Genomic DNA, 72,089 nt, shown 5'->3' with positions numbered 1-72,089 from the left:
TGGAGCAGGAACAGGCCGGGCTGGGCTGACGACGCACACCGTAGGTTCTGTGCGTGGAGCAGGAACAGGCCGGGCTGGGCTGGCGACGCACCCCGTAGGCTTTGTGCGTAGAGCAGGAACAGGCCGGGCTGGGCTGGCGACGCACACCGTAGGTTTTGTGCGTGGGGCAGGAACAGGCCGGGCTGGGCTGGCGACGCACACCGTAGGCTTTGTGCGTAGAGCAGGGACAGGCCGGGCCGGGCTGGCGACGCACCCCGTAGGCTTTGTGCGTAGAGCAGGAACAGGCCGGGCTGGGCTGGCGACGCACACCGTAGGTTTTGTGCGTGGAGCAGGAACAGGCCGGGCTGGGCTGGCGACGCACCCCGTAGGCTTTGTGCGTAGAGCAGGGACAGGCCGGGCTGGGCTGGCAACGCGCACCATTAACTTAGTGCGTGGAGCAGGGACAGGCCTCACCGGACTGTGGAGACGGATAGGAGACCTGGAATGAAGAGCGGCCACAACCCGTCCCGGCTGAATGCCTACCTTCACACATTCTGTGTGAGGCATCCGCACAGGACGTACAGGAATGTGTACCCGTACCGACATGACAGCACGTGATACTGGAGCAGGATATCCGGGACCGCGGAGAGGCATAGGAGACCACGAGCGTTGAGCCGGCACACTCCGTCCTGGCTGCATACCCCCCTTCGCACGACACGTGCGGGGTGCTCGCACAGGACGTACAGGACTGTGCCGGACCACTCGTGGCACCGTACGCTGCTCCGCATACCGCGGAACCTGCCCCGTCCCATGCTGCCATGCCTGAGTACGGGAAGTTGGTTCCGCTCTCCATCCCGGCCGAGCCAACCTGCCTTCTGGCCCCCAAAACCCGGTGGCCTCCTCTCCGAATTGCCCTGTGGCAGCCTCCTGCTGCCCAGCCGCCCAAGCCATGTGCCCCCCCAAAAAATTTTTTTGGGGTTGCCTCTCGTCCGTCCGACGATGGCCCTGCTGACGCCGTTGCTCCTCTCTCGCCAGGGCCTTGATCCTACCCCAAGGTCCCTTGCCCCCGAGCATGTCCTCCCAGGACCACGATTTGCCCACCTGGGCCATCGCCAGCCTCTCGATCTCCTTACCCGGCGCTTCCTCCCATGTCCAGCCTCCTTGCTCCTGGACACGCTGCTTGGTCCTTTTACGGTGGGTTTTTCTGTCACGATCGTCTACGAAATGAGTGGACCAAGGCGCAGCGTGCGATACGAACATGACTTTAATTGGTAAAGTACACGAAACAAAACAAAACACGATCGTAAAGTCCACAGTGACAATGACTGACAAGGAACAAAAACCCACAACCACAAGGTGAAAACACACAGTTTAAATATGGCTCCCAATCAGAGATAACGAGCCGACAGCTGACACTCGTTACCTCCGATTGGGAGTCATTTGACCAAACAAAGAAACACAACCAAATAGACAACCCAACCAAACAGAACACAACGAAACGAACACACCCTGGCTCAACATACAAAGTCCCGGAGCCAGAGCGTGACACATGTGCGGTACTTATTGAGGTGTGCCTTGATAGGGGGCTTATGCCATTCTGAAAGGATCATTGTATTTGTTTAACTTAATCATAACACTAGGGCACACTCCAAACCATGTTTTATGGAGGCACTCAAGTGGGGATTGAACCCAGGACATTTGCCAGGTTTTCAGGCACAAGTCTTCATAAGTTACCCATCACACAAGGCAAGCTTAGCAAACTAACCTGTACTGGATTCTTCTCACTGTGGTATATTATTTAGTTCAAATTATTTCAATTAATTTGAAGAGCAACAGGCAACAAAGCACCATGGAGCTTATTATTTTTTAAGGGAAATGGTGCCTTCTCATGACATATTGTATCTGTCAGAACAAAGAGATACAGAACAAGTTTGATAAATCTACAGTTAAACACATTTCACGTGAATATAGGACACTTCAACTATCATGACAACCTTAACCATTCCCACAACTAGTTGCAGTTGCTGTGAAGATGACTACCTATCAAATATTATGTTGCAAAAAGCCCAAGTTTAAGAAAAATAAGACACCTAAGCCATCATGACAACAACCATGCGTGTGTTTAACCATTCTCTCAAATGTTTGTTGTTGCTGTGAAGATGACAACCTATGAAATATTCCTTGTGATAAAATATTTAACTGTCATTTGTTGCATACCTGCAGCGTTTTGGGGGAAATCCCTCTGGACATCTATGTTATTTGTATGTCTTATTTTCTTGTTCTTTTTTTTGTTTTTGTTTTTAAGTTTTGGATTATGTGTGTATTGTTATTGTATTGATTAATATTTGCTGTACTGTTAGAGCTAGAAACATAACATCTGTGTATTTGACACTCAGACAACTAGCAGTCACAGCAGGCCACTGGTGGATTTACCATTAGGCAGAAGAGGCAATTGCCTCAGTCCTCACATCATCAAGGGGCCTCATGAGCTGGGCAATTACTACAATAATGTATCCACTTGAGGCCCTCCCATGCAGCGCTCAAGGTATAACAAATAAATAATACAACAAATCCCCATCAAAATCTGTCTGTCTGTTCTATGGGCTGCGTCTAAATCCATCGCATCCACCAATGTCGGCCTTCCGCATCTGCGGTGGAAGGTGGCCGAGCTACAGCGGTATTTTGGGCTACACACTAATATGACCCCTCTATGGAAAGTTGAGCCTCTCACGAACACGATGGTGTTGCTCTACAACTCCCACAAGTGTCACGGGACTTGTCTAAAGGTAACCAACCCGGTACCTGCCACAAAATTAATGGAAGTGAATAGGTCATTTCCGCATGAAAGGTATACGGGTAATTCCATGATAAACACTTTTTTTAATTTTATTATATGAACTTTCTTATATCTCTCAGATACAGGATAGACACTTCAAAACATACTTCCTTTTGATTACATGTTTGACTATCTTTTTTTCCATGTATGAATCTGTAATTCAATGTGTTTCTATAGGCTAATAGCAAATTCAATGTTTCATCAAATAATGATTTTATATATATATTTCTTTAGACCTACAGGGGTCCTAAAATTACAAATCAAATAGCTAAATTATCCTTGGTACCATAAAACAATTCCATATTTTAGCATAAAACAATTCCATATGTTAGCGTAGTATAAACCCAGATCCGGGCCCTTAGACTCTAGGCAACAAAACATGAGGCAAGTCAACAATGAAAAATAGATTTTAACAAGCACATCAGGGATTCTAATGGATTGAAGAGATCCTTGATCATTGTGAAGCCTCCATCTTTAAATGCTCATATTCATATTCAGTGTCTTCCACTGTTCAGCCACTGGGATCTCCATCTGCCAAGTCCATGTAAACTTGGGAGTGGTGAAATGAAACATGTTGACCGTACTGCAAGGCTTACAATGGAACCCTCCATGTCTCTCAAAGTACCTTCCATCCACCCTCTTCCCTCCAAAGTCCAAGTCCTGTTCCTTAGTAAAAAGAGGTGCTGCTGATAATACTGCCATCGTCATTGAGGACATGCATGTGTAGCCCATGTATCTGATGCTCTCTGGCCAAAAAGATTATGGCATCTGATACATGGGCTACATATTGCTAATTTAACAAAACCAAAATTTAGATTAATATATAGATATGCAATTTCACTGAACTATCCGTATTCACTGAACTAAAAGTGCCAATGTATTTATAACCCTAAAAGCACCAACTGGGGTCAAATTGGTAATGATTGCAAAGAAATACTGTCTGTCAAGCAGTAACACTTTTTATTTTATTTAACCAATTGTTATACAAGTAAATGGCTTAAATTTCCCCAAATAAGCATATCTTTTTAAATGTTCACACATTTTTTGGGGTAAAAAAATAAAATATATGTTTTTGTATGTTTTCCATGTTTTGAACAGTTATTTTTATCAATTTCATCCATAGCAACATGTCATGAAAATGTTTATCTTATTCATTCAAAGGGGTGTGTTTCTGTGACACTCAGAGGCTGAGAAATTGGCAATTGAGATAATCTGACATATCGGTACGACCTAAAATGGCCACCAATATTGTCGCCTGTGCCATCAGACATTTTTCTCTATTTTTGGAACTCAGTTCCACTGTAAACGGTAAACGGTAAACGCTGTCTATGTCGGCTTACCCAACGCTGCCTTTCTGTCCTGCCGATGTATAGAAAAATAGCTAACTTTCTATCACACAATCTGTAATGCTTCACCGATACAGATTGAATAGAGCCCCTGGTTATAAATAGTTATTACAGTATGTACCTTTAAGAACTGTTGTGCAATGCATTGTGAGAATGTCATGAAATGAGTGACGTTCTTGGTGCAAGTGTTGCAATGCATGGTATTGTTACTTTGGAGTTACGAAGTAAAAGTCACTTTAAATGAGTATGTGAGCACAGGTAATGCGGTCCCAATGGGCATACATCTAAATGAAAAAGAGACGGGGAGGCAACAATTAAATGTGATCTCTTCTTGATCTTTAAAGTAAAGTGAACTAACCTTTACCCATGCATGGTTCACAATGTAACCTCTCAAAAGTAAAGACGTATTGGACATATTTGAGCAAAAGCTGACTGTCATTGATATCAGACTTTTTATTCTGAACTGAAATAAACTGATTGTGATATCCAATTGGTAGTTACAGTCTTGTCCCATCGCTGCAACTCCCGTACGGACATGGGAGAGGCGAATGTCGAGAGTCGTGCGTCCCCCGAAACACAACCCAACTTGCTTCTTGACACAGTGCCCGCTTAACCCGGAAGCCAGCCGCACCAATGTGTCAGAGGAAACACTGTACACCTGGCGACCGAGTCAGCGTGCGCTGCGCCCGGTCCACCACAGAAGTTGCTACTGCGCGATGGGACAAGAACATCCCTGCCGGCGAAACCCTCCCCTACCCTGGACGATGCTGGGCCAATTGTGCGCTGCACCATGGGTCTCCCGGTCGCGGCCCGGCTGTGACAGAGCCTGGACTCGAACCAGGATCTCTAGTGGCACAGCTAGCACTGCGATTCAGTGCCTTAGACCACTGCGCCACTCGGGAAGCCCGAAGCAAGATGCTTTTTGAGGCAAACACTCTCACACAGTTCTGGGTTGCTCATCTACAGCAGGAAGCGATCTCTTGCCTGACTGAGAAATCAGTAGATGTTCTGATCCAGTTTGGCACCACATACCTATGAGTCAGGGTTCTCAACTCTTTCCCACATACTTAAAAAACAAGTACAGGAACAGTGTCAATGCTGAGCATGACCTCAGTGTTGCACTGTCAAAAACTGAGTCCAGAATAGACATGCTTGTTGAAAACTTCAACCAGCCACACAACTCTCATTAGGACTGTGTGTGTGTGTTTTCTGGTCTATATCTGTGTGATGTGATCAATCAGTTTATTCCAGTTCAGAATAAATAATATGTATTGTATTTTAACAGCAACAGTTCCAACCTGGACTTTTTTTTCAACAATAATTTCTACAGTAAGATGTACAGAAGGCCTGATCATTTTTCATCTGTACTGTTACTTACGGTTGCGCCATCAAAAAGCCTGTGCGTGTGTGTGTGTTCTCTGTTATACATCTGTGTTATGTGATCAATCAGTTTATTCCAGCTCAGAATAAAAATGATTTATTGTATTTTAACAGCAACAGTTCCAACCTAGACAAGTACAGTGCCTTCGGAAAGTATTCAGACCCCTTGACTTTTTCCACATTTTGTTACGTTACAGCCTTATTCTAAAATGGATTAAAAAAAACAATTTAAACTCAGGAATCTACACATAATACACCATGATGAGAAAATGTTACACAAAAAAAGTACCTATTTACATAAATATTCAGACCCTTTGCTATGAGACTCAAAATTGAGCTCAGGTGCATCCTGTTTCCATTCATCATCCTTGAGATGTTTTTATAACTGTAGTAAATTAAATTGATTGGACATGATTCAGAAAGGCACACACCTGTCTTTATAAGGTCCCACAGTTGACTGTGCATGTCAGAGCAAAAACCAAGTCATGAGGTCAAAGGAATTGTCAGTAGAGCTCCGAGACAGGATTGTGTTGAGGCACAAATCTGGGGAAGGGTACCAAAACATTTCTGCAGCATTGAAGGTCCCCAAGAACACAGGGGCCTCCATCATTCTTAAATGAGCTGGCCAAACTGAGCAATATGGGTAGAAGGGCCTTGGTTAGGGAGGTGACCAAGAACCCGATGGTCACTCTGACAGAGCTCTAGAGTTCCTCTGTGGAGATGGGAGAACCTTCCAGAAGGACAACCATCTCTGCAGCACTCTCCCAATCAGGTATTTATGGTAGAGTGGCCAGACAGAAGCCACTCCTCAGTAAAAGGCACATGACAACTCGCTTGGAGTTTGCCAAAAGGTACCTAAAGACTCTCAGACCATGAGAAACAAGATTCTCTGGTCTGATGAAACCAAGATTGAACTATTTGGCCTGAATGTCAAGCGTCACATCTGGAGTAAACCTGCCACCATCCCTACTGTGAAGCATGGTGGTGGCAGCATCATGCTGTGGGGATGTTTTTCAAGGCAAAGATTTACGGAGTGAAGTACAGATAGATCCTTGATGAAAACCTGCTTCAGAGTGCTCAGGACTGTTACTTAACGGACTGTTACTTAAAAGGACAACGACCCTAAGCACACAGCCAAGACAACGCAGGCGTGGCTTCGGGACAAGTCTTTGAATGTCCTTGAGTGGCCCAGCCAGAGCCCAGACTTGAACCCAATCGAACATCTCTGGAGAGACCTGAAAATAGCTGTGCAGCAACGCTGCCCATCCAACCTGACAGAGCTTGAGAGGATCTGCAGAGAAGAATGGGAGAAACTCCCCAAATACAGGTGTGCCAAGCTTGTAGCGTCATACCGAAGACGACCCGAGGCTGTAATAGCTGCCAAAGGTGCTTCAACAAAGTACTGAGTTAAAGGTCTGAATGTGATGTCTGTTTCTTTTTTATATAAATTAGCAAAACATTCTAAAAAACTGTTTTTGCTGTGTCATTATGGGGTATTGTGTGTAGATTGATGAGAAAAACAAACAATTTAATAAATTTTAAAATAAGGCTGTAACCAAACAAAATGTGGAAGAAATCAAGGGGTCTGAATACTTTACGAATGCACTGTATGTTGCAGTATATGGCGGGTAACGGATCAGCTCTCGGAACAATTCTGTGCGGGTGGGTCGGGTTCTGGAGAAAAATCTCTCCTGACGTCAGAATTTATATGGCTGGTTTTGGGCGGGTGCAGCTCTAAAAAACTGACCCGTGCAGGACTCTACTCAGATGGTATGTACGTGCTAGCTCTGGTTCAGGGCATTATGTTTGCAACTGTTGCTTTTGCAGCTAACACACTAGCTTGCACACACGAGCTAGCTAGTACACAACACACTAGCTAGGTAGCTACTACACAACACAATAATAGCTAGCTAGCTAATACACCAAAGTTGGGGTAAATTCCATTTCAATACCAGGCAATTCAGAAGTAAACCAAATTCCACTTTCAATGCGAAATGTTCCTAATTGAAAAGCATTGAAGATAATTGGAATTGGAATTTCAGAGTACTTCCTGAATTGTCTGGAATTGAAAAGGAACTGACCCCAACCCATTCGTGCACACTACAGCTAGCTAGTACAACACTAGCTAGCCAGCTAGTACACACTAGCTAGTACCTAGCTTCTAATTCTAAATGTAATTTCACCACCCGTGTTGTTGGTAGCAATAACACACCATCCTCTCTGGCACCATTCGACCTGTCTGAGTACGTATGTCTCACAGCGTCTGTGTACTGAGAAGATATCTGCTGAAGCCAGACCCTATTGGCCACAGCAGCACTGTATGAAAGTGGACATGATTTACCTCTGCGGCTTCCCTGCGCCCCCATATTCGCAGAGTTAATGTAATGCGGGGCAAGCTTTTAAATAGTGGAGCACCACTCCGTAAATCTTGCCCAGTCTCCTGACCTTCCCTCTCCCTCCTCTCCATCTTCCCCTCGCTCGCTCTCTCTGACGCTGAGCCGATGCAATGGGACAGCTAGCGCTAAATCATCGCAGTCACCTCCCATCTATGGTTGGGTTGCCCCATCTAAGGGGTGCCCCATTCTCTCTCTCTCTAAAGGTATTTCTGAAGGGTGCCCCATCCAAACCCATTATGTTATTTCTTGCTTCTATATTGTAACTATGTCCCTGCCTCCCGAATGCTCAAAGGGAACCACCTACACCACAACTGCCAAGGTAAACATTTGTTCCTATTCAACTGTGAGTGTCATTTCGAGGCTGAGACAAACAGATATACGTTTGGAAGTGGCATGTTCTGTAGGAGAGAGAATGTTAGTTATAGTGGAGAGTTTATAACGCATCACTGTGTGAATATCTGGATCTGTGAGTGGGAGAGTGTCTGGGGAATGGATGTGCATCAAGGGAGGAGTGATATGGTGTGTGTGGGTGTATGATAGGAGGTGCATGTGTAAAGGACGTCATGCTGCTTGCGAGTACCACTTCCTCCCGATTCGGCACATACCTGGCTCGAACCCGGGTCCTCTGCTTCACAAACACACGTGACTATCCTCCCTCAAACGTCTCTACTGGTGAAGCCACTAAAAAGGTAGCTCTTGAGCGGCACAAATATAGACACTTAAGGTTGAGGAGTACGTTTCACACATCTCCATGTGCTACATTCACCCCTCAAGCATACTCAACAGTGACCCCAGCGTTGAGCTGAGCGCAACTGTAGATCCGGGTCATGGCACCACTGTAAAAGACGTCATGCTGCTTGATTAGTGAGTACCACTTCCTCCCGATTTGGCACATACCTGGATCGAACCTGGGACCTTTGCTTCACAAACACACGTGACCATCCTCCCTCAAGCGTCTCTACCGGTAACGCCACTCAAAAGCTAGCTCCCACAGCATTTCCTGGAGGAGGACTGATGTGTCTGTGTGTCTTTGTGTGTGAGAGAGAGAGAGAGAGAGAGTGTGAGAGAGAGAGTGTGTGTTTGTATGTGTCTCTGTCACTGCCTATGTATAATGAGAGGTGCATTTGCACAAACACACCACACTCATCACAGACTGGTGTGTGTGTCCATCTCTGTCTGCGTGCGCCAGTCTCAGTACACATCAGTCTCTCACCAATATTGATCCACTGTGGGATGCTGTGTGTGCTGTGTCTCTCTGATTAACACTGACTGAATATGCATCCTAATCGATGAAGGCCCGAAGGGGCCAACGATGGCCACCCATCCCAACACAAGCTGTCCCATTAGTGTGTGTGTGTGTGTGTGTGTGTGTGTGTGTGTGTGTGTGTGTGTGTGTGTGTGTGTGCATGCATGTCTGTGTGTCTGCAAATATGTGTGTGTATGTGCGTGTCTGTGATTGTGTGTGTGTGTGTGTGTGTGTGTGTGTGTGTGTCTAGCACAGTCTCCCCACCAACAAATTACCCAGACTCTGCCATTGAGGGAGCTGACGGGGCTGAAGAAAACTCTGTAATCCTCCAATAATTATGAGAGAATTACCAGCAATCATCATGATCCTAATGTGTCTGTGTTTTTAGAGTGTGGCTAAAGCTTACCTGAAATGCTCGGGGCGCCTATTTATTTGCATTGAAAATGACTGGAGATTGGGGATACTCAGGATAGCTGGGTTAACGATACAGTTGTATAGACAGTATATGGAGCAAATAAAGAGCGTCAATGTTCTACTTATGAAGTGAAGAAAATATATGCATTTGCGTGAGCTTACACACACTTATTTATAATACTTTCTTGAATGATACTTTACAAATATATGCCTATCCATATTAAGAGCCGTGCATCAATATGGTACATATGAAATGAGAATAAGAGAATGTGTACATACACACACACAAACAAGGTCATGTTTGGATTACACAAGCACATCTTGAGTCGCACATCTACACACACATAAGATACACATACATTCATTTCATTCAGCAAACCCCACAGTCTAACATTTTCTTCTAACATCCTCCTGTGGTGCAGAAAGTCCCCATGGTCTGTACTCTAATTTACCAGAGAGAGGCCTAAGCACGATTCCACGGGCACACACAATTACTATCCCCACCATCTGTCTGTGTGCTCTGTACAGTCGCCCATCCATCTCCTCCTCACTACCTCCTCTCTCTCTCTCTCTCTCTCTCTCTCTCTCTCTCTCTCACACACTTAATAATAACATGCACAATCTGAAATTACAGCACATATTATGAAATGAGTCGAATACGAGAATGTGTACTCACACACAAACAAGGTCATGTTTTGATTACACAAGCACATCTTGAGTCACACATTTACACACACACATACATTCATTTCATTCAGCAAACCCGCCAGTCTAACATTTTCTTCTCACATCCTCCTGTGGTGCAGAAAGTCCCCATGGTCTGTACTCTATTTTACCAGAGAGTGGCCTAAGCACGATTCCACGGGCACACACAATTACTTTCCCCACCATCTGTCTGTGTGCTCTGTACAATCACCCTTAAACTCTCTCTCTCTCTCTCTCTCTCTCTCTCTCTCTCTCTCTCTCTCTCACACACACACGTCCAGTACGCTAGACGGCCATCTCTCTGTAGCCAAAGCCAGACATCCCACTCCCCATAAACATCAAGGTGATCCGGGTCAAAGCGATCTACGCTGCCGGCGTCTACCTAACCCCCCCCCCACGTCATCACCATCAACACAAATCCCACCACCAGTCAGCTAATTTATGTACCGTTCTGTGTCAAGTCGTTTAAAGGATTGTGGAGTCTAGTGGGTTGTGTTTGCGTATGCTATCCAAGGGTCAACGTGGAGGGTCAGCTAAAGTGGTCAGCTGAGGTGGCGACTCTGGTACAAGAGGGCCCTGGGGTGTGCAGGTTTTTGATCAAGTCTAGCTGTATGTAACACAAGGAATTGTGGTCTAAATGGAAGATTATGATGAATTGGGTGTTTGAATCACGTGTGTCAGTGCTGGATAGAACAAATGCCTGCACACACAGTGGAAAAGCACCACTTAAGGTTCCCATGGAAGAAATTATACAGAGGGAGAAGATTTACCTATCAGCCCCACTCTCAACATCACAAGGGTCATGTTCATTTGGCACCAAACGGAACAAACCAGACTGAAACAGGGAGGGACTACTTGGCCTTGACGGACGAGAACCGCTCATTTCCGTTTTTTCGTTCCAATTCGTTTTCAAATGTTTTCTGTTGCATTACCTTATTATAGCTGTTGCATTACCTTATGAACCCAGGCAAGCACTATCCTGCAACCCACAAGGTTTAGCGAACAAAAGGGTGCCCACTGAACGAACATATGCTGACTAAATTCAAGACAGACATAAAGAAGAAGATACAGCACACAACAAATCAGAGAAAATTGACTGATACAATGGAAAGAGGCATCAAAAGAAAGAGGGATAACCATGAAAGGGTATCAAAAAAGTAAACCACACTCAACAATTCCAACTGAGTCTGATGACTATGATTGACAGAGAATGAGAGAGAGAGAGAGAGGATAAAAAAAATATATCTTACAAACAGGTTGACTGTGTGCAACAATGGACTGGCAGGAGGGGGAAAGGGGGAGATGACTGTAAAATCACCTTGCCCAAGGGTACGCCACCGCTTCAAACAATCAATAGCCCTGAGGATTGATGTCAGAGCCCAGATGCATGCAGGGAGGGATACAGTATATCTGCGGTGGCTCAGAGTAACAGGCAGAGAAACAGGAAATAGCACCCCGTCTGCCAAAGCATAAGACACCTATTATATACATTTTAGTCATTTAGCAGATGCTCTCATACAGAGCGACTTACAGTTAGTGAGAAATCCACTGAATGGCCGAACTCAACTGTAGCTTTTTGAAGTGTTCCAGGTAGAAACACATTTGTAAAGCTGGAGTGTTTCTTCACGTCTGACAATATTTCAAAGATTTGTGATTCAGATGGCGAGATAAGTGATTCAAGCTGATATGTAAACTAATGAGTTTGATTGAAGTTCAGTTGGAATGAGAACTCTACTCCAGTGATTTTTTTATTTTTATTTATTTAACCTTTATTTAACTAGGCAAGTCAGTTAAGAACAAATTCTTATTTACAATGACGGCCTACACCGGCCAAACCCGGACGACGCTGGGCCAATTGTGCGCTGCCCTATGGCCTGGAATCGAACCAGGGGGTCTGTAGTGACGCCTCAAGCACTGAGATGCAGTGCCTTAGACCTCTGCGCCACTTGGGATTAAGGTGATATTGAAGGTTGAATTAATTCCTGATTGGCTAGCGGGAGACAGCCTCTGGAACCGTGCCTCCCACACCAAAAGCAATTCACTCTCTAAAGATTTTCCCCACCATTATCACCCTCCCCACACATACTCTGTCTTTCTCTCTTCTCCCTTCTCCCCGCTATCAATTTTCCCCTTGCTCTAATGCAGACATTCCACATTGTGTAATCGTTCCCTGACTCCAGGCCATTTAAAGACGGTGAGAATATAATTGTACCTTTGTACATAATTGTACCTTTGTCTCTGACAAGTGGGAGCTATAATATACTGAACAAAAATATAAACGCAACATGTAAAGTGTTGGTCCCATGTTTCATTAGCTGAAATAAAAGATCTCAGAAATGTTCCATTTGCACTAAAATACAGTGGGGAGAACAAGTATTTGATACACTGCCGATTTTGCAGGTTTTCCCACTTACAAAGCATGTAGAGGTCTGTAATTTTTTTATCATAGGTACACTTCAACTGTGATAGAAGGAATCTAAAACAAAAATCCAGAAAATCACATTGTATGATTTTTAAGTAATTAATTAGCATTTTATTGCATGACATGAGTATTTGATACATCAGAAAAGCAGAACTTAATATTTGGTACAGAAACCTTTGTTTGCAATTACAGAGATCATACGTTTCCTGTAGGTCTTGACCAGCTTTGCACACACTGCAGCAGGGATTTTGGCCCACTCCTCCATACAGACCTTCTCCAGATCTTTCAGGTTTCGGGTCAGTCGCTGGGCAATATGGACTTTCAACTCCCTCCAAAGATTTTCTATTGGGTTCAGGTCTGGAGACTGGCTAGGCCACTCCGGGACCTTGAGATGCTTCTTACGGAGCCACTCCTTAGTATACTTAAATACTTGTTCTCCCCACTGTATATTTTCTCTAAAATGTTGTGCAAAAATGTGTTTACATCCCCGTTAGTGAGCATTTCTCTTTTGCCAAGATAATCCATCCACCTGACAGATGTGGCATATCAAGAAGCTTATTAAAAAGCATGATCATTACACAGGTTCACCTTGTGCTGGGGACAATAAAAGGCCACTCTAAAATGTGCAGATGTCTCAGTGCAATTGGCATGCTGACTGCAGGAATGTCCACCAGAGGTGTTGCCAGAGAATTTGGCAGTACGTCCAACCGGCCTCACAACCGCAGACCACGTGTAACCACGCCCAGGACCTTCTTCACCCGCGGGATCATCTGAGACCAGCCACAGCTGATGAAACTGTGGGTTTGCACAACCGAAGAATTTCTGCATAAACTGTCAGAAACAGTCTCAGGGAAGCTAATCTGCATGCTCATCGTCCTCACCAGTGTCTTGTCCTGTCTGCAGTTCGGCATCGTAACCGACTTCAGTGGGCAAATGCTCACCTTCAATGGCCACTGGCACACTGGAGAAGTGTGCTCTTTACAGATGAATCCCGGTTTCAACTGTATCGGACAGATGGCAGACGGTTTGCAGATGTCAACGTGAACAGAGCGCCCCATGATGGCGGTGGGGTTATGGGCAGGCATAAGCTACTGACAACGAACACAATTCCATTTTATCGATGGCAATTTGAATGCACAGAGATACCGTGACGAGATCCTGAGGCCCATTGTCGTGCCATTCATCAGCCGCCATCACCTCATGTTTCAGCATGATAATACACAGCCCCATGTCGCAAGGATCTGTACACAATTCCTGGAAGTTGAAAATGTCCCAGTTCTTCCATGGCCTGCATACTCACCAGATATGTCACCCATTGAGCATGTTTGGGATGCTCTGGATCGACGTGTATGACAGTGTCTTCCAGTTCCAGCAAATACCCAGCAAGTTCGCACAGCCATTGAAGAGGAGTGGGACAACATTCCACAGGCCACAATCAACAGCCTGATCAACTCTATGCGAAGGAGATATGTCGTGCTGCATGAGTCAAATGGGGATCACCAGATACTGACTACCGTTATTTAAAGGTATCTGTGACCAACAGATGCATATCTGTATTCCCAGTCATGTGAAATCCATAGATTATGGCCTGATGAATTTATTTCAATTGACTGATTTCCTTATATGAACTGTAAAATGTTGCGTGTTGCGTTTATTTATTTGTTGGTACATTTAATCTATCTCCTTTACCATTCATGATGTCATGTCATTCCCATGAATTCCCATTCCCGTTCATATAACAATGAACAGCACTATTCAAGCTTTCACCATTTCTCCACCATTGCTGACATTACATTCCATTCCGATCAGCAATAATGACGACATTCACTGCAGTGGTAATTATGATAACACTTGGAACCCAGGACACGAGTTCCAACAAGTGTGGCTGAGGTGAAAGCCTGTCAGAGCAGCAAGCAGCCAAGTGTCAGCCGGCGTCACTCAATGCACCATCAAAGGGAGATGAAAATGCCAGGAGTCTGATTCCTGTACATCGCCTTACCTGACCCGCTACCATGATGGCAAGAGGGGCCTGGGACTTTAAAGTTGTCTTAATGGGAGTGTGTTCCGCTTTGGTAACGTTATCATCAATGAGGTATATGTAGTTGTCAAGGCCAAAGGTTGATGAGAATGTCTAATGATGAGGATGTTGTGTCGGTGAGTAGGCAGCAGTAAATTATGCATATACACACTTACAGATGTGCAAACAAACATACACTCAGTGAACTCACTCACATACTGTATGTGCACTCAAACTGACATGCACATTCACAAGCTCATGTATTCACACACGTATACAGGAATGTTGGACATTCAGTACACATAGAACTTATGGTACCAATCCCATGGTACACACATACACACACATACACAGACAAGCCTTCAGTTGAACACATATGAGTGTACTCACACACACACACATACAGTAGTCAAATGCAAAATGAGAGAAGATGGGTCTAGCTAGGTACCAAGGGGCTCACCGAGGGCTGTGTCAGCGTTGGACTTGAGTAGCAACAGAGTGCTCCATTATACGTGCAACAAATTGCCTGGCAAAAAAAGAAAATGGTTGCCTATTTGCTGGGCCTCTGTGTGATGTAATTGAACCTGTTTGCTCCCTCTATGAGACTGGTAAGGAGTTAGGTCTGAGAGTCAAAAAGAGTCTCTTTGGGATTTTTTACACATTCGCAGACACCCAGACATTTCTAAGTCACCAAAATCAATATGTGGCTTCAAAGCCTCGTTCTGAAATAACAGCATTAAAAGGTAGGCTAGTATTGAAAAAATATATATATATGAAGAGAGAGAATATAATGCACTATGAAAATCCTGACTTTCTACATACACTTGAACTGATATATATAGTATAATTATTAGGATTGAGGAGTATAAACACGGTCCACAGTACTATTGTTACTTCTTACTTGCAACATTGTGTATAACAGGAAAGTTGGCCAGTGCATAAGAACAGTACAAGTTTCCTTCACCCCTTTGTATTTTCCTAACTTCCCTCCAAACACTTTTCTCTTTCTCTGTCTCTCCTGTCTCTCCAGATGCAGTGCACAGTCTCGCTGAAGCCAACTCATCATGGGCGGCCATCTACTCTCACCCATCTAGACCCCTTAAAACTCTTCAGGAAAAGGAGGAGGAAGAAGAAGGAGAGCGGTAAATTAAGTGAGAGAGGAGGAAACAGATAGACAAGTCCACCATATACTGTATACAGAGAGTTAGCGATTAGCAATTAGCTCAATTAAATGCAATGCAAAGGACACAAAATTAACGGCGTCTTTAGATGGATGCTTATTTTACATTTCCTGTCTCTTTTAGTTGGGCTGTAAGAGAAAACATCCATGGCGGGGGAATATGGGGGAATACAGCACCATTGGCCCAAAAGTGTTGACAAGCTCTCTGTAATTCCAGCGGTATGTGTAGAAATCCACCAAAATTAAAGAAATTAATCATCCGAGTTTGTTTCTGAAATGTGTCCTGGCAGAGTGTGTTATGGTGAAATTAGGAAATTTCCATGAGCGATGTCCTCGCAAATAATATTTATTTGTTACCAAACAGCAGGGTTGCCCAAACCTGTTCCTGGAGAGCTACCCTCCTGTAGGTCTTCGCTCCAACCCCAGGTGTTACTAACCTGATTCATCTTATCAACCTGCTAATTATTAGAATCAGGTGTGCTGGATTAGGGTTGGAGCAAAAACCTACAGGACGGTAGCTCTCCAGGAACAGGGTTGGGCAGTCCTGCCATGCAGAGTGCAATGGTAGAATATTAATATTAGGATATGTACAATATCTCATTTCTCACAGAGCAAAGATAATAAAATAATATGTTACTTTGTGGTGGATGTATACAGATGTAGGATCTTAATTTGATCACTATTTTGTTTTTGAGAATATTCCTGCAGCGCAGGAAATGCAGATGAGCTTTGTGATTTACATAAATTCACTGAAAACTCGCACTAACACACGGTTATATTAACAGTATTCCTCTAATTTTGACCATCTAATAGCCTAACCACCAATCATGCAACATTATGGACTAAACGTTAAAATCCTGTTGTTGCAGGATTATTTTGCTGCAACAACACAGGTCAAATTAAGATCCTACATCTGTATACGTGTCAGGCTTTATGCAAACATCATACTGCACTGTTGTTGTTCTGTTCCTGCTTCAGTACTGCAATATAATCAATCTGTTCCAATTAAAAGCGATAACCCAAGTATTCGGACAAATCCCATTTCCATACTATATTTTGGCCCTAACAACTCACCTAGTCCTACAATTTGGAATTTTGGGGAATGTAGTCCTAATTCTAGACCCTTATGCCCAATGTTGACACTTAAAAACACTATCACCCATTCCTTTTGAAGGGAATAGCCTATCCTTTTCTAGGGCATTACATGACTAGCGTCCCCACATGTAACCCAGCTTGGTGTTTACTGAAGCCTGCTGCCTGGCCCACATCCTCTCCCTTGGAGATCCAGAACTGGCCTGCATTCCTATAGCCCAGGTGTGGACACACACTACCAACCCCAAGATCACTAGGCTGTGTCCTCATAAACCACCCTTCCACTGCCATCCTAAACTCCCACCATCTGACCAGCCATTTCAGCCAGTGAGGGACAGAGTTCCCTGCCTCCACGGGGAGACTGGAGTCCCAGGGAGTCTCCGCTGTGAGGGTGGGGACAAAACATCGCCCGGCGCCTAGTGCCCTCTTGTCAGCCCTAAAACCATTGACTTGTCAAACAATTGCTCCTAGCAGCTGTTCCCAGATCTGCCTGCTGGGCCAAGAGATGCGCGGCGGCAATTCCCCGCACTGCTGCGACTCGTCTTCCACTCAGACACCATACGGATGGCCATAAGAGCGCCTCCACCGTGTCACTAGTGAAGCCTAAACAGCCTGACAGCTCCATTCGTTACCATAGGAAAGAGGAACCCTCAGAGTTTCCAAGCGCCGCCCGAGATAACATATTCATTCATTATTCATCCAAAGGAGCCGCAGGCACAGCAAGCACTGTAATTTCTGGCGAGGAAATTACGACACTTCGTTCGACCTCCGCAATTGTGATGAACATTCAGTACCAGTCAAAAGTTTGGACACACCTAATCATTCAAGGGTTTTTCTTTATTTTTACTATTTTCTACATTGTAGAATGATAGTGAAGACATCAAAACTATGAAATAACACATATGGAATCATGTAGTAACCAAGAAAGTGTTAAACAAATCAAAATATATTTTATATTTGACATTCTTCAAATAGCCACCCTTTGCCTTGATGACAGCTTTGCACACTCTTGTTACAATTCAATCGCCACTCATAACAATCCGAATAATAGCAATAATGATATTAATAGTGACGGCAGACAAAGTGTAATGTTTTTAGTATGATTGGGAATGTAAAGAGTGAGGTGAAGGACCACTGATGCATTATAAGGTACATTGGAGCTTTTGTATTAACTTCAAGGAAGTGTGTCTTTACCTCAAACTAACTACATGGGCAGCCGATATCACTCATATTTACTGTCTCTACATAGAGAATCCATGAGGGATACAATCAGGAACAGATTCAGACCCAGGACACCAGGTGAGAGGACTGTCTGGCGAGTAATCCATCCAGTAATTACCAGGGAAAGAAGAGAAGCAGCAGTGCTGCTGACCTCAAAGCTAGGATTTGAGGAGCCCTGCTATACAAGGAAGAGGGAGATGATAGGGGGAAGGAGATGCATTTTACATTTTACATTTTCGTCATTTAGCAGATGCTCTTATCCAGAGCGACTTACAAATTGGTGCAATCACCCTATGATAGCCAGTGGGACAACCACTTTACAATATATATATCTATATCTTTTTTTTTTGTTGGGGGGGGGGGGGGGGGGGGGGGGTAGGGGGAGGGTAGAAGGATTACTTTTATCCTATCCCAGGTATTCCTTAAAGAGGTGGGGTTTCAAGTGTCTCCGGAAGGTGGTGAGTGACTCCGCTGTCCTGGCGTCGTGAGGGAGCTTGTTCCACCATTGGGGTGCCAGAGCAGCGAACTGTTTTGACTGGGCTGAGCGGGAATTGTGCTTCCGCAGAGGTAGGGGGGCCAGCAGGCTAGAGATAGGAAGGAGCTTAGACGTCCATCTTGAACACATAGATTTTTTTTTTAATTAGGTGTCCTACAAATACTCCCACTACACTACTTGTTTAACGAACACTTGCTGTAAACTACAGGAAAATATACTTTACCCCATCTGATAAATATACTTTACCTCAGATTTACCCCTCTGGCTAAATATGAGTTCATGCAAACAAAGTTTTGTGGCTCAGTTTTCAATTTCAACCTCTCTATCTAATTTTCATCCCCCTCCATCTTTCTTTTGCTACATTCAAACCCCCTCTATATCTCTGTCTTTTTTCCATTAATTTACATTTACATTTAAGTCATTTAGCAGACGCTCTTATCCAGAGCGACTTACAAATTGGTGCATTCACCCTATAGCCAGTGGGTTAACCACTTTACAATGTATTTATTTATTTATTTATTTATTTTTTTTAAATTTGGGGGGGGGGGGGGGGTTCCACATACACATCTCAGCTAGCTCTCACAGTCTCACGTCAGAATTAGACATCCATGTTTCTCAGACCTCAAATTCCGAAGTTCTTCCAAACGTCAAATTTTGAAGAGTTAAAGGTTAAGTTTAGGCGTTAACTCTGGAATCTTAAGGTTAGGCATTAACTCTGAATGGTTAAGGTAAGGGTTAAGGTTTGGGATAGGCTTAAAACAAAAATCTATATTTTTTAAAATCTATGGCTAGATTAAAACATGCAACCTTCGGCACCAGAGGCAGATGCTTACACCCATCCGCCTCCACAATACCCTATCAAAACTAAAACCTACTTGAAGGTAACAGCGCTCATTGTTTCCCCTAGTGGCCGGCTGACACATCTACCCATCTTCTCTAGCCTCCTATCTCAGCCAGTGGAGGCTGCTAAGGGGAGGACGGCTCATAATAATGGCTGGAACGGAGCGAATAGAATGGCATCAAACCATGTCTTTGATGTATTTGATACCATTCCACTCATTCCGCTCCAGCCATTACCACGAGCCCATCCTCCCCAATTAAGGTGCCACCAACCTCCTGTGATCTCAGCCTTTCTCCTCCTCTAACCTCCCTCTCTCTAGCCACTATCCATTTCTCATTGTTTCTCTTTCCTGACATTGTCTCTTCTCTCTTTCTCTTTCATTCTCATTCCTCTCTCCCCGTACATCTCTTATCTGTTAGTCTTCCTCACTCTTCTTCTATCCCTATTGATTGGACGGCGGGCAGGCATTTCCGAGCTAATTCCACCTTGGATGGGTGCTTAATGTTGAACAGTATTTTAGAGAGGAACCCTCTCCAGAACGTGGGGAGATTCCCTCAGTGCTAATGGCCTGCTGTTCCAAACACTAGACCAGCAGAAGGGAGGCTGTACCCTGCACCTGACGGGGGGTGGGGGGTGTGTTTGAGTGATAATGCGCTAGAGATTTACTATACACTATGCTCCCGTACACAGGAAGCCGTGGCGGAGGGGGGGGGGGGTGTTGATGTAGTCACTACAACCGTCTGAGCTTGGACATTGCTATCCCTACCTTGTCCCATGTTTATTCTGTCATATTACGAGAACGTGCATTGGTTAGATAGCTCGCTATGTGTTAACATTGTGAATAATGTATTGGGAGCAGCTATTGTGGAACACTCTGTAAGTACTCATGAATGATTGGTGGTACTTCAGAGGTAGTCAGCTGGTGTTCTGCCAGCTACCGCCATTGGAATTTCAGATAAAAATGCTTAGGTTCATGTTGCATTAATAATGGGTGCCGAATGCCATGGTCTTTTTTTCTCCACTTATCATTGGTAGAGCAGTTGACAGTTAGGCTTTGGCGCCTAGCTAAAGGTCAAAACAAAACATTGATTTTACTTCATGTGAAATGTGAACCTTGCGATCCTCTGGGCATTGAACATTTCTGGTAGGAACAGGTTGTTATCAGCAGCATCAGTTCGGATGGGTGAAGAGGTGGATGTCGGCCTTCCCACGCCTGTAAAACGTTAAAACACTTTTTAAAACGTTCTACATGGTAAAATGGTACCTATGTTTGATTACAAATGCTACCTTTCAAACTATACTTTCACATACTGTTTTGTATTTCTGCACTAATGGCGTTATCTGCAGTAAAATCTGGGCGAGAATTGCCACACAGCAAATTCTCCAGTGTTAAAAAATATACACTGACCAGGTGAATCCAGGTGAAAGCTATGATCTCTTATTGATGTCACTTGTTAAATTCACTTCAATCAGCGTAGATGAAGGGGAGGAGACAGGTTCAATAATAATTTAGAAGCCTTGAAACATTTGAGATATGGATTGTCTATGTGTGCCATTCAGACGGTGAATGGGCAAGACAAAATATTTAAGTACCTTTGAACGGGGTATGGTAGAAGGTGCCAGGCACACTGGTTTGTGTCAAGAACTGCAACACTGCTGGGTTTTTCACGCTCAACAGTTTCCCGTGTGTATCAAGAATGGTCCACCACCCAAAGGACATCCAGCCAACTTGAGTCAACCTGGGCCAGCATCATTGTGGAACACTTTCGACACCTTGTAGAGTACATGCTCTGACAAATTGAGGCTGTTCTGGGGGCAAAAGGGAAGGTGACTCAATATTAGGAAGGTGTTCTTAATGTTTTGTACACTCAGTGTATTCAGAATGACTGTCAGGGTTGGGAAGTGTTGGGAAGACTAAGCACATAAACTGGAACAACCATTTCAGTAACAGGTGCAATAAGTAACATATTTAATTAGTTTAGAAAATGTTTCTAATTTATACATGAGTATCTGCATCTGACGTTTCTCCCTTTCTACTCACTTTTGTTTTGGTTAGCCTTTGAGGGGAGAAATACTGAGTCACTTCTGGGCTTTTGATTGCTGCTACTTTCATAAGCATGAGAAGTGATACATTTCAAAGCCTTAGTCAACACCTATTCAGTTATTCTAAAAGCTTTTGGACCATTGTAAAGGGACTCATAATTGTATTCAATTCTTACTCTCTGTCTTCTAAAGCGAGGGTCACTCAGACAGACCTCTCTGCTATGCAATTGTCTTCCGGCTATTTCCCAAATAATCAATATGAGATGCCATTGTTTCGCTCATCGCAACAGGCAGAAGTGCCAAGTTGTAGTTTAGCGCTTTTATCTGACAAAATGAGAGGCTAGTATGGAAAGAGTGTTTAAAAAAAGGATGAGTGGGGATGTTTTCCAGGCAATGCTTCATGCCAATTTAAACTCAGCAAAAAAAGAAACGTCCTCTCAATGTCAACTGTGTTTATTTTCAGCAAACTTAACATGTGTAAATATTTGTATGAACATACAAGATTCAACAATTGAGACATAAACTGAATGATGATCAGCTGTCCGTCCTGTCTCCCTGTAGCGCTGTCTTAGGTGTCTCACAGTACAGACATTGCAATTTATTGCCCTGGCCACATCTGCAGTCCTCATGCCTCCTTGCAGCATGCCTAAGGCACTTTCACGCAGATGAGCAGGGACCCTGGGCATCTTTCTTTTGGTGTTTCTTAGAGTCAGTAGAAAGGCCTCTTTAGTGTCCTAAGTTTTCATAACTGTGACCTTAATTGCCTACCGTCTGTAAGCTGTTAGTGTCTTAACGCCCGTTCCACAGGTGTATGTTCATTAATTGTTTATGGTTCATTGAACAAGCATGGGAAACAGTGTTTAAACCCTTTACAATTAAGTTATTTGGATTTTTACTAATTATCTTTGAAAGACAGGGTCCTGAAAAAGGGACGTTTCTTCTTTTGCTGAGTTTATTTCCAAGAAACACTGACCACGTTTACATGCACACCAATATCCTGTTATTATTCAGAATTCTCAAGTACTCCGTTTTTGAGTTGACTCATATAAACATCATATCATGTTTACTATAACCCGAAAAAGCTTGTATCCCGGTTATGAGAAACTCGGATAAGATTCCTGGGATATGCTGATCTTAGACAGGATACTGTGGCATGTAAACCTCTTATTCCATTTACTGTTGTTTTTCGCGGTCTGCGCAGGCTCAGTTTCACATATCATGTGTGATGATGTTTTCATCTGATTGTCAAACATATCTCTTCAGGATACCTGCACAGTTCGATCCACAACAATTTATTTTACTGATACTCTGCACTGGACCTGTCACGACTTCCTTCGAAGCTGTCTCCTCTCCTGGTTCGGGCAGGCTTCGGTGTTCGTCGTCACCGGCCTTCTAGCCAATGCCGCTCCTCATCTCATCATTCCATTTGTTTTGGCTTGTTTATTACACACACCTGGTTCATATCCCCTCATCAGTACCTGTATAAGTGTTCCCTCTGCCCGCTTGTCTTTGTGTGTGATTGTTTATTGTGAGGAGAGTAAAGCTCGGTTGAGCTCCTTGTATTTTGTATTGCAGGGTTACTTTCCCCGTGTGCCTTGTTGGTTCCAGTGTTCCTGTTTTGCGCACTGGACTGTTTTGACGCATTACTGCGTAACTCTGTATTCCGGTATAAATTCTGTTATTCTGTGATTTACCCTCCTGCACCTGACTCCTTCAAATCACCAATCACAGGACCATATAGCCTACTGGCTACTTTCACCCGTAATTTAGACACGTTTTCTGCTTATATTTTCCGACATTTGGTAGGCCATTGTTTGTCAGCTATAGTTAGATACATGCAGCTTTTCTTCTGTCATAACTTGTTGCCCCAGAGGACTAAATAAAGTGGTACTCACCAGAACAATTTCTTACGTCGATAGAATGAATGCATTAGCAAACTAGTTAACACAGGTAAAGTTGTCTGTTTTGTTTAGGGACTGGGGAGAAAACGCAATAACTCCAAAACAGTGGAAAGATTGGTCCAGTGCAAAATATATAGATGTAATCAGTTTAACTGGTTTTAAGGAAATGAAATGCTGAGAAAACGATTAAACACATTTCTGACAAGACTTCAGTTCGTCTTGGGTGCATAACCTATTTTATGTGGTTTAAACACTGTCTCCTTGCATAACAGTGTCATAGATAACACATTACACGCACATTCACATTTAACGGATACAGGGATACTACTAAGCGGGATATCAAAGGTCATGTGAACAGCTTATCCCAAATAAGACCTTAACCTCTTAAGGATCGGACCCTTTTTTTTTCCATTTTTGCCTAAAATGACATACCCAAATCTAACTGTCTGTAGCTCAGGACCTGAAGCAAGGATATGAATATTATTGATACCATTTGAAAGGAAACACTTTGAAGTTTGTGGCAATGTGAAATTAATGTAGGAGAATATAACACATTAGATCTGGTAAAAGATAATACAAACAAAAAAACATGCGTTTTCTATATATTTTTTTGTTCCATCATCTATATCCTGGAAAGTTTGCTGTTACTTACAACAGTCATGCTAATCACATTAGCACATGTTAGCTCAACCGTCCTGTTATACGGGACACCAATCCCATGGAGCTTAATATGGAATTGGTTCCCCCCTTTGCTGCTATAACAGCCTCCACACTTCTGGGAAGGCTTTCCACTAGATGTTGCTGCAGGGACTTGCTTCCATTCAGCCACAAGAGCATTAGCGAGGTCGGCACTGCTATTGGGCGATTAGGCCTGGCTTGGAGTCGGCGTTCCAATTGTCATGCTGAAACAGGAAAGGGCCTTCCCAAAACTGTTCCCACAAAGTTGGAAGCACAGAATCATCTAGAATGTCATTGTATGCTGTAGCGGTAAGATTTCCCTTCACTGGAACTAAGAAGCCTAGCCCGAACGATGAAAACAGCCCCAGACCATTATTCCTCCTCCACCAAACTTTACAGTTGGCACTGTAAATTGGGGCAGGTAGCATTCTCATGGCATCCGCCGAACCCAGATTCGTTCGTCGGACTGCCAGATGGTGAAGCGTGATTCATCACTCCAGAGAACGCGTTTCCACTGCTCCAGAGTCCAACGGAGTCGAGCTTTACACCACTCTAGCCGACGCTTGGCATTGCGCATGTTGATCTTAGGCTTGTGTGCGGCTGCTCAGCCATGGAGACCCATTTCATAAAGCTCCCGACGAACAGTTCTTGTGCTGATGTTGCTTCCAGAGGCAGTTTGGAACTCGGTAATGAGTATTTCAACTTCAGCACTCGGCGGTCCCATTCTGTGAGCTTGCGTGGCCTACCATTTCGCGGCTGAGCCGTTGTTGCTCCTAGACGTTTCCAGTTCACAATAACAGCACTTACAGTTGACCGGGGCAGCTCTAGCAGGGCAGACATTTTACAAACAGACTTGTTGGAAAGGTGGCATCCTATGACGGTGCCACGTTGAAAGTCACTGAGCTCTTCAGTAAGGCCATTCTACTGCCAATGTTTGTCTAGGGAGGTTGTATGGCTGTGTGCTCGATTTTACACACCTGTCAATGGGTGTGGCTGAAATAGCTAAATCCACTAATTTGAAGGGGTGTCCACATATTTTTGGTATATAAAGTGTGGAGACAGGCAACTGAGAAAAACAATGAGAAGGGTGGACATATGTGTCAAGAGTCAGGCAGGTTCCACTCGACCACGAGGTCTGCACGTCTGAAGCAATTCGAGGAGTTTGTCCATGTACATGGTTAGTCAAGAGCAAGACACCTGCTGAAGTGAACCTTTGTCGCAGACAGCAGACTAGAGTAGACGGTCTTCGTTTGTGTGTCTTGAGGAGAACACATACAATCTGACTCCGCCAAGCCCTGATTGACATTATTTCACAGAGACGCACGCCACCGAGGGTCACGGCGGGTTAATTGTGATTTTTCAGTACATATCGAAACATAGGCAACAGTGATGATATTGAGATTTTTTTATATTGACATTTGTATTTGCATAAAGCAGTGGAAAATTTAGGTTACTTGACATATTCTTAAATTCAATGTGGCACAATTTTCATTCCAATGCCATCAATTTGACAATTTGCCAGCAACATACCACCCTGTATCCCACTGCTGGCTTGCCTCTGAAGCTAAGCAGATTGGAGACCAGATGCTGCTGGAAGCGGTGTTGGAGGGCCAGTAGGGGGTACTCTGGTCTTAAGATCAATGCCCCAGGGCAGTGATGGGGATATCGCCCTGCGTAGGATGCCGTCTTTCAGATGGGATGTTAAACGGGTTTTCCTGACTCTCTGTGGTCACTAAAAATCCCATGGCACTTATCGTAAGTTAACCTAATCATCCCCCTCATTCCTAATTGGCATATATCACTCCTAAGCTCTCCACCTGATAGTTGATGTGTGGTGAGCGTTCTGGCGCAAATCGGTTGCCGTGCATCACCCCAAGTGGATGCTACACATTTTGTGGTGGATGAGGTGCGCTTCCCTCTTACTATGTAAAGTGCTTTGGTGTCTAGAAAAGCACTATGTAAGTCCAATCAATTATTATTAATTACATCATAACCAAGCATGGCAAATGGCATGAATATGAATATCCAATGACAATCCACGATGAGTCATGCTATCAGTGAATATCATTGAACTGTAGCTTGCCAACTACTGTGGCTTATCTACTACCAGTCCCTGTGTAGGACAGTGTGAGGTCGTATCTCAGCAATAGATACATAAACATGTATGGGGCCATTTAGTCTTACTAAATGCTTTCAAGGTGGATATCAGTACTGTCAAGAGAGGTGGTTAAATAAATAGTGATTACTAAGAATAAAACCATCATTTTATGACATGCCAGTCAACAATGTGCCACTGTCAAACACAATGTCATCCCCCTCCCACATCGAGCCCAAACAAAGGGGAAGTGGCATACTGTACCATCCCTGCAAACCACAATGACGCCATGAGTGAGCTAAGCGAGAACGAACGGCGTCACCTTAAACTCCCCAAACATGATGCCTGTCTCGCTGTTATTACCGCTGTGCCGATAAAACATTGTACTATTTCCTCTGGTGTCATCCAAACACTAGTTCTCATAAATCGGCTCACAACCCCCACCCCTCATCACACCATCACTGCTGTCCCTTCCTCTCGTTAATTCCCAAACCCCGCAACCCACCCACCACCCCCCACTGAACACACTATCACTGCTATCTCCCAATAACTTCACCTCCCTCACTTCCTTCCCTCCTCCATCCCTTCTTTCCTTCCCTCCCGTACATCGAACCCCCCTGCACTCCTGAGTCGGACCATCTCCCATGGACTATCCAGCTTTCCAGACAGCCCGCATGCTGCCAGAGGTTTCTGGCAGCCCAGATTTAAGTCTCCCCCCTTAGTTCAGTGCCATGAGTGCTCCACCCATTTCTCACTGTTCCCTCTTATCTGGTGGATATTCAATGTTCCAGGGGACCTTTACTACCGCACTGATGATCCAGAGAGGAAGGTGGCCATTACCCCAACAACTCCCTGATGCCTTAGATTGCAGCCGATAGACTTCACATGGCTGAAGGACACTGCCAGTGTGTTTTAAACACCCCATTCTTCCTCCTAAATAGAGGTCATAGGTTTAGCAATTTGCAACCGCTAGCTATGCTTTTAGCCTGCTGTTAGCCGAGTGCAGGTGCCAGGTTCTCTCCCCAAGGGCAAAGAAGAGATATACCTGGGTAGTTGGCAGACAGTGTTAGGGGTGTGAAACGGATGGATGTATTTTTATCTGATGCTAATAAATAAAACAACAGGCTCCGTAATGGCAGAACCCCCCCATCGCTCTAAATCGGCCCATTCCTGCCGAATAAAGGAAGTGAACGAATGAAAGCCGACCAAGGTGGAAATTATACAGCTGCAACTGTAAGAATAAACATAGGTGTGAGATGGGTTACAATTGTTGCTGTGTTTATGTGAAGTGTAAGTAACATGCATGGGACAACCCTGGCGGAAATTAAACAGCTGGCACCAAAACAATAGAAAGAGATGTAAGATGGGTTACATCTGTTGCTGTGTTTATATGGAGTGCAGGTGACATGAATGAGATTCAGCTCTTTGGAGGCGGTTTGCAGACCAAAGACGTCCTTCGGCAACTATGCAAAAATCGCTCCACCGTTTCCTGGTTGCTAAAATGTTAATAGTTCGCCTAATTTCAGTTTACGTGTTAAAACAAGCAAGTATATTGTGAAGAATAATTGTACCATCTAAACCGCTGTGACATATGTTTTCCATAACCCAAAATATTTAATTTTCAGCTGTTTGAAGCTGGTGTACAAAACCGAAAGTAAAAGATGCAAAAACAAAACTTAAGAACGTGTAGCATATAAATAGCACACATAGAACAGATCTACCACTTCTTAGACTTGCTTTCAATGAGAATGACAGATCTATACCTCAAATTTCTATGTGATTTTGGTCGGGTCGCCCAAAAAGTTACATATTGCAGCTTTAACCTTGATGTATCTGGATGTATCTGGATGTATCTGATTATAACCTTTGATGCATCAGCGGAATGTTACGTAAGCAATGCATGTAGTCCAATTCTAAATCTCCTTTTGATATTGCTCTCATCTCTTACTATGGTACACTGGTGTGGGCCTAACCTTCAGAATCCATTCATTTCTCTGCCTTCAACTGCATTTTACGTTCCATATATTTCAAGAATCCATTTACCTTTCATTATGTAGCCTACCATTTAAGAGCATTGGGCCAGTAACCGAAAGGTTGCTGGTTTGAATCCCCGAGCCGACAAGGTGAAAAATCTCTCGATGTGTCCTTGAGCAAGGCACTTAACCCTAATTGCTCCTGTAAGTCGTTCTGGATGAGAGCGTCTGCTAAATGACTGAAATTAAATGTAAATGATGTATCATGACTCCTTCCCAAATGGCACCCTATTCGCTATATAGTGTACTACTTTTGACCAGGACCCATAGGGATCTGGTTAATGTTAGTACACTTTGTAAGTAATAGGGTGCCATTTAGGACGCAGAAAATATAAGCAAATTAACCCTGAGTAAGAACATTATTACTTAATGTCTATATTTAATGACTACTAACGACTACACTGGTCTGACAAGATCCCACATCTGACACCAAATGTAAAGGAAGCAGGGAAGGACCCCAATGGCCTGACAAGATCCCACTTCTGACACCAAATGTAATGGAAGCAGGGAATGATCCCAATGGCCTGACAAGATCCCACTTCTGACACTAAATGTAATGGAAGAAGGGAATGACCCCAATGGCCTGACAAGATCCCACTTCTGACACCAAATGTAATGGAAGAAGGGAATGACCCCAATGGGCTGACAAGATCCCACTTCTGACACCAAATGAAACGGAAGTGGGGCCTGGGAATGACCTCAGCATGCCACAAACCATTAACCTTGCATATAGCCCACCACCCAGGCTGTTATCATAACAAGTCCAGATCAGTTGAGTGGTCACTGTATTGCACTAATGGGTGCTAATATATAGTAGAATACTAATCCCAGCTGATGGGTTAAGTTAAATAGACACCCACGTAACAGCTACTGTGTTGGATTGCACAGGTTTTAACAACCACATTAATCTCTTAGAGACAGTCTTAGTCTGGACAACATAAGGTTGGCAAGTCTTTAGTCTTTAAACTCCTCATAGTGCCTTCAGAATTATTGATAACCCTTGATTTATTCCACATTTTGTTGTGTTACAGCCTGAATTCAAAATTGATTAAATATTTTTTTTTTTACCCATCTACACACAATACCACATAGTGACAAAGGTAAAACAACTTAAGATTTTTTTGAATAAGTATTGAAAATGAAATACATAAATGCAGTATCTAATTTACATAAGTATTCCAAACCCTGAGTCAATACCTGTTGGAGTCACATTTGACAGCGTTTTCAGCTGTGAGTTTTTCTGGGTAAGTCTCTAAGAGCTTTGCACACCTGGATTGTACAATATTTGCACATTATTATTTTGAAAATTATTCAAGTTCTGTCAAGTTGGTGGATGATCATTGCTAGACAGCCATTTTCAATTATTGTCATAGATTTTCAAGCCAATTTAAGTCAAAACTATAACTCGGCCACTCAGGAACATTCAATGTTGTCTTGTTAAGCAACTCCAGTGTGGCCTTGTGTTTTAGGCTATTGTTGTGCCTTGTGTTTTCAGGCTGTGCTGAAAGGTGAATTTGTCTCCGAGTGTCTGTTGGAAAGCAGACTGAGCTAGGTTTTCCTCTAGGATTTTGCCTGTGCTTAGCTCTATTCCATTTATTTTAATCCTAAAAATCTCCCTAGTCCTTGCCGATGACAAACATACCCATAACATGTTACAGACACCACCATGCTTGAAAATATGAAGAGTGGTACTCAGTGATGTGTTGTGTTGCATTTACCCCAAACATAACGCTTTGAATTCAGGACATTAAGTTAATTTCTTTGCCACATGTTTTGCAGTTTTAGTTTAGTGCCTTATTGCAAACAGGTTACATGATTTGGAATATTTGTATTCTGTACAGAATTCCTTCTTTTCACTATGTCATTTATGTTAGTATTGTGGAGTATACTGAACAAAAATAAAAATGCTACATGTAAAGTGTTGGTCCAATGTTTCATGAGCTGGTATAAAAGATCCCTGAAATTTTCCATACGCACAAAAAGCGTATTTCTCTCAAATTTTGTGAACAAATTTGTTTACATCCCTGATAGTGAGCGTTTTTCCTTTGCCAAGATAATCCATCCACCTGGCAGGTGTGGCATATCAAGAAGCTGATTAAACAGCATGATATTTGCACAGGTGCACCTTGTGCTGGGGACAGTAAAAGACCTCTCTAAAATGAACAGTTTTGTCACACAACACAATACCACAGATGTCTCAAGTTTTGAGGGAGTGTGCAATTGACATGCTGACTGCAGGAATGTCCACCAGAGCTGTTGCCAGATAATTTAATGTTCAGTTCTCTACCAATGTCGTTTTACAGAATTTGGCAGTACATCCAACAGGCCTCACAACCACAGACCACGTGTAACCACGCCAGCCCAAGACCATCACATCCGGCTTCTTCACCTGCGGGATCATCTGAGGAGGGGGAGGGGGGTGTTGAGGAGTATTTCTGTCTGTATTAAAGCCCTTTTGTGGGGAAAGACTCATTCGGATTAGCTGGGCCTGGCTCCCAAGTGGGTGGGCCTATGCCCTCCCAGGCCCACCCATGGCTGCACCCCTGCCCAGTCATGTGAAATCCATAGATTAGGGCCTCTTGAATTTATTTCAATTGACTGATTTCCTTCTATGAAGTGTAACTCAGTAAAATCTTTGAAATTGTTGCATGTTGCATTTATATTTTTGTTCAGTATACAACAGGGCTCTCCAACCCTGTTCCTGGAGAGCTACCGTCCTATAGGTTTTCGCTCCAACCCTAATCTAGCGCACCTGATTCTAATAATTAGCTGGTTGATAAGCTGAATCAGGTTAGTTACAACTGGGGTTGGAGCAAAAAACTACAGGAGGGTAGCTCTCCAGGAACAGGGTTGGAGAAGCCTGATTACTACAATGTTGTTGATCCATTCTCAGTTTTCTCCTATCATAGCCATTAAACCCTGTAACTGTATAAAAGTCACCACTGGCCTCATGGTGTAATCCTTGTGCGGTTTCCTTCCTCTCTGGCAACTGAGTTAGGAAGGAAGCCTGTATCTTGCTAGTGACTGGGTGTAATGATACACCATCCAAAGTGTAATTCATAACTTCACTATGCTCAAAGGGATATTCAATGTCTGCGTTTTTTTTACCCATCTACCAATAGGTGTCCTTCTTTGCGAAGCATTGGAAAACCTCCCTGGTCTTTGTGGTAGAATCTGTGTTTGAAATTCGCTGCTCGACTGAGGGACCTTACAGATAATTGTATGTGTGGGGTACAGAGATTAAGTAGTTGTTCAAAAATCATGTTAAACCCTTTTATTGTCCATGCAACTTATTATGTGACTTGTTGAGCAAATGTGTACTTCTGATCTTATTTAGGCTTGCCATAACAAACGGGTTGAATAATTATTGATTCAAGACATTTCAGCTTTTCATTTTTAATTAATTTAGAAACATTTCTAAAAACGTAATTCCACTTTTACATTATGGGGTATTGTGTGTAGGCCAGTGACACAAAACCTCAATGTAATCCATTTTAAATTCAGGCTGTAACACAACAAAATGGTGGAAAAAGTTAAGGGGTGTGAATACTTTCTGAAGGCAGTAAGTATACAAAAACGAACACGCGCACAGACATGCACACACACACACACTTTAAACACGTGAAACGCAGCTTCTCTCACACACGTGCGCTCTTGACGTCTGTCTTTACACACTCACACATACACACACGTGAAACAGCACACTCTCTCACGCATTGTCTCGCGCTCTCTCTTTTCACACACACTCTCAAACACACATGACCCCACGCTGGCACACACCTACTCTTTCCCTTTCCCTCAATAATTCATGTTGTCCAGCAGGGCGCCTCTAGTCTTGCCCGGTATGTGGCCGCATGCAGGGATGCAACGCTTTGGAGAGGCGGCAGCGTGCGTCACACGAGAGAGGACAGAGGGAGAGGGACATAGTGAAATATGAGTTAGAGAGAGGAGAGAGGGATATAGAGAGAGGAGAAACAAGGGACGATAGAGAGGGAAATGAGGGGGAGGGAGGAGAAGGAAAGAGTTCAGTGTGCTATCTCAGCTGCTGTGATTAAAACAATGCCTGAGGTCAACAGTAGAGCTAGCTAGGGACGGTGGTGGGAGGAAGCAGCCGGATAGGGAATGCAGACAACCAATCCCATACCTCCCTGCAGTGTGCTGACTTGGCCCACCCAGTACTTAAAGGCACTCCCACAGGTCCCCCTTGGTATGTGTTTTAATTTGATTTGATTTCATTATGGCTCCCCCCTGGCTCACCAAGGCATTAGGGTACTATTTTTAAATACTAATCAGCCCACTCCATTTGAAAGAGATGCGGATTTAATGATACAGTACAGTGTTGTGAAAGGCAGCGGATTAGTGAGGGGAACGCAATAGTGAGCGGGGAGGTGTTTGTGTGGGAGGATAAAAAGTGTGTAGGCCTAAGTGTATGTTTTATACTCATAGAAAGTGTGCGTGCTTGTGTGTGTGTGTGCATGTGCATATTTACATTTAATAAAGGACCAGAATTATTTGGGGCAAAAGGCCACACTGGTTTAGGGCGCCAACACATTGGTATTTTGTGTCTGAGAATTTCGGATGGAGCTAATGCTTTTTCAATGGAAGTCATCCGTTGCCGGAAGGATGACATGCATCATCCGACAATTATTTTTACAAACAGTCGTTCTTTTTACAAATGCTACTGGTCCGACAATAGTTAACTGGAGTTGTACTTTTGGTGGACAAAAACATACAATGATTTATTGTAGGTCATACATGATTTCATCCGTGTTCATGCGTCTGACTTTCACTGTAGCCTTATACACGTACAATGAAAGAAATAGCAGTGCATTGCATGATACTGCTAAGCAGAAGTAAGAACACCACTGCAAGTGATCTAGGTGTATATGCATATTTATGGGTGGGTCTAATCCCTAATGCTGATTGGTTTAAACCGCATTCCAGCCAGTGGCTATTCCACAAGTTACCACCGGCTAAATATATGACGTTAAAATGCCCATTTACTCTGTTCCATCTGACTGTCTCCACAGCCCAGACACGCACTTCATAATCTTGAGCAAGGCACGATAGATTAATTAATGCAAATTAATTACTTAAAAATCATACAATGTGATTTTCTGTTGTTTTGTTTTAGACTCCGTCTCTCACAGTTGAAGTGTACCTATGATAAAAATTACAGACCTCTACATGCTTTGTAATTTGGAAAACCTGCAAAATCGGCTGTGTATCAAATACTTGTTCTCCCCACTGTATACAAAGAAGCTAGTTTGCAGTCTTTTCAGCTTCAGTGATTGTGTTAGCTGTGTTGTTGGCTAGCTCCTCGGAACAACAGTGTCCTGACGAGTGAGCACATTTGCCAGGCGAAATCGTGCCTCATTAGCTCATTGTTATGGATGTATCCAAAAAAATGTCACTAGAAAACAGCTTAAACAAATGCGGCTACTTTGCTGTTATTCTGGCTGCAGTTTTTGACGAGACTGTAAGTTAGCCTTAGTTGGCTAGATAGCAGGCAAGGGATAAGAACGTTGTCAGCCAGTATGGCAATGGAACATTTAGAACAAATGACTGGGTCGCGTCCATAGATACAGAACAAAAACATTGAGCGACTCTAGCAACCAAACCGATTGAACGAACGACCAACCGGCTTGGGTAGCTAACCTAGATTTGTGTCGTGACTATATCTTGTGGAAGGATGAAATATATCCTCCAAACACCGGCTTCTCGGGCATTATCACTTAAATAACACGTGTCTCTTTCGATACTCTGAATTCTGACCATACTATTCCCAATAGCCACTTTATTAGGTACCTGCAAACTCGCAGCTTTACTAAAAAACATGTCCCTTCATTTCCAATCATGCCCGCTAAATGTCCAGTTGAGAGGTGCTTCGATCTTAACCTGTATCTGAAGAGAACAATCTCCAGATTATATGACATAATAAAGAACATTAATCTGCCTTCCTGGGCAAATACTACATCTGCATGGGAGCAAGACATGGGTGTCAAGCTACCCGATGACATATAGCAACATAGTATTGAGCGTATGCACACCTCATCATTTTGCATAAGGCATGGGCTCATTCAGTTCAGAGTTTTGCACCGTCTCCATTACTCAAATGACAGATTGGCAAAAATATATCCAAATGTTGACCCCAAGTGTTTGAGATGCCATCAGAGTCCAGCGACTGTGGGACACATGTTTTGGTCATGCCAATATTTGAGTGGCTTCTGCGACCCATTTTTTTTTTGGCATTATCACATACTGTATGTGTAACAAAACTATTCGCCCCAACCCATTCACTGCTATTTTTTGATTACTTCCCCTAGATCAGAATGTTACCACACATCAGGCGAATGCGACAGCAATGTCCTCTTTTCACAGTCAATTGGCAAAGCCGACCTTCCTACATGCAGTGGGTTAAGGAGGTGATGTCATCTCCGTCTCTGGAAAAGGTTAGATACACTGTTAGGTACGCATGTGTACGGACAAAAGTTTGACGTGACCTGGTTCCCATTCATACAATACGTGGAAAGGCTGTCTTTTACATAGTGTAAGTTGTATATTTTAGTAAGCAGTCATGTCTGATACTGTAGAGTGGCAATGTATTGTGCTGATCAGATTAAACTATAATTATGATGTTGTTTTTTTATGTATGTGCTTTAATACATTTTCTATACTGTCATCTGATGTTGCCTTACTGTTTTCTACAGCCTGCTGCGTATGCCGGCGCGTCTTGGGCCTATGGGGGTTGCGCATCTTTGTTCTTGCCCTAGCACTAGAGCACTCAACTTAACTTACCAACTCATTATCAAGCCTTTGATTGGAGTCGGGTGTGCTGGGGTGGGTTTGGGGGTGTGTGCCCCTTTGGGTCCCCGGGTCTGGGGGACACTGATACAGTAGACTAGATGTTGGTGCTGTTGATGGAAAGTGATGGTGTTGTTGTTACTGTTGGAGGATAACATTCCATCCGGCATTCTTAGTATCAGCAGTGATGTTGCAATTATTATTAATTACTATCATTACCATTGTTTTTGTTTTGTTTTTATTTATATCATTGTCTCTTTAATTTAGCCTACTTTTTTCGTGATATCCTTGTATGATGCCTTGGTGGGGTGGATGGGAGTGATGGGTGGGGGAATAAGGATCTGGGGTTGCTGTACTGTTTTTCTTTCTGTTCTCATATCTGAAAATTTGTACGGTAAATAAAGTGGGCTATATAAAAAAGAAAAGAAAACTGGAATGACGCAATGACATGCTGTACATGATGCGCAGGCTAAACAGCGTTTGTTCTTGAATTGCTACATTTAAATACCAGTTACTATATATAATTTTTTATTAGCCTATATGTAGCCTACATTGAAGTATTATTTGCAGTTGTCACTATGCCAATGAACACTTCCTGAAAGCACTGAATGGTCCAATCAACCAATCAGCATTCAGGATTAGACCCACCCAATGTACAACAACAAATAGCTCATTAAAAAAACACCAGGCCATTCCTACACTACATGACCAAAGTATGTGAACATCTGCTCGTCTCATTCCAAAATCATGGGCATTAATATGGAGTTGGTCCCCCCTTTGCTGCTATAACAGCCTCCAGTTTTCTGGGAAGGCTTTCCACTAGATGTTGGAACATTGCTGCAGGGACTTGCTTCCATTCAGCAACAAGAGCATTAGTGAGGTTGGGCACTGATGTTGGGTGATTAGGCCCGCAGTATGCGTTCCAATTCATCCCAAAGGTGTTCAATGGGGTTGAGGTCAGGGCTCTGTGCAGGTCAGTCAAGTTCTTCCACATTGATCTCGACAAACCATTTCTGTATGGAACTCGCTTTGTGCACAGGGGCATTGTCATGCTGAAACAGGAAAGGGCCTTCCCCAAACGTTTGCACAAAGTTGGAAGCACAGAATCGTCTAGAATGTCATTGTATGCTCTAGCGTTACGATTTCCCTTCACTGGAACTAAGGGGCCTAGCCTGAACCATGAAGAACAGCCCCAGACCATTATTCCTCCTCCACCAAACTTTACAGTTGGCACTGTGCATTGGGGCAGGTAGCATTCTCATGGCATCCACCAAACCCAGATTTGTCCATCGGACTGCCAGATGGAGAAGCGGGATTCATCACTCCAGAGAACGCGTTTCCACTGCTCCAGAGTCCAACGGAGTCGAGCTTTACACCACTTCAGCCGACACTTGGCTTTGCGCATGGTGATCTTAGGCTGCACGGCCATGGAAACCCATTTCATAAAGCTTCCGACGAACAGTTCTTGTGCTGACGTTGCTTTCAGAGGCAGTTTGGAACTCGGTAATGACAGACGATTTTGACGTGTTACGCGCTTAGGCACTCGGCGGTCCCATTCTGTGAGCTTGTGTGGCCTACCACTTGGCGGCTGAGCAATTGTTGCTCCTAGATGTTTCCAGTTCACAATAACAACACTTACAGTTGACCAGGGCAGCTCTAGCAGGGCAGACTTTTTATGAACTGACTTGTTGGAAAGGTGGCATCCTATGACGGCGCCACGTTGCCACGCTGAGCTCTTCAGTAAGGCCATTCTACTGGCAATGTTTACCTACAGAGATTACATGGCTGTGTGCTCGATTTTATACACCTGTCAGCAACGGGTGTGGCTGAAATAGCCAAATCCACTAATTTAATGGGGTGTCCACATACTTTTGTATATATAGTGTACAGTATTCCAGAACTGGAATGCTGTGTCAATCTGCGTCGCTGGGAAAAGATGATTAGATATTAATGGTGAGAAGCAGCTTGCTTGTTTAAGGCTAAAGTGATTTTGGAATTGGGACCAGATTTTAAGGGACTTCTTGACAATGGTATTCAAAACATGGGTGCCGAGTTTCAAAGGCAGTTGGGAGCACAGCAACGAGACAGTTGGAAGTCTTGACTGTAACTCCATGATAGCCCAAGATGGACCATCCTTCTTATCAAATATAGAAACCCAGTAAACACATTTAGATATATTTGCTGACGTGTAGTAGTGTAAAACATTGGGAAGGCCCAGCCCGTTTCTATTTTTCTAATGGTTGTCAAGTCCTTTGGGTCTTCTTTTCCACTGTTCTCATCACTGTCTGTCCTGTGCAACTATTTGCAATGCATCAGTGCTACAATGTTATCATTACAGGCGAAAGGTGATTTTCTCTCCTCAACATTCCACGACATGCATTTTCTATGCTGTAGGCCTGTTTTTCCTTCAGCGATTAGCATGACCAAGTCTGCTTCATTCCCCGAATTGGCTATTTGGCCTAATATAGTATATATATATATATATATATATACTGTATATATATATATATATATATATATATATACTTTTTTTATGTCCTATAGCTTTTACTATAGCTTTTCCTGGGATTTCACGAGAAGAGGAATGGCTTGCGTTGCCAGGGTATGAACCCTGTTCCTGGAGTTCAGCAGGTACTGCAGGATTTGGTTCCAAAAAGGCACCACACCTGACTAACTAAGCTAATTGATCAGTTCAATGATTGCCTAAATTCAACACACCTGGTCTTCCAGGTCGGTTAAATCAAAAACATGAAGTGCCTACGGCACTCCAGGACCAGAGGCTAGTGATGTGTAGCCGAAGTACGAAGTTAAATATTAGGCCATTTATTAGCTAAATGTTAGGGCTATAGGCTAAATATTTACCAGTCAAAGTCCAAGAAAAAACAAAATGGTTATGAAATGGCAGATATGTAGTGCGTTCCTTCAGGCTGCGCTCTGTGGTCCTCGGACACGCAAAGCTCCACTATTGATTAGGCCTACGTTTGTTTACAAGAAAATTACTATACCTTGGCTACAACAACAGAGTGCAATGAGGAATGTAATATTGTTAGCAAGTGAGTACACAATTATTGTAAACTGCAGTGATGCAGGCTAATTTGATTAACCGCTCAAATGTCCAGTTTTGTTTCATGCCGAAATGAATGCATAGGCCCACAGCCTGTTCCTGTTTATGCAACCATTTGGATCAGTTTGGGTCTATTCCCGACAGTTTAGAAGTTCCAGAAAGGTACATTAGCATGCCACTCATATTATGTATTTTGTCAGGACGTAGCCCAGTGTAAAGATTGGCCTATTGGAAAATATGGGCTTCTTCTCCTGTATTTTTTATTTAATACATTTTTGAATATGGCTATAACGTAAGAAAATGTGGAAAAAGTCAAGGGCTCTGAATACTTTCCGAATGCACTGTACGTCGAAATAGGTGTCCAACAAGCTTTTGTAGTCTGGCTTTTCCAGGGATATAAAAGGAATAGCCGTGGCAGTGGAGCCCAGGTGCGTAATTGCGCAACAGAACAAAGACAGACAGGCTCGAGATGTAGCATTCAGCCTAATTTAGAAGCCTATGCATATTAGCCCATACTTCAAAAGCTCAATGTTAGGCTTCATACTGCAGTGAATATATCCAGTAAATTTACTCAGCGAAAAAAAGTTGATCAGATAACAAAATCATAGGTAGCCTACACTATGGGCGCTCTCTAGACTGCGCTGAGTGCGATCCCTCTCAGTCCCCGGGTACCAGCTCGTTTATTAAGGAAAATACATATAGCCTTCCAAGGCTACAACAACACAATGTAATGAAGAGTGTTATTAATGTTTTCAAGTGAGTACACAACTCTAGTATAGGCTGTAAACTGCAGTGATGTCATTTGAATAACTGCTCAAAAGCCTGGCGTTTTGAATGCATATTCATTTCGAAATAACAGCACCTAGCCTGCCTGATTGGGCAACTAAGTGGATCAGTTATGGGTTTCTTCTGGGCAGTTTAGCCTACAAGGTCCAGGTACATTAGTAGGCCAGTAATATGGTGTCTTTTTTCAGGATGTACAGTGAGGAAAAAAAGTTTTTGTACGTTTGCCCACTGACAAAGAAATGATCAGTCTATAATTTTAATGGTAGGTTTATTTGAACAGTGAGTAACAGAATAACAACAAATAAATCCAGAAAAACGCATGTCAAAAATGTTATAAATTGATTTGCATTTTAATGAGGGAAATAAGTATTTGACCCCTCTGCAAAACATGACTTAGTACTTGGTGGCAAAACCCTTGTTGGCAATCACAGAGGTCAGACGTTTCTTGTAGTTGGCCACCAGGTTTGCACACATCTCAGGAAGGATTTTGTCCCACTCCTCTTTGCAGATCTTCTCCAAGTCATTAAGGTTTCGAGGCTAACGTTTGGTAACTCGAACCATCAGCTCCCTCAACAGATTTTCTATGGGATTAAGGTCTGGAGACTGGCTAGGCCACTCCAAGACCTTAATGTGCTTATTCTTGAGCCACTCCTTTGTTGCCTTGGCCATGTGTTTTGGGTCATTGCCATGCTGGAATACCCATCCACGACCCATTTTCAATGCCCTTGCTGAGGGAAGGAGGTTCTCACCCAAGATTTGACGGTACATGGCCCCGTCCATCGTCCCTTTGATGCGGTGAAGTTGTCCTGTCCCCTTAGCAGAAAAACACCCCCAAAGCATAATGTTTCCACCTCCATGTTTGACGGTGGGGATGGTGTTCTTGGGGTCATAGGCAGCATTCCTCCTCCTCAAAACACGGCGAGTTGAGTTGATGCCAAAGAGCTCGATTTTGGTCTCATCTGACCACAACACTTTCACCCAGTTCTCCTCTGAATCATTCAGATGTTCATTGGCAAACTTCAGACGGGCATGTATATGTGCTTTCTTGAGCAGGGGGACCTTGCAGGCGCTGCAGGATTTCAGTCCTTCACGGCGTAGTGTGTTACCAATTGTTTTCTTGGTGACTATGGTCCCAGCTGCCTTGAGATCATTGACAAGATCCTCCCGTATAGTTCTGGGGTGATTCCTCACCGTTCTCATGATCATTGCAACTCCACGAGGTGAGATCTTGCATGGAGCCCCAGGCCGAGGGAGATTGACAGTTCTTTTGTGTTTCTTCCATTTGCAAATAATCGCACCAACTGTTGTCACCTTCTCACCAAGCTGCTTGGCGATGGTCTTGTAGCCCATTCCAGCCTTGTGTAGGTCCACAATCTTGTCCCTGACATCCTTGGAGAGCTCTTTGGTCTTGGCCATGGTGGAGAGTTTGGAATCTGATTGATTGATTGCTTCTGTGGACAGGTGTCTTTTATACAGGTAACAAACTGAGATTAGGAGCACTCCCTTTAAGACTGTGCTCCTAATCTCAGCTCGTTACCTGTATAAAAGACACCTGGGAGCCAGAAATCTTTCTGATTGAGAGGGGGTCAAATACTTATTTCCCTCATTAAAATGCAAATCAATTTATAACATTTTTGACATGCGTTTTTTTGGATTATTTTGTTGTTATTCTGTCTCTCACTGTTCAAATAAACCTACCATTAAAATTATAGACTGATCATTTATTTGTCAGTGGGCAAACGTACAAAATCAGCAGGGGATCAAATACTTTTTTCCCTCACTGTATCTCCTAACAGAAACATGCTAATGCAGGGATTTCTAGTGGAGTGCATATGAATTATGATAATGTGCGGAGGAAGTTGTATCTATAGTTTGGTTGCCCTGTTTTAAACACATTTGAAAATGAGGTGGATACTGCCTGTAGGCTATTATCTAAGACTGCAATGCAAACACAGAAGGCAGGAGATCGGATGAGTCATGTTCACACTGTGTATGTCAATATTTATTCTAAGCAACATTTTTTACATTTTAGTCATTTAGCAGACGCTCTTATCCAGAGCGACTTACAGTTAGTGAGTGCATACATTTTTCATACTGCAACAATATTTATTCACAGCTTACTATATGCAATGTCTCTCTGCTTGTTTTTTTTTTCACTAACCATTCATGTCTAATGCAGACCTGTGTTTGATGAGTTATGTAACTGCTTTGTTTAGGATTGAAGAGTTTTTGGATTAACAATCCATTAACAATAAGACATGGCTGCATTTTAATGTATGGATAAACAGCATTAAACTAAAGTGACTGTGGTACAATGGAGGTTGAGTGGTGCCATTTCAGCACAATGGACAGCTCTACTCATTTCAGCACCACACTGGCAAGTATGAGGCGGTAGGTAGCCTAGCGGTTAGGAGCGTTGTGACAGTAACCAAAAGGTTTGAATCCCCGAGCCAACTAGGTAAAAAAATATGTTGATGTGCCCCTGATTGCTCCTAAAAGTCGCTCTGGACTAGAGCATCTGCTAAATAAAAATAAATAAAATAAAAACAGCGTCGAAGCTATGAGGTTCAGCAGTGCCTTTTTAGCACCGTGGTCAGCTCCACTCATTTTAGCATCACACTAACAAAGCAGAGTAGTGTCACTTCAGCACCATGGACAGCTCCACTCATTTCATCACCATACTGGCAAGTGACAGCATCAAAGCTATGACCTTCAGTGTTGCAATTCCAGCACCATGGACTGCTCCACACATTTCAGCACAGCACTCCTACAGCATAATGCCATGCCGCTCACACAGCAAACCTGGGGTGTAGCTTATTCAGTTAGGAGCAATGTTCAGAACATCTACATCTAGCAAATGCATTGCTAACTGAACATTTTGTAATGTTGTACCCTTCTGAACAGGACCCAGTGCTGCATTGCTAATACCCAGCTACAAGGCATTGCCCTAATCACCTCAGTGGGTCTGGAAGAGCAGCTTGAGCCACACAACAGTGGAGCAGATGCTACGTCTATTTTTCATAGACTCCTCAGAGAGACTTGCATTGGTTTATCCAGGCTCATATTCATTAGTGCACACCATAGCAAAACGTTTTTTGGAACAGAAGATGAAAACAATTGTTTCTTATTGGACACATTCAGGAAGGTCCCTCCCCATTTGCATCAGTTTAGTTTCTAATGAATACGACCCAGGAGACACTGCATCGCTGGCCGGCAGGGATGTAGCTCAGTTGGTAGAGCATGGCGTTTGCAACGCCAGGGTTGTGGGTTCGATTCCCACAGGGGGCCAGTATGGGAAAAAAACAAAAAAACATGTATGCACTCACTAACTGTAAGTTGCTCTGGATAAGAGTGTCTGCTAAATTACTAAAAATGTAAAATGTAAAAATGTAAATCTACTTTGTGCATGACAGAAGTCATTTTTCCAACAATTGTTTACAAACAGATTATTTCACTTATAATTTACTGTATCACAATTCCAGTGGGGCAAAAGTTTACATACACTATGTTCACTGTGCCTTTAAACAGCTTGGAAAATTCCATAAAATTATATTATGGCTTTAGAAGCTTCTGATAGGCTAATTGACATCATTTGAGTCAATTGGAGGTGTACCTGTGGATGTATTTCAAGGCCTACCTTCAAACTCAGTGCCTCTTTGCTTGATATCATGGGAAAATCAAAAGAAATCAGCCAAGACCTCAGAAACACAAGTCTGGTTCATCCTTGGGAGCAATTTCCAAACGCCTGAAGGTACCATGTTCATCTGTACAAACAAGAGTACGCAAGTATAAACACCATGGGACCACGCAGCCGTCATACCGCTCAGGAAGGAGACGCGTTCTGTCTCCTAGAGATGAACGTACTTTGGTACGAAAAGTGCAAATCAATCCCAGAACAACAGCAAAGGACCTTGTGAAGATGCTGGAGGAAACAGGTACAAAAGTATCTATATCCACAGTAAAATGAGTCCTATATCGACATAACCTGAAAGGCCGCTCAGCAAGGAAGAAGCCACTGCTCCAAAACCGCCATAAAAAAACAGACTACGGTTTGCAACTGCACTTGGGGACAAAGATTATACTTTTTGGAGAAATGTCCTCTGGTCTGATGAAACAAAAATATAACTGTTTGGCCATAATGAGCATTGTTATGTTTGGAGGAAAAAGCCGAAGAACACCATCCCAACCGTGAAGCACGGGGGTGGCAGCATCATGCTGTGGCGGTGCTTTGCTGCATGAGGGACTGGTGCATTTCACAAAATAGATGGCATCATGAGGAAGGAAAATTATGTGGATATATTGAAGCAACATCTCAAGACATCAGTCAGGAAGTTAAAGCTTGTTCGCAAATGGGTCTTCCAAATGGACAATGAACCCAAGCATACTTCCAAAATTGTGGCAAAATGGCTTAAGGACAACAAAGTCAAGGTATTGGAGTGGCCATCACAAAGCCCTGACATCAATCCTATAGAAAATGTGTGGGTAGAACTGAAAAAACGTGTGAGAGCAAGGAGGCCTACAAACCTGACTCAGTTACACCAGCTCTGTCAGGAGGAATGGGCCAAAATTCACCTAATATATTGTGGGAAGCTTGTGGAAGGCTACCCAAAACGTTTGACCCAAGTTAAACAACTTAAAGGCAATGTTACCAAATACTAATTGAGTTGTTTGTAAACCTCTGACCCACTGGGAATGTGATGAATGAAATAAAAGCTGAAATAAATCATTCTCTCTACTATTATTCTGACATTTCACATTCTTAAAATACAGTGGTGATCCTAACTGACCTAAGACAGGGAATTTTTACAAGGATTAAATGTCAGGAATTGTGAAAAACTGAGTTTAAATGTATTTGGCTAAGGTGTATGTAAACTTCCGATTTCAGCTGTATGTAGCAACATTTGAAATTGTGGTTTTTACATCGGATAAAAGTAGAGACTCAGAGCTACAAAATGGTATATCATACACTACAGGTGAGGATCAATGGGAAAGTAATGTTGCATTGAAAGTTGATAAACTTCTGAGAAAAGGTACTACTACTGGAGAGCCCTTCTTTGTCTACACCCATTCAGCATCGTTCACACCCTCTTAAGCTTTAGCCTCACCCATCTCTTTAAGGGTTGATCCGAGCATTCTGTACTAACAACAGAAGTCAAGCACCCAAGCTAACTTGCTAGCTACTTCCTGTCATGAATTCAGCCGAGGCTGCCCCTCCTCCTTGCTCAGGCAGGTTTCGGCGTTCGTCATCACCGGCTTACTAGCCACTACCGCTCCATTTATCATCACTCCATTTGTCTTGTCTTGTCTTGTCTTGTCAATCACACACACCTGGTACTCATTCCCTCATTAGTCTGTGTATAAGTGTTCCCTCTGCCCCCTTGTCCTTTGTGAGTGATTGTTCATTGTGAGAGTGAGTAGCTTGGTTGAGCTGGCCAGCTTGGGGGAAGCGATGGATCGGGTTCTTCAGGTCTTCCAACGCCTGGAGGGAAGAGGAACCGATCCAACGAGACCAGCTGGCCAACCGGATCAGCCACCTACATCACAGCACCCGGAGGGATCCAGATATCTCAACCATGGGCGTTCGATGGGACGCCGGCTCTATGTCAGGCATTCCTTCTCCAACTCAAGCTGTACTGCTCCAGTGTCAGGCCGGCGCCATCAGATCAAGAGCAGGTGCCGTCCTCATTTCCTGCCCTTCGGGGAAAGCCCTGGAGTGGTCCAACACGGTTTGGAGAGAAGGAGGAGCCGCGTTGGAGGACTACAGGGAGTTTGCCCGCCTATTTCGGGCAGTTTTCGATCACCCGACCGAGGGTCGAGAGGCTGACAACCACACGTTGTCATCAGCGCTCTTTTGGGTCAGTAGGTGGCCGGCAGGTCACTCTCACATCACCCCAGGTATTGAGCACCCACGCTTGTTCAGAGCCCTCTGCTGCGCACTGTACCATACCCATATACTTCCCTGATTACATGAGAGTTCCCAAGTGTAAGGCGCTAGTAGATTCAGGTGCAGCTGGGAACTTTATGGATAAAACTTTCGCACGCCAACAGGGCATTTCATTAGTTCCCCTATCCATTCCACGCCCCATCAGAGCACTTGATAGTTGACCATTAGGGTCTGGGTTGATAAAAGAAGTCACGGCACCAGTCACCATGATCACACAGGAGACGCATTGGGAGCAGGTCACTTTTTCCATCATTGAGTCTCCTGCTTTCCCTGTGGTGTTAGGTATTCCATTGCTAGCACTCCACAACCCCACTTTCTTATGGCCACAGAGGGTTCTCACGGGGTGGTCGCAAGAGTGTCAGGATAGGTGTCTGGATGTTTCTGTTGGTGCAACCATGGTGGAAAGTCCAGACGGTGCCTCCACCGTGCGCATTCCCCCCAAATAACATGATCTGGCACAAGTTTTCTCCAAGAATAAAGCAACTAAATTGCCACCTCATTGGGCGGGGGATTGCGCAATAAACCTTCGGGTAGACGCTTTACCTCCCAGGAGTAATGTGTATCCCCTGTCGCAGGCAGTGACAGAGTCTATGGAGACATACATCATCGAGTCCCTGCGCCAGGGGTACATACATCCCTCCACTTCACCCGCCTCCTCGAGTTTCTTTTTTGTGAAGAAGAAAGACAGCGGTCTGCGCCCGTGCATTGACTATCGACCACTGAACAGGGAGATGATTAAATTCAGTTATCCTCTCCCCCTCAATCCGTCAGTGGTTGAGTCATTGCATGGAGCGCACTTCTTCACTAAATTAGATCTCAGGAGTGCGTACAACCTGGTGCGTATCCGAGAGGGGGATGAGTGGAAGACAGCATTCAGCACAATCACGGGGCATTATGAATACCTGGTGATGCCCTACGGTTTGATGAATGCTCCCTCAGTCTTCCAGTCCTTTGTGAACGAGGTGTTTTGAGATATGCTTGGTCGCGGTGTAGTGGTCTACATCGATGACATCTTGGTGTATTCTGCTACGCGCGCCGAACATGTGTCCCTAGTTCACAAAGTACTGGCCCGACTGTTGGAAAATGACCTTTATGCCAAGGCAGAAAAGTGTATGTTTTTTTTCCAGCAGTCCGTCTCCTTCCTCGGATACCGCATTTCTACCACAGGTGTGGCGATGGAGGGCGACCGCATTGCAGCCTTGCGTAATTGGCCGACTCCCATTACATCTCTGTTGAAGGGTGGGCTGTCCCGGCTCCGCTGGTCTGCTGAGGCTGACAGGGCCTTCAGTAACCTGAGAGAACTGTTCACCTCGGCCCTGGTACTGGCCCACCCCGATCCATCACTACTGTTCGTAGTGGAGGTGGATGCGTCCGAGGTAGGGATGGGAGCAGTCCTGTCTCAACGCTCGGGCACGCAACCCAAGCTCCGTCCCTGTGCGTTCTTCTCAAAGAAGCTCAGCCCGGCAGAGCAGAACTACGGCGTTGGTGATCGGGAGCTGTTGGCTGTTGTCCGAGCTCTGACCGTGTGGAGACATTGGTTCGAGGGGGCAAAACACCCATTCCTCGTCTGGACGGACTACCGTAACCTGGAGTACAGCCGGGCAGCGAGGAGGCTGAACCCTCGCCAGGCCAGGTGGGCCCTATTCTTCACCCGGTTTGATTTCACACTGTCATACATTCCGGGTACGAAGAACGTGAAGGCAGACGCACTGTCCCGGCTGTATGATACAGAGGAGAGACCCAGGGACAATACCCCCATACTGCCAGACTCATGCATTGTGGCGCCGGTAGTATGGGCGATGGACGCGGATATAGCGCAGGCACTACGCACAGATCCATCTCCACCGCAGTGTCCAGCTGGGCTGCAGTGCATGCCTGCGCTTAGCCGTGATCGTCTGATCTACTGGGCACACATGTCACCCTCCTCTGGTCACCCAGGTATCGGTTATACAGTGCGCTGCCTGACCGAAAAGTACTGGTGGCCTACCTTGGCTAAGGACGTGAGGGTGTATGTTTCCTCCTGCTCAGTGTGCGCCCAGAGTAAGGCACCTAGGCACCTCCCAGCGGGTAAGTTAAAACCTTTACCAGTTCCACAACAACCATGGTCTCATTTGAGTGTTGATTTTTTAAACTGATCTGTCTCTCTCAAGGGAACACCACCATCCTGGTCGTTGTGGACCGCTTTTCGAAGGCCTGCCGCCTCCTTCCTCTGCCCGGTCTCCCCACGGCTCTGCGAAAGCTCTGTTCAGATTTTAGTCATTTAGCAGACACTCTTATCCAGAGCGACTTACAGTTAGTGAATACATTATTATTATGTATATTTTCTTATACTGGCCCCTCGTGGGAATCGAACCCACAACCCTGGCGTTGCACACGCCATGCTCTGACAACTGAGCTACATCCCTGCCGGCCATTCTCTCCCCTACCCTGGACGAATTGAGCGCTGCCCTATGGGTCTCCCGGTCGAGGCCGGCTACGACAAAGCCTGGATTCGAACCAGGATCTCTAGTGGCACAGCTAGCACTGCGATGCAGTGCCTTAGACCACTGCGCGACACGGGAGGTACACCCGTCTTCCGGCACTACGGGGTACCAGAGGATATAGTGTCTGACCGAGGTCCCCAGTTCACGTCAAAAGTCTGGAAGGCGTCTCATGGAACGTCTGGGAGTCTCGGTCAGCCTGACCTCTGGGTTCCACCCTGAGAGTAATGGGCAGGTGGAATGGGTAAATCAGGATGTGGGTAGGTTCCTGAGGTCCTATTGCCAGGACCGGCCGGGGGAGTGGTCGGTGTTCCTGCCATGGGAAGAACATGCCCAAAACTCTCTCCGCCACTCCTCTACGAACCTAACGCCATTTCAGTGTGTTTTAGGTTATCAACCGATTCTGGTACCGTGGCACCAGAGCCAGACCGAAGCTCCTGCGGTGGATGACTGGTTTCGGCGCGTGGAGGAGACGTGGAACGCTGCCCATGTTCACCTCCAACACGATGTGCGTCTTTGTACCGGGGGATCGGGTCTGGCTCTCTACCCGGAATCTGCCCCTCCGCCTGCCCTGCCGGAAGCTGAGCCCGCGGTGTGTAGGGCCGTTCAAAGTCCTGAGGAGAATCAACGAGGTCACATATAGGTTATTACTCCCCCCTGATTACCGTATTAACCCCTTGTTTCATGTGTCTCTATTCAGGCTGGTGGTGGCTGGTCCGCTCCAGGAGTCTGAGGTGCGGGAGGTCCCTCCACCTCCTTTGGACATCGAGGGGGCGGCAGCATACTCTGTCCGTTCCATACTGGATTCGAGGCGCCGGGTGGGGGGCCTTCAGTTCCTCGTGGAGTGGGAAGGGTACGGTCCAGAGGTACGGTGCTGGGTCCCAGTGAGGGATATCCTCGATCCCTCTCTGTTGAGGGACTTCCATCGTCGCCATCCGACTCACCCTGCTCCGCATCCTCCTGGCCGTCCCCGAGGCCGGTGTCGGCGCGCTGCTGGAGCTGCGCGTCAAGGGGGGGGGGGGGTACTGTCACGAATTCAGCTGAGGCTGCCCCTCCTCCTTGCTCGGGCAGGTTTCGGCGTTCGTCGTCACCGGCTTACTAGCCACTACCGCTCCATTTATCATCACTCCATTTGTCTTGTCTTGTCAATCACACATACCTGGTACTCATTCCCGTATTAGTCTGTGTATAAGTTTTCCCTCTGCCCCCTTGTCCTTTGTGAGTGATTGTTCATTGTGAGAGTGAGTAGCTCGGTTGAGCTACTCTTTCCTTGTATGTAGCCAAGGTGGATTTTCCCCTTGTGCTAGTTTCGTTTTGATGCTTGCTGCGCTTTATTCATGTACACTGAATAAACTCTGGATTTCGGTGTTTTACCACCTGCGCCTGACTCCGTCATTCACACCTCATCACACTTCCAGACACAAATGATAGAAGAGCTCACTGAACATTACTCGCACTAGCAGAGCTGGTTAGGCTGTTATGTTATCCAGAGCACTGGTGACTGCAACTGAGCTGTCAGATTGACAGTTCATAAATTCAAAAAGTGTCGCTCTCGGATCATTCAGAGTGCACACCGGATGCTCTGGCCAATGAGTGAGGTTGATCCGAATGTTCTGACCTCACAACGGCAGTCAAGCACCCAAGCTAACTGGCTAACATTGGCTAGCTACTTCCAGACACATAATGAGAGAACACCCCCACTTTGACCATTTTACTCACCCTAGCAGAGCTGGTTAGGCTGTTTTCATGTTATCCAGAGCATTGGTGACTGTAACTGTGCTGCTGGCAACAATTTAATTACTGACACCGGTCATATTCAACGGGTGTTGAGCGTTCATATATTCATCAGTTATTCTGCACTCTGACACATTCAGACGAGAGTGCTCTGAAATCAGAGTAGATGGCCAGATTGAAATTATGAATGCACCCGAAATGGTTACTTGCATAGTGGAGTCTTTTTTAAAGACATGTAGCTAGCTAGCTAGCTAGGTAAACCATGAACCATAATCACAACTCATGACGTTACTACCCTACATGAATCTGCAGGTAGCTAACCAACCAGGTTCAATGTTAGCTAGCTAACATTAGGCTATATCTAGCTAAGCAAATGGCTCTGAGATATGAATAATAAGGTCATACATGTAACGTTAGCTAGCGAGCCAGCCAGCTAATGTTAGCTAGCTAGTTTGATAAACAGCGAACCATAATCACAACTCATGACGTTACTACCCTGCATTAATCTGCAGGTAGCTAAACAACGAGGTTCAATGTTAGCTAGCTAACATTAAGGTATAGATAGCCAAGCAAATGGTTATTTCTGTCAAAATTAGAAACGTGTAATATCTGAAAATGTAGCTAGCTAGACTATCTTACCCGTATACATCATTAATGGATGGACGCGTCTTCTGTCGGATGCCATGGTTGCCCTTAGTTTGAAGATGTAATACAGAGACAGGTGTTTTCTCCATCTCCTTAGCTATCATAGTCCATGTCCACTGATTTCAAAACTCGATCCTCCAGAAAGTGGAGAGCAACACTTATGCAGTTTTAATACATAATCCATGTGTTTTAAAGCCGCGTTAGACAGGATTACCTAGACATCCTGACCAGCTGAAATAGACAGAAGCGTGCTATATGGCAGACTAATCCAAACTCATCTCTCGGCATGTCCAGCCCACTCATTGTCTCAGCCAATCATGGCAAGTGGGAAGGTTGCTGTCTTTTTCTTTGGCAATTTAACAATTGTATTTTGTTATTAAGATACATGAAAGTTCACATGTTCGAGAAGGCATTTCTGCCAAAAAAATCGTTTTGACAACAACAAAAAAAGTTTACGTTCAAACGGCTCTCCTGTGAAGTAGTGACCCGCGACATACACCTAGTTTCCTGAAACAGGTCACAAACATCATCCCTGAAAATATAGAGACCCTTACATTATATACAATCATAAGCTTTACAAGATTTGGACAAGACGGCGAGCTAGCAGCGAGGCAAATGCTGTTGCATTCGCCGGATGCTTGGTAACATTCTGATCTAGGGGAAGTACAAAAAAGATAGCAGTGAACGGGTTGGGTCTAATAGTTTTGTTCCACATATGTGAGAATGTCTCAAGAATGGGGTCCCAGAAGCCACTCAAAGATTGGGATGACCAAAACATGTGTACCACAGTCGCTGGACTGTGATGGCATCTCAAACACTTGTGGTCAACATTTGGATATACATTATTTTTGCCAATCTGTCATTTGAGTAACGGTGCAAAACTTTGAACTGAATGAGCAAAATGCAAAATGATGAGGTGTGCATACGCTCAATACTATGTTGCTAAATGTCATCGGGTAGCTCGACACCCATGTCTCGCTCTCATGCAGATTTTGTATTTTCCCAGGAAGGCGGATTAATGTTCTGTATTATGTCATGCAATCTGGAGATTGTGCCCTTCAATCCATTCACCCCATAGTAACAGACTCTCTCATTTTAGGTGAGTATGTGAACAGAAATTCAAAGCACATGCAGTTAGAGCAATGTGGTGACACTTCTCTCTTTCACAGGGTCCTTTTGCTGTCTCATCTTCCAAGGCTGATCTGGCCAAGGCTGCAACTTTAGGAGAAAAGTAGAAGGACTCTGGGTGCTGAATGGAATCAACACAGACACACACACACAGACAAGAGAAAGACTAGGGATGTGGGTCACCATTCAGCATTCAGCATTACCTGAACAAGGCCCAATTGACCTCCAACACCACTTCATTGTTTGAGCAAAATGGGAACAAATCCATGAAGGGCATGTTTACTCGAAATGGGAAAATGTAGTGGTCATGCCTTATTTCAAATGACCACTTATGTTGCCACCTGCACCTTTCCAAGGGCACTGCCAAGGTTCAATCCAATACAAAAGTCTGAGAACAGAAGGGAAGGTTAGCAACAGTAGAAGAAATGTGTTCTTTCTACAGTGAAGGACATATGGGTCACACACACCATAACATTTGCGTGTGAAGCTACTTTTAAAGGAACAGTCTGAGATCTAAGAGTCTTGTTCAATGGTAATTTTAATTATTGATATTTAGCCATTAATTCTTGAAGAATATACAGTGAGGGAAAAAACTATTTGATCCCCTGCTGATTTTGTACGTTTGCCCACTGACAAAGAAATGATCAGTCTATAATTTTAATGGTAGGTTTATTTGAACAGTGAGAGACAGAATAACAACAAAATAATCCAGAAAACGCATGTCAAAAATGTTATAAATTGATTTGCATTTTAATGAGGGAAATAAGTATTTGACCCCCTCTCAATCAGAAAGATTTCTGGCTCCCAGGTGTCTTTTATACAGGTAACGAGCTGAGATTAGGAGCACACTCTTAAAGGGAGTGCTCCTAATCTCAGCTTGTTACCTGTATAAATGATACCTGTCCACAGAAGCAATCAATCAATCAGATTCCAAACTCTATACCATGGCCAAGACCAAAGAGCTCTTCAAGGATGTCAGGGACAAGATTGTAGACCTACACAAGGCTGGAATGGGCTACAAGACCATCGCCAAGCAGCTTGGTGAGAAGGTGACAACAGTTGGTGCGATGATTCGCAAATGGAAGAAACACAAAATAACTGTCAATCTCCCTCGGCCTGGGGCTCCATGCAAGATCTCACCTCGTGGATTTGCAATGATCATGAGAACGGTGAGGAATCAGCCCAGAACTACACGGGAGGATCTTGTCAATGATCTCAAGGCAGCTGGGACCATAGTCACCAAGAAAACAATTGGTAACACACTACGCCATAAAGGACTGAAATCCTGCAGCGCCCGCAAGGTCCCCCTGCTCAAGAAAGCACATATACAGGCCCGTCTGAAGTTTGCCAATGAACATCTGAATGATTCAGAGGAGAACTGGGTGAAAGTGTTGTGGTCAGATGAGACCAAAATGGAGCTCTTTGGCATCAACTCAACTCGCCGTGTTTGGAGGAGGAGGAATGCTGCCTATGTCCCCAAGAACACCATCCCCACCGTCAAACATGGAGGTGGAAACATTATGCTTTGGGTTTTTCTGCTAAGGGGACAGGACGACTTCACCGCATCAAAGGGACGATGAACGGGGCCATGTACCGTCAAATCTTGGGTGAGAACCTCCTTCCCTCAGCCAGGGCATTGAAAATGGGTTGTGGATGGGTATTCTATCATGACAATGACCCAAAACACACGGCCAAGGCAACAAAGGAGTGGCTCAAGAAGAAGCACATTAAGGTCCTGGAGTGGCCTAGCCAGTCTCCAGACCTTAATCCCATAGAAAATCTGTGGAGGGAGCTGAAAGTTCGAGTTGCCAAACGTCAGCCCCGAAACCTTAATGACTTGGAGAAGATTTGCAAAGAGGAGTGGGATAAAATCCCTCCTGATATGTGCAAACCTGGTGGCAAACTACAAGAAACGTCTGACCTCTGTGATTGCCAACAAGGGTTTTGCCAGCAAGTACTAAGTCATGTTTTGCAGAGGGGTCCCTCATTAAAATACAAATCAATTTATAACATTTTTGACATGCATTTTTCTGGATTATTTTATTGTTATTCTGTCTCTCACTGTTCAAATAAGCCTACCATTAAAATTATAGACTGATCATGTCTTTCTCAGTGGGCAAACGTACAAAATCAGCAGGGGATCAAATACTTTTTTCCCTCACTGTAACATGAATGCGTCATGAGCGCTGTCTATATGAATTTGTTTTTCAAATCCCAGAATGTAGCTTTAAAGAAAGGTGGAAGGAAAAAATAAAGGAAGAAGCAAGAAAGAAATGCACATAATGTGAAGGTCAACTCAGAAATAAAAGGAATAACAGAGATTGAATTCTTGGCACAAAAAAAAAAGTTACAATGTTGTTACAAGTCAGTCCAGTCAATCTCCTCCTATTGATTTGTTACTGCAATGCACATTCTGTCCACTCGCTGTTTTCCTTCCCCATAAAAAGTACAGAGTGGCAAACCTCAAAGGACATGCTGCATTATCTGCTCATTGTCCCTCGCCGTAAGTAAGAGGAGTTATGTAGGAGTGGTACTGTACAATTCATTGGGAAACAAAGGATGGGATTTTGAATGACTTCAGATTAGGTACAGTTGATGTATTCATTAATTGTTTCAAATGAGCCACTCATAGTTCTATTGATGTAAGACAGTTTGTAACGATCAAGCTTAAACTAACAATTTTATACCTCGACTTGTTTTCAAATCCCTATTTAGCTTTTTTTCCAAAGCAAAGTTAGATGTCCCATCTTTTTACTTTCGCGTCAACATTTCTCACAAGCCATGTTGCAGAAACTCCTGTATTACCTTTACTATGCAGTTGAGGATATGTTGGACAGTGGTACACCCAAACACATCATCAAATCAATTCCACCACCAGAGCAGTGCCACTAGCTACCTTGTTTTTTTAGTAGAGTTCCTTTTTCTAAGTCTTGTGCTTTACTGAGACAGCAATAGAAACAGAGGGGGGAGACAGAAGACAGAGAGTAACAGTGGGAAGGGTGGACGAGGGGAACTCTACCACAGGCTCCTTACCCACTAGCTTGTTTACATATCTGTAAAAGGAAAAGCAACCGCGCATATCCAGGCCTCGTCAACAGTCATGTTATTGAGGATGAACGAGGAGACATCAATCCATCCGGGAGAATTTGAGGGCTGCATCCATGATGGCACCCTATTCCCTCTGTATTATAATACTTTTGATCATAGGGCCCTAGAGAAAAGTAATGCACTATATAGGGAACAGGGTGCCATTTGGGACACTCCCAAGACATCTCTTTGAATGATCTGTTAATTTCTTCCGCTTCGAACATATGACCCACTTTGAATGTAGTGACGAGACGCAAAGAGGAAGGAAGGGGTGTCCTACTGGGATAATTCAGGTGAGTCAGATGTAGAGGTGGTGATTCTCTCTCTCTCTCTCTCTCTCTCTCTCTCTCTCTCTAGCAGGTCATGCCTTTCCTACATTTCCTGTTCCTCAATCACGCAGCCTGTCGCCAAACCAACGAAAGAAAAATCGAATGTGGGTTGGGGCTTTTTTTTGTGGGGCGTATACCTCATTCAGAAAGGCCTGCCCTTGGGGCGCAGAAAGAAGAGGAGAGAAAGAGAGAAGCTCCAGATCAGTTGCAATACGCGTGGAAAGTTAATATGGAACAAGCATTGCTAAAAGTAAACACAACTGGAGACACCAAGTCATTTTTTAAGACATGTAATTGATAAGTTAGCGCAACAGCAGTTAGCAAAATACTATATGAGCAGTAACTATCTAAAACCACTAGCTGACTAACAAAACATATTGATTTGCTAACTGTGGGGCAAAATATCTCTTTGCCAGCAGGCGTCTCCAGTCATTTTCACTTTTAGACTTTTGTGACATCTCCACTTTCCAAGCGTACTGACACCATAAACTATTTTCCTCCAAACTCTTCCAACCGAATCTTCCCGTTCATCAAAACATAACAGTTAATTAATTTCCGATTTGAATACTGTTGATTAAAAAACATAGTTCTTCTCAGTCTGTTCTTTCAATTACTGCTCGAAACTGAATGAAGCCTTAAATAAAGCAAAAAGCAGAACTTCTTCACTCTTCAAGGCTTACAATTTTAATTACACTGAAAATGCATTATTCGGGGAGAACTGTACATGTTGAATAGAGACACATAATCACATCTTGAAGCCCACATGATATCAGAGCTTACTATTTCTTAACATTTAATTCCACAATTAATGTTTGAATATTGGCACAATCAAAATGGTTCAAGCAGCAGACACTCAAGAAATCCAATCTACCCAGACCCTCCTTATGGCAACACCGGTCGCAACACCATTAAAATGAAGACATGACAATGTCATTCGGAGCATTCAAGAAGCAAAGCAAAACAAATATAGAGCACAGTCGGTCTAGTCATGCTTATTAAACCGTATCAAATCGATGAATGGTCACACACTGCGTTTCCCAGACACACTAGCGGTGGTAGACCCAGCCAAGCGGTGAAATGCATGCTGGGAAAACAGGCAACCTGAGGTAAGTCTTCGGCTTGAGTTGATCTCGGCACCCGTTGCAGTACATCTCACTTCGCAATTGGCGAACCATCAGACTTGGCGCCCCTCCCCTGGCCCTGGTGGCTCCCCTTTACTACTCTCTGTTATGTACGAGATAACATCTGTCCTCGGTCGCCCAGCCCAGACAGATGGCAAACAGGGGGAGCTGGCCGGCGGTAAGAGAGACCGAGGAGAGAGAAAGAAAGCCTCGGGGGGATTTAGCTGGTGGGGCCTACACTGTCTGTTTTCTCCCTGCTGCACATTCCTCTTGATGGCGGAAACGAGTCTGGGGAGCCTCGGGAGCGTGTCTGAGAACCAGGGCATGTAGGATGTCATTATTCAACGGATAATGACATTGATTCCAGAGGAAACCGGCATAAATAACAACAACAGAAGAGCAGTTTTAGAGGTTACATAGAAAAATGTATTGGGTATAGTAGACTTATCTCCCCTTCTTCAATGGGCATCACGTTGTATTCATTGATGTTGAAGGCTAGAGTAAATTAATATAATCTACTCTGTTGTTGAAGTACAGTAGATCAATAAAGCTACAGTACTATAGCAGTAGTTAAGCTGCTTATGCTGAAAAGCCTTATTAGTGCATAGGTCAAATAAGCTTTGGAATTACCTGTCTTTATCGGCTTCCGCCAAAAAATAATATGTCACTTAAAACAAAAAACAAAAAAAAGAAATCCATTTTTTTCCCCCAGGTCTGATAATAGCACAATTCCTGCCACCAAACATTATTACTGTGCATTATAACTATTTGAAATTAGACCAACTGTAAAAAGGTCTTACAATTACAAAACTAGTTTATGAACTACATAATGATTGAAATGTGCAACATTTGCATGAAATTAATACATTTACAACATTACCTAACTTCCCCCATGATGGATTTTCTGAATACAATCACAGGCAAATGGCGTTGTTAGGCCCAACGTGATAGCGAAGGCCAGTAAACCTATTTACCTGATTATTTGATTGTTTGTTTATTTGGATTCCCATTAGCAGCTACTCTTTCTGCCAGCCGTGTTGCCCTGTTCTGAGCCAATTGCAATTTTCCTAAGTCCCTCTTTGTGGCACCTGACCACATGACTGAACAGTAGTCCAGGTGCAACAAAACTACGGCCTGTAGGACATGCCTTGTTGATAGTGTTGTTAAGAAGGCAGAGCAGTGCTTTATTATAGACAGATTTCTCCCTATCTTAGCTACTGTTGTATCAATATGTTTTGACCATGACAGTTTACAATCCAGGGTTACTCCAAGCAGTTTAGTCACCTCAATTTGCTCAATTTCCACATTATTCATTGCAGGATTTAGTTGAGGTTTAGGGTTTAGTGAATGATTTATCCCAAATACAATGCTTTTAGTTTTTGAAATATTTAGAACTAACTTATACATTGCCACCCATTCTGAAACTAACTGCAGCTCTTTGTTAAGTGTTGCAGTCATTTCAGTCGCTGTAGTAGCTGATGTGTATTGTGTTGAGTCATCCGCATACATAGACACACTGGCTTTACTCAAAGCCAGTGGCATGTCGTTGGTAAATATTTAAAAAGTAATTGGCCTAGACAGCTGCCCTGGGGAATTCCTGATTCTACCTGGATTTTGTTGAAGAGGCTTCCATTAAAGAACACCCTCTGTGTTCTGTTAGACAGGTAACTCTTTATCCACAATATAGCAGGGGGTGTAAAGCCATAACATTTTCCAGCAGTAGACTATGATCGATAATGTCAAAAGCTGCACAAAAGTCTAACAAAACAGCCCCCACAGTATTTTTATCATAGATTTCTCTCAGCCAATCATCAGTAATTTATGTAAGTGCTGTGCTTGTTGAATCAAATCAAATCAAAATGTATTTACCACATGTGCCGAATACAACAGGTGTAGACCTTACAGTGAAATGCTTACTTACAAGCCCTTAAACAACAATGCAGTTTTAAGAAAAAATAAAAATGTTAAGTAAAAAATAGATAAGTAAATAATTAAAGAGTAGCAGTAAAATAAACTAACAGAAGGGAGTCTATATACAGGGGGTACCGGTACAGAGTCGATGTGCTTAGGCACCAGTTAGTCGAGGTAATTGAGGTAATATGTCAGTTAAAGTGACTATGTATAGATAATAAACATAGTAGCAGCAGTTTAAAATAGGGGGTGGGGTGGGGTGGGGTGGAGGGGACAATGTAAATAGTCTGGGTAGCCATGATTAGCTGTTCAGGGGTCTTATGGCTTGGGGGTAGAAGCTGTTAAGAAGCATTTTGGACCTAGACTTGGGGATCCGGTACCGCTTGCCGTGCAGGAGCAGAGAGAACAGTCTATGACTGGGGTGGCTGGAGTCTTTGACAATTTGTAGGGCCTTCCTCTGACACCACCTGGTATAGATGTCCTGGATGGCAGGAAGCTTGGCCCCAGTGATGTACTGGGCCGTACACACTACCCTCTGTAGTGCCTTGCGGTCGGAGGCCGAGCAGATGCCATACCAGGCGGTGATGCAACCAGTCAGGATGCTCTCGATGGTGCAGCTGTAGAACTTTTTGAGGATCTGAGGACCCATGCCAAATCTTTTCAGTCTCTTGAGGGGGAATAGGCTTTGTCATGCCCTCTTCACAATTGTCTTGGTGTGTTTGGACCATGATAGTTTGTTGGTGATATGGACACCAAGGAACTTGAAGCTCTCAACCTGTTCCACTTCAGCCCCGTTGATGAGAATGGGGGCGTGCTCAGATGGGGGTGTGCTAAGTCCGCTTTTATTTCCTGTAGTCCACAATCATCTATTTTGTCTTGATCACGTTGAGGGAGAGGTTGTTATCCTGGCACCACATGGCCAGGTCTCTGACCTCCTCCCTATAGGCTGTCTCATCGTTGTCGTTGATCAGGCATACCACTGTTGTGTCGTCTGCAAATTTAATGATGGTGTTGGAGTCGTGCCTGGCCATGCAGTCATGAGTGAACAGGGAGTACAGGAGGGAAATGAGCACGGACCCCTGAGGGGCCCCCGTGTTGAGGATCAGCGTGGCAGATTTTTTGTTACCTACCCTTACCACCAGGAGGCGGCCCGTCAGGAAGTCCAGGATCCAGTTGCAGAGGGAGGTGTTTAGTCTCAGGGTCCTTAGCTTAGTGATGAGCTTTGAAGGCACTATGGTGTTGAATGCTGAGCTGTAGTCAATGAATAGCATTCTCACGTAGTTGTTCCTCTTGTCCAGGTGGGACAAGGGCAGTGTGGAATGCAATAGAGATTGCATCATCTGTGGATCTGTTGGGGCGGTATTAAAATTGTAGTGGGTCTAAGGTTTCTGGGATAATGGTGTTGATGTGAGCCATGAACAGCCTTTCAAAGCACTTCATGGCTACAGACGTGAGTGCTACGGGTCGGTAGTCATTTAGGCAGGTCATCTTAGTGTTCTTGGACACAGGGACTATGGTGGTCTGCTTGAAACATGTTGGCTTTACAGACTAAGTCACGGACATGTTGAAAATGTCAGTGAAGACACTTGCCAGTTGGTCAACGCAAGCTCGGAGTACACGTCCTGGTAATCCGTCTGGCCCTGCGGCCTTGTGAATGTTGACCTGCTTAAAAGTCTGACTCACATCGTCTACAGAGAGCGGGATCACATAGTCATCCGGAACAGCTGATGCTCTCCTTCATGCTTCAGTGTTGCTTGCCTCGAAGCGAGCATATAAGTGATTTAGCTTGTCTGGAAGGCTTGTGTCACTGGGCAGCTCGCGGCTGTTCTTCCCTCTGTAGTCTGTTATATTTTGCAATCCCTGCCACGTCGGAGCCGGTGTAGTACGATTCAATCTTAGTCCTGTATTGACTCTTTCCCTGTTTGATGGTTCGTTGGAGGGCATAGCGGGATTTCTTATTAGCGTCCGGGTTAGTGTCCCGCTCTACCCTTTAGCTCAGTGTGGATGTTGCCTGTAATCCATGGCTTCTGGTTGGGGTATGTACGGTCACTGTGGGGACGACGTCATCGATGCACTTATTGATGAAGCCTCTGTGCGTGGAGTAAAGGTGGCCTAGAGTTTTCTTTCCTTTGGTTGCACATTTAACATGATGGTAGAAATGAGGTAGAATGGATTTAAGTTTCCCTACATTAAAGTACCCGGCCACTAGGAACACTGCCTCTGGATGAGCGTTTTCCTGTTTGCTTATGGCCTTATACAGCTCATTGAGTGCAATCTTAGTGCCAGCATTGGTTTGTAGTGGTAAATAGACAGCTACGAAAAATATAGATGAAAACTCTCTTGGTAAATAGTGTGGTCTATAGCTTGTCATGAAATACTCTACCTCAGGTGAGCAAAACCTTGAGACTTCCTTAGTATTAGATTTTATGCACCAGCTGTTGTTTACAAATATACACAGACCGCCACCCCTTGTCTTACCAGAGTCAGCCATTCTATCCTGCCGATGTAACGTATATCCTGCCAGCTGTCTGTTGTCCATGTCGTCGTTCAGCCACGACTCGGTGAAACATAAGATATTACAGATTTTAATGTCCCGTTGGTAGGATAACCTTGATCTTAGGTCATCCAATTTATTTCAAATTATTGAGCGCTGGCTAATAGGATTGATGGAAGAGGCAGTTTACTCGCTCGCCGTCCGATCCTTACAAGGCACCCGGACCTACGTCCACGATACCTCAGTCTCTTTCTCATGCGAATGACAGGGATTTGGGCCTTTTCGAGTGTCTGTAGAATATCCTTCGCGTCCGACTCGTTGAAGAAAAAATCTTCGTCCAATACGAGGTGAGTAATCGCTGTCCTGATATCCAGAAGCTATTTCTGGTCATAAGAGACGGTGGCAGAAACATTATGTACAGAATAAATTACAAATAACGCGAAACAACACACATAATATTAAAATTGGTTAGAGGGCCGTAAAATGGCAACCATCTCCTCCAGCGCCATGTCCTTCCCTATAAGCGTGCTGAAAGTCTCTTGTCAATTTGTTTACTGTAAAATAAAATTGTATCTGGTCAAACACTATTTTTTCCCCAAAAGTTTACTAAGGGTTGTTAACAGGCTGATTGGTCGGCTATTTGAGCCAGTAAAGGGGGCTTTACTATTCTTAGGTAGAAGAATGACTGTTGCTTCCCTCAAGGCCTGAGGGCACACACTTTCTAGAAGGCTTTAATTGAAGATATGTCAAATAGGAGTGGCAATATCGTCCGCTATTATCCTCAGTCAATTTCCATCGAAGTTGTCAGAACCCGGTGGCTTGTCATTGTTGATAGAGAACACTATTTTTTATACGTCTTCCACACTCACTTTACGGAATTCAAAATGACAATGCTTGTCTTTCATCATTTGATCAGTTATACTTGGATGTGTAGTGTCAGCGTTTGTTGCTGGCATGTCATGCCTAAGTTTGCATATATTGCCAATGAAAAAATAATTAAAGTAATTGGCAATATCAGTGGCATCTGATTCAATGAATGATGGAGCTGAGTTTGCCGTTTTGCCGAACATTTCATTTAAGGTGCTCCTGAGCTTTTTACTATCATTCTTTATATAATTTCTTTGTTTCATAGTATGCTTTCTTCTTTTTATTCAGTTTAGTCACAATTTATCAATTTGCAGTACGCTTGCCAATCGGTTATGCAGCCAGACTTCTACATACAGTTTTTAAATTCCTCATCAATCCACAGGGATTTAACAATTTTTACCATCATTTTCTTAATGGGTGCATGCTTTTTAGTAAATTGAATAAGCTATTTCATAAATGTGTCAAGTGCAGCGTCTGGTGGCAACTGTTTACAGACCACAGACCAACACATATTCTTTACATCAACAACATTGGAATCACTACAAAACATATTGTATGACCTCTTATACACTACATTAAGACCAGCCTTTGGAACTTTGGTTTTCCTAGATATGGCTACTATATTGTGAACGCTACTGCCGATGGATCTGGATACAGCTTTCAAGCAAATTTCTGCAGCATTAGTAAAGATGTGATCATTACATGTTGATGATTTAATTCCTGTGCTGTTTGTAACTACCCTGGTAGGTTGACTGATACCTGAATCAGGTTGCAGGCACTGGTTACAGTTTGAAGCTTTTTCATGAGTGGGCAGCTTGATGAAAGCCAGTCAATATTTAAATCACCCAGAAAATATACCTTCTGTTGATATCACATACATTGTCAAGCATTTCACACGTTATCCAGATACTGACTGTTAGCACTTGGTGGCCTATAGCAGCTTCCCACAGGAATGGGCTTTAGGTGAGGCTGATGATCCTTTAGCCATATTACATCAACAGTATTGAACGAGATCGTCTCTAAGCTTTACAGGAATGTGGTTCTGAATATAAACAGCAACACCTCTGCCATTGGCATTTCTGTAGATGTTATAACCATGCATTGCTACCACTGTATCATCAAAGGTATTATCTAAGTGAGTTTCAGGGATAGTCAGAATATGAATGTCATCTGTTACTAGCAAGTTATTATTTTCTTAAGCTACATATGTTAATGTGGGCTATTTTTAGCACTTTTCTGGGATGCTTGATTGTTTTCATTGCTTTACTGGGAAGCTTAGCAGAAGTAGACATGCAGGAGTTATTTATGTTAGTACAGGGTGAGCTGCACAAAGTGGACTTCCTACCAGGGCACACCACCTCAGTGCCAACAGTATAACTCTGGTTCATAGGCACATGATTACTGCATACAATAGCTGTAGGATCAGGAGAGGCATTCAGGGCAGTTAGAGGGACATACATTAGGTTACTTACATTGTGTCTATCAACACCCTGGTATAATGTACATTTTCTGAAGCTTTACGACAACTCAGCGACACAATGGTAGGGATTAACTGAACTGGGCTTAGGTCATTGATAATGCATTGTCTCAACGCAGCATTATAATGCTGTGAAAGGATCCAGGATCCCAAATTATTTGGGTGGATCCCATCCTCCTCATAAAATGTTTTTTTTTTTTTTTCTCCAAAAGGTTTTGAAATTGTCAACAAAAGTTACACCCATTGAGCTGCAATAATCATGTAGACAGTTGTGAAGAGAAGAAATCCTGCAAAAGCGTTCAATGCCACGATTCAGAGAGGGCACAAGGCCAGATATGATGGGTCTTGTATTAGTGTCTAGCAGAGAATCAGTTAGCTCTTTAAAATCCAGTTTCAACTGTTCAGAGCTGCCATTAAAATAATGTAATTAAAACCCACAGGTACTATGATAGAATATATTTTCATGTCTTGGTGTAGAACATTCGGGAGAAGCTTAGTAATGTTATTTACTCGAGCTCCGGGATAGGACATTGTTTTTGCACCAGGAACAGTCACATTTCTTACCATGGAGCTGCCCAAAATCACGGCTGGAGAGAAGGACGAGGAAATCCGCCCACTCCCATGCTTCACAGGATTCAGAGAACCGTTTAAGGACAGGCGAGAGGCAGGATAGGTTGAGCCTGTAGTTCCTGGTGCCTGGTGCAAGCCTCCAACAGATGGAGATGCCCCGCTCGATCCAGAGCAGGGACGGAAGTTTGCCGACGTCGACTTCGAAATCGTAGGGGAAGGAGTAGGCACAGCGGCCGTAGACACAGGTACCCCCAGCGACAAAGGTGCAGGAAGATCAGGCTCCATGGCGGCGAAACTATTTGTTGTTTGTATCCACTCCGGGCCTCTCATTGGGAGTGTAGCCTGCTTTACAGGAGGCTGCTGTCTTCGGCTTCTACGGCTCGTGACACGTGTCCCCTCACAGCCCCCGCCGTTCCATGAGATCTTGTTTAATCTGTTTTTGAAAGGTAATTTTGCCATTATTTGGATCCTGGATGCTGATTAGACTAGCAGTGTTTCAAGCCATGCTGTTTTGGCCGTCACAGGCACACCATGCCTGCTAACAGTTCCATCTGAATTACCACTGCGCCTTCATAAGAATATCATCATGTTCATGTTACTGCCTGAATCACCTGTGACTGTATTCATGATACAGCACTGCCTCAAGTGCCTTATTGCTTTCATAAAACGGTTACCAACATATTAAAATAACTATTAATTACATATTTACATCTTCCTAAGTCTGAGGGTGGTTTTAACCTTCCAGACTTGGAATTGTGTAAACTCGCCACCTACGGCTTTTACTTGCTACATACAGTGGATATAAAAAGTCTACACACCCCTGTTAAAATGGCAGGTTTTTGTGATGTAAAAGAATGAGACAAAGATAAATCATGTCAGAACTTTTTCCACTGTTAATTTGACCTATAATGTGAACAATTCAATTGAAAAACAAACTGAAATCTTCGAGGGGGAAAAATGAAAACCTTATAATAACCTGGTTGCATAACTGGGGATGTGGCTGTGTTCAGAATTAACCAATCACATTCAAACTCATGTTAAATAGAAGTCACTACGCACCTGCCATCATTTAAAGTGACTCTGATGAATCACAAATAAAGTTCCGCTGTTCAAGTAGGATTTCCTGACATTTTCTTAGTTGCATCTCAGAGCAAAAGCCATGGTCCGCAGAGAGCTTCCAAAGCATCAGAGGGATCTCATTGTTGAAAGATATCAGTCAGGAGAAGGGTACAAAATAATTTCCAAAGCATTACATATACCATGGAACACAGTGAAGACAGTCATCATCAAGTGGAGAAAATATGGCACAACAGAGACATTACCAAGAACTGGACGTCCCTCCAAAATGTATGAAAAGACGAGAAGAAAACTGGTCAGGGAGGCTTCCAAGAGGCCTACAGCAACATTAAAGGAACTGCAGGAATTTCTGGCAAGTACTGGCTGTGTGCTACATGTGACAACAATCTCCCGTATTCTTCATATGAATGGGCTATGGGGTAGGGAGGCAAGACGGAAGCCTTTTCTTACAAAGAAAAACATCCATGCCCGGCTGAAGTTTGCAAAAACAAACATCAAGTCCCACAAACGCACGTGGGAAAATGTGTTATGGTCTGATGAAACCAAGGTTGAACCTTTTGGCCATAATTCCAAAAGGTATGTTTGACGCAAAAACAACACTACACATCACCCAAAGAACACCAAACCCACAGTGAAGCATGGTGGTGGCAGCATCATGCTTTGGGGCTGTTTTTCTTCAGCTGGAACCGGGGCCTTAGTCAGGGTGGAGGGAATTATGAACAGTTCCAAATACCAGGCAATTTTGGCACAAAACCTTCAGGCGTCCGTTAGAAAGCTGAAGATGAAGAGGAAGTTCACCTTTCAGCACGACAACGAACCAAAGCACACATCCAAATCCACAAAAGCATGGATTCACCAGAAGAAGATTAACATTTTGGAATGGCCCAGCCAGAGCCCAGACGTGAATCCAATTGAACATCTCTGGGGTGATCTGAAGAGGGCTGTGCACAGGAGATGTCCTCACAATCTGACAGATTTGGAGCGCTTTTGCAAAGAAGAGCGGGCAAACATTGCCACGTCAAGATGTGTCATGCTACTAGACTCCTACCCAAAAAGACTGAGTGCTGTAATAAAATCAAAAGGTGCTTCAACAAAGTATTAGTTTAAGGGTGTGCACACTTATGCAACCAGGTTATTGTGAGTTTGTTTTTCAATTGAATTGTTCACATTATAGGTCACATTAAAGGTGGAAAAAGTTCTGACATGAATTATCTTTGTCTCATTCTTTTACATCACAAAAACCTGGCATTTTAACAGGGGTGTGTAGACTTTTTATATCCACTGGCACACAGCTCGGACACCCATGCATACCCCACAAGACATGCCACCAGAGGTCTCTTTATAGTCCCCAAATCCAGAACAGACTATGGGAGGCGCACAGCACTACACAGAGCCATGACTACATGGAACTCTATTCCACATCAAGTAACTCATGCAAGCTGTAAAATTAGATTTAATAAACAGAAAAAAATACACCTCATGGAACAACGGGGACTGTGAAGAAACACAAACACTGGCACAGACACACATACACATGATAAGACATGCACGCTACACACATGAACACATGGATTTTGTATTGTAAATATGTGATAGTGGAGTAGTGGCCAGAGGGAACACACTAAATGTATTCGGTAAAGTGTTATGAAATAATAATGTAATGTCATGTAATTTTTTTAATTGTATATAACTGCATTAATGTTGCTGGACCCCAGGAAGAGTAGCTGCTGCCTTGGCAACAGCTCATGGGGATCCTTAATAAATACAAACACAAATGTAGATTGCGTTGTAAAAGTATTCAGACCCCTTGGATTTCTTCTGATTTTATTGTGTAACAAAGTAGGATTACATTTTTTCTACACAAAACACTCTAAATGAAATTTTTAAGATTAATAAAAATCGAATAACTAAAATATAGTTGTTGCATAAGTATTCAGCTCCCTGAGTTAATACATTTTAAAACACCTTTGGCATCGTTTACAGCTGTGAGTCTTCTTTGGTAAGTCTATAAGAGCTTTGCACGTGTGGTTTGTGCAATCTTTGCCCATTATTCTTTTCGAAAGTCTTCAAGCTCTCTCACATTGTTGGGGATCATTGCTAGACAGCAATTCAAGCAGATTTAAGTAAAAACTGTAACTTGGCCACTCACAAACGTTTACTGTCTTCTTGGTAAGCAACTCCATAGCAGACTTGGCCTTGTGGTAGGTTATTGTCCTCCTCCAGTCTCTGGTGTAAAGCAGACTGAAGCAGGTTTTCCTATAGGATTTTGCCTGTGCTTAGCTCCATCCCGTTTCTTTTTATCCTGAAAAACTCCCCAGTATTTGCCGTTGTCAAGCATACCCATACCATGATGCAACCACCACCATGCTTGAAAATAAGGAAGCAGTTACTCAGTGATGTGTTTAGGCCAAAAAGTGTATTCCTTTGCTGTTTTTCTATTTTTGTATTACTTTAGTGGCTTGTTGCATACAATATGCATGTTTTGAAATATTTGTATTCTGTACTTTTGTATTCTTCTTTTCACTCTGTCATTTAGGTCATTATTGTGGAGTCACTAAAATGTTGTTAATCCATCCTCAGTTTTCTCTCATCACAGCCATTGAAGTCTGTCGCTGTTTTAAAATCAGCAATGGTAACATCCCTGAGCAGTTTCATTCCTGTCCTGCAGCTCAGTTTAGAAGGACGACTATATCTTTGGGTGGTTTAATACCTAATCCACACCATAATTATTAGCTTGATTATGCTTAAAGAGATATTCAATGTATGATTTGTTATTATTACCCATCTACTAATCACTCCCCTTCTTTATGAGGCTTTCGAAAAGCTCCCTGGTCTTTGTAGCTGAATCTGGACCTAACAGATGTTATATGTATGGGGGACAGAGGAAGGGTTAGTCATTCAAAACTCATGTCAACCCCTATTATTTCACACAGAGTGAGTCCATGTAACTTATTATGTGATTTGTTAAGCCAGATTTTACTCTTGTATAAACTCAACTTCCTTGACAACTTCCTTCACAACAGCTCTGCTGTGCTCCGCTTACCACAAGAAGTATGAATGCCCTGACTTCTGCAGAGGCCGCATCGCAGTAAATGCTGTATGGCCAATACAGAACCGGATTGACCATAAATCGGCTTTTATACCCATCTAAGCAGAGCCGAAGACAATTATCTTCTTGGAAAAATAATGAACATTTGTGAATTGCATAGGCCTTTGTCTCAATTTCAGAATTTTTCAATACATGAACTGAATTTCCATCTCATTACCTCAACTGGCTGCATTTGAAAACAAAATGGACCCCAACGACCGTGGGCTTGATCATTATAGGCATAGCACTGGCCCACACAGTTCAGCATGCTGGAGAATACAGAAAGCTAATTTGTCCTACAAGCTGTTGTATACAGTATATCCTTTTATCTCTGTCCTCAAAAGGCTTTGCTGTGCTGTGTGAGCCGGAGTAAGACACCCTCCTAAACCTTTGTTAGAAGCACAGTGATAAATTGGAAAGACCGGGATTGGTAGTACCACCTTGAGAACAAACAGAGGTACAGTATGACTTGGATAATGAACACTATCCAGCACACCTAGTCACTTGTACCAAGCAAACACCCATGCCTTTCTTAGCCAAATCTTGTTGTCACTCAATCTGACAGAACAATCTGAATGGACATCTGATGCGTATTAGCTTGACAAATTGTTTGTTTGTTTTCTCCCATGCAAGTCTCTCTCTACCTTCAACCCCCCCTCCCTTCAGTGCCTCTCTCTCTCCTTCTCTCTCCCTTTAGTGCCCCCTCTCTCTCTCTCTCTCTCTCTCTCTCTCTCTCTCTCTCTCTCTCTCTCTCTCTCTCTCTCTCTCTCTCTCTCTCTCTCTCTCTCTCTCTCTCTCTCTCTCTCTCTCTCTCTCTCTGTCACCCCTTCAGTTCTTCTCTCTCTCCCCCTCGCTCTTCCTTCAGTCCCTCTCTCTCTCCCCCTCTCGCTTCAGTCCATCAATCATTTCCAGGCAACTGTTCGAATACAATGTTGGCACATTTCTCCATGCAGTCCTCCCAGCATCAGGATTATGCTAGTAGGAGTACTCCTTTTCATTCCAATCACTAGTAAACTTCTAAGTAAACTACCAGAATTTTGGTAAACGTCAAGGTATTTTTTGGATTTTTAAAGGGGAAGTCTGTAGTTGCTACATCCACTTCTGGTTCGGGCAGGCATCGCCGTTCGTCGTCACCGGCCTTCCAGCCACTGCCGCGCCTCATCTCATCATTCCATTTGTTTTGTCTTGTTTATTACACACACCTTGTACCTTGTCCATATCCCCTCATTAGTACGTGTATAAGTGTTCCCTCTGCCCCCTTGTCCTTGTGGGTGATTGTTTAGTGTGAGGAGAGTGTAGCTTGTTTGAGCTCTGTGTATTTTGTATTGCCGGGGTATTTTTTCCCTGTGTGCCTGTTTGGTGCACTGGACTGTTTGATGCAATTCTGTGTAACTCTGTATTCCAGAATAAACTCTGTATTCTGTGTTTTACCCTCCTGTGCCTGACTCCTTCAAATCACCCATCACAGAATCACCCACCCTATATGGAGTCAGCAGGAGAGGAGCGCATGCCTGGATTCGTGGCACGGGTCCAGGATAATTTTGACGATGCTAGCCAGCTTGGGAGAAGCGATGGATCGGGTTATCCAGGTCGTCCAACGCCTGGAGAGGAGAGGACCCGATCTGTCGGGACCAGCTGGGGGACCAGCTGGGCGACCGGATCCAGCCACCCACACCCCAGTGTAAGGCGCTGGTCGATTCCGGTGCAGCTGGGAACTTTATGGACACAGTCTAGGCATTACATTGGTTCCCCTATCCATTCCACTCCCCATCAGAGCACTTGACAGTCGACCATTAGGGTCCGGGTTCGTTAGGGAGGTTACAGCACCAGTCACTATGGTTACCCACGAGACTCATCGCGAGTAAGTCACTTTTTTTTAATTATTGAGTCTCCTGCTTTCCCTGTAGTGTTAGCTATTCCTTGGTTAGCACTCCACAACCCCACCTTTTCATGGCAACAGAGGGTTCTCACGGGGTGGTCGTGAGAGTGTCAGGGTAGGTGTCTCGGTGTTTCCATTGGTGCAACAACGGTGGAAAGTCCAGACAATACCTCCACCGTGCGCATTCCCCCCGAATACCTCGATTTGGCGCACGCGTTTTCCAAAACGCAGGCGACCAAGTTACCACCTCATCTGGCGGGGGATTGTGCATATCAACCTCCGGGTAGCCGCTGTGCCTCCCAGGAGTCATGTGTATCCCCTGTCACAGGCTGAAATGGAGGCTATGGAGACATACATCACCAAGTCCCTGCGCCAGGGGTTTATACGTCCCTCCACTTCACCCGCCTCCTCAAGTTTATTTTTTGTGAAGAAGAAAGATGGCGGTCTGCGCCCTTGCATTGATTATGATCACTGAACAATGGGACGATACGATTTAGTTATCCTCTCATTCCTTCTGTGATTGAGTCAATGCATGGGCACGCTTCTTCACAAAACTAGATCTCCGGAGTGCGTACAACCTGGTGCGTGTCCGAGAGGGGGACGAGTGGAAGACAGCATTCAGCACAACCACGGGGCATTATGAATACCTGGTGATGCCTTACGGTTTGATGAATGCTCCATCCGTCTTCCAGTCCTTTGTGAACGAGGTGTTTTGGGACATGCTTGGTCACGATGTAGTGGTCTACATCGATGACATTCTGGTGTGTTCCGCAACGCGTACCGAGCATGTGTCCCTGGTTCGCAAAGTGCTGGCCCGACTGTTGGAAAATGACCTTCATGCCAAGGCAGTAAAGTGTCTGTTTATCCAACAGTCCGTCTCCTTCCTTACCGCATTACCAACCACGGTAAAGGAGGTGCAGCGCTTTATTGGCTGCCAACTACTATCTGAGGTTTATCCGTCTTTGGCAAGGTCGCAGCTCCCATCAAATGATTGTGGACTACAGGGAAAAAAAGAGGACTAAGCACGCCCCCATTCTCATCGACGGGGCTCTAGTGGAACAGGCTGAGAGCTTCAAGTTCCTTGGTGTCCACATCACCAATAAACTATCATGGTCCAAACACACCAAGACAGTCGTGAAGAGGGCACGACAAAGCCTATTCCCCCTCAGGAGACTGGAAAGATTTGGCATATGTCCAGCCACCCTAGTCATAGACTGTTCTCTCTGCTCCCACACGGCAAGTGGTACCGGAGCGCCAAGTCTAGGTCCAAAAGGCTTCTCAACAGCTTCTACCCCCAAGCCATAAGACTCCTGAACAGCTAATCATGGCTACCCGGACTATTTGCACCCCCACCCCATCTTTTTACGCTGCTGCTACTCTGTTAATTATTTATGCATAGTCACTTTAACTCTACCCACATGTACATATTACCTCAACTATCTCAACTAGCCGGTGCCCCCGCACATTGACTCTGCACGGGTACCCCCCTGTATATAGTCTCCCTACTGTTATTTTATTTGACTTCTGCTCTTTTTTTCTCAACACTTTTTTGTTGTTGTTGTTTTATTTGACTTTTTATTAAGAAATAAATGCATTGTTGGGTAAGGGCTGTAAGTAAGCATTTCACATTAATGTCTACACCTGTTGTATTCGGCGCATGTGGCAAATCAAATTTGATTTGATTTGATCTCTGTTGAAGGGTGGGCTGTCCCGGCTCCGCTGGTCTGCTGAGGCTGACAGGGCCTTCAGTAACCTGAGGCGTCTGTTTACCTCAGCCCCGGTACTGGCCCACCCCGATCCATCACTACCGTTTGTACGTGCCTGCTCTTGTCCGTGACCGTCAGATCTACTGGGCTTACACACATCCCCCTCCTCTGGTCACCCAGATATTATCACACTGACTGAATTTACAAAAATAAACCTGTCGTCTGGGAAAATGTTGGGGTATTATGTACTGTATCTGTACTTGTAAATGCCAGTGCCCTTATGCTGTATGTGAAATATGAAGACACAAATGCAATCTGACAGGTGTATAGGCATAGGCAAATTGCCTTTACACGTTTTGCAGTAAGCAAGATAGCAGGTAGTATGTGATAATAACTAATTTTGTGCATTTTCTTTGTGTAGACAAATTAAGTGAGCAACACCTTCTGGTCATTTTTGTATCATAAAAAAAAGAAACTGACTTAATAAGATCTTATTATTAACCTTTTGACACGTACGAACACACGGCTGTGATCATTCTACAGTGGTACCTGCAGCGTACGCTCAAACTGGTAAGATTAGAACACTTATTTAGAACGGCCAGTTATGATTGATGCAACAGTCAGGGTCAGACATTCACAGAAGTAGTGACAGTATAACACAGTTGTCATCCAAACTGGAAAATGTAGGCTACATTAGTCGTTGTGCTGAGGAAAGAGAGCTAACACAAGCAGTCATATTTAGCTAACTCTCGGCTGACAGAAACCATAATATGAATTAGCTAATAACAATTACTATTTACAATTCATCACATCACGGGTGAGCTCACCAGTGATCGAAGTAATTAAGTAAAAATCAAAAGTAATCCGACGATCGGTATTTTATGCGCATCGCCATGTTTGTTTTTCGCGTCAACAAAAGATAAGAGGTGACAAGCTGAGTTGGGTCTGTTTGCAGTATGCATGTTGAAGGGGGTGTGTCGTCTACGATCATTCACTTCCATCATTCACTTCCGGAAATTTACTCGAAAGACCACCTTGTTTTGTTTTAACATCTTTGGTCTGACAGACGTTGACAAGACAACCAGAATGCATTCTATGATGTCAACAAACATGGTGCCACATAGAGCTGGCAATTGGCTTAGCATTAGCTCATTATAATCAGTACAACCTTCAAAAAAGTATTTTACACACATCACATGTGTCCATTAAAATCTATGCAAGAATCGGTATGCATGATTTGTCACCAGTACTTGAAAACGTGAATAAAACAGTAAATACGTTATGCTCCATACATACATATGGTGTACTACAGTAGAAACGACAACAGGATATACAGAAACTATAATGATAACGTAATAAGGCACTTACTTTGATAGGAACTTACACCTGTCCAAAGTTATTATTAGTTAGGAAAACAACAACGAAGGCAATGCGGGCGCCAGCCGGAAAATGTGCCAGGGTGAAAATGTTAGTGCAAGTTCTGAAATTCTGTTCTGACTCGAGATGTGCAAATATCTGCATACTTGATCTGGGGAAACACTGGGGAAGTTATTGAGCTCTCGTCGAAGAGAGACGTT

This window comes from Coregonus lavaretus, assembly GCF_964263955.1.
Source record: "Coregonus lavaretus genome assembly, chromosome: 27".
Lineage (NCBI taxonomy): Eukaryota > Metazoa > Chordata > Actinopteri > Salmoniformes > Salmonidae > Coregonus > Coregonus lavaretus.
The sequence above is the reverse complement of the archived record's forward strand: the minus strand, read 5'-3'. Positions refer to the sequence as shown.